The 72,089-nt window shown below is 38.4% G+C and overlaps 2 protein-coding genes across 2 annotated transcripts; both read left to right on the top strand.

Annotated features, from left to right (window-relative positions):
- Window positions 1–18,993: 18,993 nt before the first annotated feature.
- Window positions 18,994–21,453, top strand: LOC128745807 (uncharacterized protein K02A2.6-like). Its single transcript, XM_053842880.1, has one exon. It carries the CDS (start codon window positions 18,994–18,996, stop codon window positions 21,451–21,453), a length of 2,460 nt encoding a protein of 819 aa, XP_053698855.1.
- Window positions 21,454–30,122: 8,669 nt separating this feature from the next.
- On the top strand, window positions 30,123–53,263 carry LOC128732528 (uncharacterized). Its single transcript, XM_053825793.1, has 5 exons — window positions 30,123–30,288; window positions 30,363–30,407; window positions 31,167–32,597; window positions 33,737–34,066; window positions 34,435–53,263. The coding sequence occupies exons 1-5, from the start codon at window positions 30,255–30,257 to the stop codon at window positions 35,580–35,582; spliced, it is 2,988 nt and encodes a 995-aa protein (XP_053681768.1). The 5' UTR covers window positions 30,123–30,254; the 3' UTR covers window positions 35,583–53,263.
- The last annotated feature ends 18,826 nt before the right edge of the window (window positions 53,264–72,089 follow it).

The following is a 72,089-nucleotide window of genomic DNA, read 5'->3' as shown; positions in this document are numbered from 1 at the left end:
TGACATTAGATGCCGCAAAGGTCCTTGGATTTGCCTCCAATAGCCGCCAAAAATGCTATCGTTACCTCCCGATTGCTATCGTTGTTGGCTCCGATCGCTGGTATTTGCCGCCAAATGTCGTTGCTTTCGCCACCAATAGCCGTCGATGGTAAATACTGACCGTCCGTCAGTGCGATTGTGCGATGAATGAACAGACGGCGAACCAAGAGTACCATTTTATAGTCACTGGCACTGCCGCTGCTGCTTGTAAGCTAGTGAGGTGGTGGGGGAAACCAGATCAATTGCTGCTGCTGCTCGAATGATTATCCGACGCTTGTCTTTGGGACCGGTGTTGCCGTCAATAGCCATCGATGTTGCCGATTGGATTGGAAAAGGGGTGTGGCTTACAAAGTGGTCTCAAGGTTATCATTTGGATCCAAATCCTTTGGTGTATCTAATTGTCGTCCGTGCCTGTGAAGCTAGGCGATAACAAGGGAAATGTATGGAAAAATTCGACCTTGAATCTTTACACACATTTTCACTATTTAGCGTATAAAAAATTATTATTAGTATGTTACTATAAAATTGCTGGACATTTTATCTATCCAACGACATATTAACTGTTATGTTTCGTTCAGTAGTATAGTAGCTATTAGCGTTTGAAATATTTCATTCAAACGTTACACTTCTATTTCTCGTTTTTACAAAGTGCTACCCAGTCCCAGTATAGTAAACAAAGACGTAGTCCTACGTCAAAAATTAATGTATGATAAAATATAAATTTTTATTTAATACAATTTATTTCTTGACGAATAATAATGAAAACCTTATATCATCGTACCCAGTAGCTTTTTGAATTAAAACAATTTACTATTTCGGCAAATTAGTTTTGGCCTCAATTTAGAGGTCTACAGAGATAGCAATCTTTCTTTGCGATTTCTTCAGAAGAGCAACCTTGATTGACTTCCATTATATTTTAATACATCTGGTCATCTGTGTGCCAGGCATCCGGGGAAAAAAATCCATTATAGGTCACGAGCGCTAGAGCCTGTGCCTTAACTAGTATTTAACAACAATATTTTCCAACGGACACTAATGTCAGCGTTGATTGTTACATCCCGGGCATCTGGGGCTAAAATTTTATTATTCACTTCTTAGTCATGCTTCGATACCGTAGTATGAGCCAATATTTTTCTCATCATATATGCTCCCAGGTATAAATTGTTTATTTTTCGTTTTCTTACAATCTATGCCTTTGTCATGGATTTTTAGCCTTTTCGCATGACAAGGCAGGCTTGGCTTATTTGCGTAGCTCTTTAAAATAAAAAGTTGTGGAGTAATAAAATAATAAAAAAAGGTTTAAAAAGTGGTTAGGGGAATGCTGAGGATTTTTAGCCTGTTCGCTCAGCTATTAGTAAGTGTCTTGGCACTGGTAATGGTACTGTGACGATTTCCTTTTTATGTGCATCAAGTACGGGGAATGGAATTGTTTGTTGGGTAGGATAAATAAATCGACCTTCGCACTGGAAATGGTAATTTTACGATTTCCTTATAGCGTGCAGTAAGGTGGATTGGTTAAATAATTAGGACTGTCTCCGCACTGGAATCAGAAATTTTTGCAATTTCCTTATTAATGTGCAAGGAGAGTTTTAGGGAAATCCACGTTAGTGGTTGTACATTAATATTTCGGGAAATCCTTCTGGCTAACTTGATTGCAAATTGCATTCTGGCTTACTGAGAATTTCCTTCCTGTCAATGGTTCTATTGTTATCCATTATAAAAATTGTAAATGGTTCTAGTGTTAACCATTTATAAATTAAATTGTATGTTATGCTTTCAATTAAAATAATGTAAGCTGAAAAAAATTTATAGTAAAATTTATGCATTCGCTGAGCTATTCTGGGTCACTCATGATCTAGGCCTCTTCATTTAATATTTTTCATATATTCATAATGTAATTTTATTTTTTTTTTTTTTTTTTTTTTTTTTCTCTCTTTATTATCGAGATTTTCAGCCGTGGGCTGGTTCATCTCGTTAATTTTATTTTATTTAATCAATCATATTGCAAAAATATGAGTCTCGTTTTTTTCAAGGCACTTGTGTGCTACAAATTTAATTATTTATTATTTTAACTTTTTAATTCATTTGATAAAAATTCAAAATTCAAACTTTAATAAAAAAATTTCTTTATAAAAATTAAATATCTATACTCTTAAAAAATTACTTTAATTTTAATTCACTTTAATCCATTTCATTAAAAAAGTTTAGATATAAATAAAATGTATACAATAATAAGAAGAATTTCACTCACGCATAATTCATATTCGCTCGTGTGCTTTGTCGTGTGCCGGTTCTGTGTTGGTCCATGATTGCTGCTTTGGATTCTCTTTTCCAAGCTCCTTTAGTATGTCTTCGAGGAGTTTTCCTAGCTCCGCGTAGACTTCTTCTTCTTCCGGGTTCATGCTGTTGTCTTATAGTTAATTCGTGGTTGTAACCATAATGATGAATCTGCTTATATGTGTATCAGCTGATGGTTTGGCTGAATCGACTAACGTGTTTGTTGTTGTTGTACAGGGTCCAGTTACTCCATGTCACGAAAGTTGTTCATACAGAAACAACTGTCCAGTGTCGTGTTATATTTCATTGCAGCCAAGGAGGGTTATTTCTCCTGTTGTAATTATCGCGCCTGCAGTGGTTTCGGTCGTGTGGTGTCGTTTTTCTGTTGTCGTATCGTGGGTGAGGTCTTGGCTGGTTCCGTTGCATGAATCAGCAACATCACGCACTTGTATCCGAAAATTGCAAGTTAAGCGTCACGTGTCGCCATATAACAGCACTGTTGGCGCGGACGGTTTATTGAAGTATACTTTAGCCTTTGGACTTTAAGCAATAGCCCGTGGTAGATCAACTGATCTCGGGGTTGCTTGCGGGACTAAGTTCTTTTGTTAGCGATAGCCCGATTGGGGTCGCATTAAACGCACAAAGTCTGAAGTCGAAATGGCTTGGTTTATTATCCGAAAGGTTTGCTTTTACAGCTAAATTTTGGTGGAAAATATCGATAATGCATATCGATATTTTCCTTATTCTAAATGCATTCTTAAAGTTAAAAAGAGATAGACTACTGGGACAGAAAGATTCTTTGTTCGATACATTCGGTTCTGGAATTGTAATTCGAGTCCTTACACCGAGTCACATAGGCCACCGACAGGTCGGAGAGCTAGCTCAGCAAAATGCGTGCACTTGTGAAGTGTATGCATGGCGCTGGTGCTAGCGTTCGGTGCCCGCCGTGTGTCTCAATACGATCGGAGTTGTCTGTTTTGTTTTGCTTGTTGCATAATATTTATTTACATGATGTTGTGCATGGTTAGGGTACCCAGGTAACCAATAAGCATTTCCAATGCAATTTAAAAGCAAGCCAATAAGCATTTAAGTTGCCTTAAATGCTACTTAAATGCTATTTTGGCAAAATATGCGGCTACTTCACTGCTAGCCCTCTTATAGTGCTGACAATGCTTATTTGCAGCTAGTTACCAACAAGAAGAATTTGAATAGAATTGTGGATGCCAATTTACAACCGTTATACAGTCAAAAAGCTGATAAACAACAACCTGCAGTATAAAACGCCAGGGGTGCTGATAAACGGCTGATTTACTGCTTATTTTAATGCTTATTGGTTACCTGGGTAGAGTACGGATGGTACACAATGGAACGAATACGTGTAGGTTGTCTAAATCGATGATGATACAAGGCTCTTCCGAACCGTAGCTTACCACTGGTAAACCTTCTAAATGCTTATAACGATTCACTACTTCTTCAAAGGGCATGGCTTGGCGCGGCAGCTTCAGCACTTCCACCGTACGAACTCCTTTCAGAGGCAGCATCTCTCGAGATCCCCGGGCTGAAACCTTGAGCTCCACTCTCTTCGAGTGATTTTCGTAGCGCTTTACGTTACCTGTCCACGTAACAACCAGTGATTCGTTAACTCCTTCGGCATTCAAATCGTTGACAACGAACTCTTCCACCAGTGTAGTAGACGACCCTTCATCTAAGAACGCTAAGATATTCACCGCGTAATCCCGGTAGTACAGAGTAATTGGGACTATACGGAATATAACAGTTCGATTTAACCCATTAAGCCCCACACTTTTCCCAGCAGGTATAGAAAGTTGAAACTTTCAGGAAAATTCTCTTTTAGGTCAACTAAGAAAAAGCCGCTGACATGTATTTTTAATTTTGACCCTGTGTCCTGCAACGCTACGTTGCGAAAACGCAACGCTGGGCATTAAGGGTATACCGTTTTTGCATACCTTCATTATTATGCATATAAATGCTTCATACTTTTTTACCGTTAAATCAAATTTGGGATTTTTTTTTGAGATTTTGAGTATTAATAAAAATTAAATGAACTACTTAGAGTATTACATGTTATGTTTTATGATAGATATCGAAACATTTGGGTTGGAGACCATCTTTGCACTAGACGCATAGTATGCAGTTTGAATGCTAAATGCATGTCGTCGCAGATGATTAAATGCCTACCAACACGTTCCGGAAAGGTTGTAACAATAAATTTGGGTCCATGAAACTGTCGTTGCCATCACTCAATTCTTCCAGATATTCCGGAGGCAAAGGTACTTTAACAATTTTATTACGCTCTTATCACAACGGCTTCAACATCTGCCATCAGTGTTTGAAGTTGCGAATTCTATGTTATGTAAACTTTTATAATGTTTCCGGGATATTTTAAATAAGCGAAAGATAAGATTTACATTCATTTGTTTACTAAAAAGCAACGATATCAAATGAAACACCGCAGCGAACGAACGAAAACAAACGTTCCCATTGCGAATTTTGAATATCGTTACTTCCTAGCGTTGCGTTTTCGCAACGCAAAGCTTCGAACCTATCTTAAAATTACAAAAATAATCAAAATTATGAAACAAAGTTTTTTTTGGCAAGCAACCGATTCTTACTAACACTGATTGATAGGTCAGGCGTTAATAGAGGTAAAATCGAGTTTTATGACCATTTTTCCTCAACTGCCTGAAAAATACCAAAACCTGTTGTTTTGTCACAGCTGTAATTATGTTACATGTAACATCTGGCCTTTAAGCAAAAACAGGTCGATTAGATTTTTTTCCAATCTTTCTTTGTTTCTCAGGGTCCAAGTTGATATCTTCAACCGGGCCTTCTCTAGAAACTAATGAAAGTGCGTTGCGTTTTCGCAACGCTGGGAGGAAATGGGTTAACTATCTGTGGGCATGGCATTCCACATTCAGTAATTGGACAACTCCTTCAGCCCGATGTAGCAGAGGATGGTGCTCACCGTGGCACCCAACGACCTTGCAACGTACTTTAAAATTACACCGGCTTTTGCCGTGATTATTCAAACACAGCGCGCAGAGTTTATTTTGTTCCACTATCTTCAGTCGGTCCGTAATGCAAAGCTTCTTAAAATCATCACAAAAGCGCAACTTGTGATCTGTCCTCTTACAGGCCCAGCATGGCTTAAGAACTATCGAATTTTCTTCGTTATTTGGTTCGGAACTATGAACATGAATGAATTCTTTGTTCTTCGGCTTACCTTTTCCAGAAGACTGTGCATCGCACAGGGTGAGTGTTGAGAACTCAGATACCTCCGACACGTCCGACACGATATCGTTCATGAAGTCAGTAAACACACGCAGCGGCGATCCTCTCTTTTCCCGTTTGAAGCGGACCCAATCCAATTTGTAGTTGGGCGGGAGTTTCTCAACCAACTCGTTCACTAACATTGGATTGTTGAGATGATCTGACAGATGGGCAGCTTCCAGATGATCACAAAGTTGCTTCACCGTGATTCCAAATTGAATAAAGGATTCAAGGCGATCGGCTCTCGGGGCTGGAGCACTGCGTACCTTCAGCAACAGCATCTTCAGGAGCTTTTCGGGTCTTCCGAAGAGACGACGGAGGTCATCTATGACATCAGGAACAGAATTTGGAAGAACTAGCCGGCTTCTAACCGCTTCGAGTGCGCTACCTTGTAGACTGTCTTGGAGCCGCTTCAAGTTGTCCAAATTTGAGAAACCACACGCCTGCGTTGAATACTCATAGCTGCTAATGAAGATGGGCCACAGCTCCGGTTCACCCTTGAAAATGGGTAGATTCTTGGAGAGGGCTTGTCTAGCCACTATTTGTTCCTTGGACAACGTATTTCGCTTCCTTTCTGACGGTTGATTTTGTGTTAGCCGCTGCTTTTCCGATGACTGCTTCTGTTGTTTGCCAGCCAACAGACGAGACAGCACTTCCCGTTCTTTACGAGACAGCTTAAACTTCCCGTGGGCTTCTTCTTCACTCTCCGAATGACACTCGACCTCGTCGGATTCGTATTCGCTTGCTTCTTCGGACGAACTGCCGTCTTCATCCTTCTCTTCACCTATCTGCAAACTCGGGATATTTTTCACCGAACATTGCCTAGATGGGCCTGCTACCTGCGTTTCATTAACGGGTACGGATGCCTTCCCACTGGTCTGCTTCTTCAGCCAAAATTTGACTTTCTGTTCGAAGGAAGGTTCAGCTTCTTCCGCTTCTTTTCTGCCATCCACAACCACGCGATCAACAACAGCTTCCGCAACAGCCTTTTTCGCCTCTGCGAACTCATCGAGCATCTTTCTGCGTCTATCTTGATATGCTTTTTCTTCAGCCAATTCTCGTTCCAGCATTTCGCGCTCCTCCTGCAACAAACGATCTTTCATGTGCTGTTCTTGCCGCAACTTTTTTTTCTCGAAATGCCTTCTCCTGAAGTCGTCGCTTTTCATTCAGAGCTCTCTCCATTTCCAGCCGCTTTTCCCGGAGTATCATTTCCTCCTCTATGGCCTTTTCTCTGGCACGCTGCACCTTTTCCAGCTCTTTCAGGGCATCCTCTAACGTTCCGCCATTCCCAGATGTAGATCCACCATCGCTTTTCGACTTCCGTTCGACCGTTTTTCGGTTACCACTCTTCACGGTTTTTTGCCCTCTCGGAACTTGAAGCCTGTTGGCACATTTACCGTAACTCCAATCCTGATCCTTCACCGCCTCAGTAACGCCAGCACATGAATAGTGAGTCCACAGCTCACACGAATCGCACTGCACCATATCGCAGACTAAGTTGGAAGCATCACACAGTTGGCAATCGTATCCTTCGGTATCCATCTTTTGAGGTTAAATCACGATAAATTTTTTGATTTTGTTCGGATTCTTTCAACCGTTTAATGAAAATCAGCGTATTCCTTCACGACTGATCAAACTGTAAATACAGGTTTTATTTTCATTTAGTTTTGCATTTTAAATTATTTTTTAACTTACAAATTTAGTTTCAGATCCGTTTTACTTCCTCTTGCAGATCAAATCCGGTCAGACTGATACGGCTACCACGAATCAACTAGATAGTAAGATATTTTAAGCAATTTGCGTTCGTTACTAGCTCCTACTTATAATTTGTTCGATGGCTTGAGATTTTTAAATTAGCGGTAAGATAGGTTTAGTTAGTTTAAATACATCAATTCACTATCAGATTTTTCTTTTAATTTTAGTTTTCAATATCAAATAGATTTTTCTAATTCACGGTTTTACTTTATTTCTCTCCTAAGCATGACTTGCAATACGATTTGTTTACATTCGAGTTTACCCAGGTAACCAATAAGCATTAAAATAAGCAGTAAATCAATCGTTTATTAGCATCCCTGGCGTTTTATACTGCAGGTTGTTGTTTATCAGCTTTTTGACTGCATAACTGTTGTAAATTGGCATCCACAATTCTATTTAAATTCTTGTTGGTAACTAGCTGCAAATAAGCATTGTCAGCACTATAAGAGGGCTAGCAGTAAAGTAGCCGCATATTTTGCCAAAATAGCATTTAAGTAGCATTTAAGGCAACTTAAATGCTTATTGGCTTGCTTTTAAATTGCATTGGAAATGCTTATTGGTTACCTGGGTAGCCTTTATTATACGTGTTGCAAAGTGCAGCAAAACGCTCATCAACAGAAGTTGTGTTGCAAGGAACCGCGAACTGCGCGGTTGTCACTTCCGACAGGGTTGCCTGCTCGGCGATTTCCATCGCAACACCTTTGTCACCAAGGTACAGAATGAATTTTGTCTTCCGCTGGCTTAAATATCAGCAAATTTTTGAAATATGTGCTTGAATTTGAAACAGGATGGAAAATTTGACCGAAATATGTGCTCTGCAGTGTGGCAAACGGAGAAACACAACTACTGTGTTACCTGACTCACTGCGCCTAGCGTTGTATTCGCGGTATCGTGTTGGTTCGAAAGGTTTCGAAAAATATCGCCCTTGTATCGAAAATATCGTTGATTTTGATCACTAAAAATAACGTACTTAAACGTTATATTGCAAGTGCTAGTAGTACGCAATAATTGTATTGTGAAACTGAATTGTTATTTATGCAACTTTTTACAAGTTAAATGCAATAACAAAAGCACAACTTATAAAAAATCGGTTGTTATCGATATTAGCTGCATATGCGTTATAAACGAATAAAACGCATGGTGACGTTTTATTTCAATAACACGCATATTCGCAGTGAGTCAGGTAAAACAGTAGTAATCGCTATTTTTCGGTTTGTTCCTCCAGCATCAGCTGTTCCCCAAAATGAGGTAAACATCATGTATATACACGCGTATTCGTGTTCGCCAGTGTGGGTGCTTGAGCTGTCAGAAAGCTCTATAGTATGTCTTGAAATGTCACGGAAAACTTTTTGTTTACCTTCTCGTTTATGTGATAGTGTGTCAAAAAGTCAAAAGTTGCAAAGTCAGGAAATGGCTTGGCAATCGCGACCTAAAACATTTTCTGAGTATACAGCTCATTTTCCGGTTCGTGTTTGGTTAGAAACGCACAGAAATTTTTGGTCTGCCGTTCGCCATACTGCTGATTCACATCGGAGTAGCAGAACATACCAATCTGATTGATAATACGGTGCCAGTTTCGGTTGGCGTTTTTTTTTTCATACTGTTCTGCGGGGTCGATTGTACCGAGATTATACTGTTGGCCATCAGTTTGACATCGTTTAGTCATTCTTAGCGCAAACTAGATTTGGACAAAGTCTAGCACCGTGAATCGATGGATTGGAATACATTGCCCGAATCAGAACTTTTATCCGATAACTAGTACAAATTTGATGTTCCACTTCCTCACGACCAGCAAAACGCAGACAAGCACAAGAGACAACTGCGAAGCTGTAACGTAACTGTCAAAACGATCAGCTGCTCTAATGTTAAACCAGAGTTGCCAGTGAGAAAAAGTTATCATTGTTGCCAGAAACGTGTTATTTTCGTTATGTCAAGGAAGATCTCTAATGTCAAGGGAGAATAAATTACAATATTTTTGGTTTTTAATTTTTTAGTGCTCTGCATCTTTTTAAAAAAGAAAAAACTATACTCTGGTAGTCATAATGGGAAGCTTTATCGTTCCTTCTAAAAAAATCATCTTTTTATCACAAATTTTAGGACCCAATTTCAAAATTAGTAAAAATATTTGGCATTTCTGGTGCTATAAAATTAATTAAATTAAAAACCCCCTCGCTGCGTCGCTAGTTACTCGCAACTATGATGCCACACAGCTAGTGTGCTAGCCAACAAGCGCACACGCCATCGAGTAGCGAGTAAAGTTGAGCAGCATTCAACTTTACTCGCTACTAGCAAACAATCTGCTAGTCAGCTAGTTTGTATGATGACACAGGGCGAGTTCACGACCTACTCGCCAACTCGCTTACTAGCAACCTAAAAACTCGCCCAGTGTCATCGACGCTTAAGACATTGTAATTGTATTGGCCTTGCCAGCGTTGAAAGAGATTTCGTAGGCTGCTCGCACTTAGAGCATCCGTAACGGTGCGCTGCTAAACCCAATTTAGCAGCTCTCTGTCATCACTCTGTACCGTACCGGTCGCTGCTAAACGCGCTGCTAAAATAGTAACCGGGCTTTCGGGAAGCAGCGCGTGCACAAATTTAGCAACCCGATAACAGCGCTGGAGAAGGCTGCTATCCCACCCAAAGAATTATCAAATGCGTATTATTATTGAAAATTGTGGTTCAAATGATTATTAAAAACTGCGGTTCGGGGTATATTGTTGTTGTTGTTAATGCAAGTATTGCTTTCGGATAGCAATCTGTATGAACCTTACAGACTCAGAAACTACTGAACGGATCGACGTGAAAATTTGCATGCATTTGTGATCGGGAAAAGTTCTTATGATGGCTTGAGAACCCACCCAGTGGAAGCGGGGGAGGGGGGGCTTCTCATGCAAATGAAACAGACATTTCTGCATAACTTGGGAACTGATCAAGCAAATGGAACTAGATTTAGCATGTGGAAATTTTTGGAGCCAGATTTTTTTCTATTATGGTTCGTGACCCCTCTCTCTTCTGGAAGGGGGGAGGGCTCTCGTACAAATGAAACATAAATTTCTGCATAACTTGAGAACTAATCAAGCAAATAAAACCAAATTTGGCATGTGGAGGTGTTTGAAGGCAAGAAATGTTTCTATGGTGGCTCGAGTCCCCTCCCCCATCTGGAAGAGAGGGCTATCATAGAAATGAAACACATCACGGCCACAAGAACGCCCTCATCACCACCAGGCACCAGTGACGAAATCCTTGGTAAAGTGCGCAGCGTTCGAAGGTAGTGGATTCCGGACGAAACGTAGAGGAAGAGCGAGCGTGAACCTGATCAGCTAAGATAGCTATCCATCAACGATACACCGAACTAGAAAGAGATGTTAACCGAGATTGTAGGTGAGCAGAGCCTGGACTAACTCTCTAGCCGAACAACGAGAAACCGCTACCGCCAATGGTGATATCCGTTTGTTGTACAAATCGCTCTACATTTGAAAACCCGAATTTTTAACCCAAACAATAAATTCGTACTACTGGCTGTATGCCTGCGAAACGTGATGCGTCTCAGCGGAGACAACACAAAACCTGTAGTTGTTTATTAGTCGTTACCTACAATAAATCATTTAACGGCCGATAGCCACAAAAATTCGGGGAAGTATGGGGAAACGGATCGGACACACCATGAAGAAAGGAGTGAACGAAATCTGCAGAGAAGCACCTTACTGGACTGCGCAAGGACAGTGTAGAGGGTCGGTCGAGAGTGGAGATCTTTGATTTCATCCTTTTATTCTACCGGACCGGCGGACACAAACACATAAGTAAGGTGACAATTTTTTCATTCCCAGTAGCCGCAATTCAACGATCCCGACATCTCTGGGAGCTCGGGCATTCATCCTTTTTTCAGTAACCTTCTGTTTGAGTTCAGCCGCTAAACGAAATAAGCGTTGGCAGCTTCTCTACGTCCTTCACAATGCGCATGAATAATACATGAGTCCGAAAGAGGTCGCGGAATTACTCGGCACTGTATGTAGGATTGTTCGAGAAGTAATCGTCCTTCCGACCGATCGATTCGGTCGTCTTTCAGTTTGTTCCCTCGCGTACGTACCATTTCCGCCGCTTCCATACCTGTTACTTGTGTCCGCCTCATTATGTCTAAATAGTCAATTATTTAAATTTATGATTGATTTTCATTGGTTTACAAATTGGTTCCAAAACAGCTGTATGGTTTTTACCGGTACGGAATATGACAACTAAAATAACAGCCGCGATAGCAACGACCGGTACGAAAACGAGTGACTAAAAATATAGCAGCGCTGTTCAAAGTCACCAGAGCAACTAAAATACTAGCGCACCGTTACGGATGCTCTTACAGGAAATCTCGTGCCGAATTGTCAACGCGTGAGTGTTGACAAAAGCAAAAATACTTCCCTTTCTTTTTTTCTTACGCAAAACCCTGAACAATATCAGCAACGCTGGCAATGCCAATTCGCTATGTGCGCGAAACGGTGCTGACACCTTCCCAAGTTTGTTCTATTTGTGAAGTCTGTGCACAGGTTTGTTAAAGAGTGAAAAGGATAGATAAAACTTTGCACCAAATCTTCACAAACTTTCCATATGGCAGTTCCATGAGAGTACAAGAGATCGATTTGTGCTTACATAGCGAATTGTTTGTAAGTCTGTACCACAGAGAACAGACATCCAAGCTAGAACAAATTTTTCGTAATTTTCTGTGTAATAATTCAAACGAAAAACCGTTAAAATTACAACAGTTATCAAACGCCGCCTACTGTTTTACCTGACTCACTGCGAATATGCGTATTATTGAAATAAAACGTAACCATACGCTTTATTCGTTTATAACGCATATGCAGTTAATATCGATAACAAACGATTTTTTGTAAGTTGTGCTTTTGTTATTGCATTTAATTTGTAAAAAGATGCATAAATAACAATTCAGTTTCACAATACAATTATTGCGTACTACTGGCACATGAAATATAACGTTTAAGTACGTTATTTTTGGTGATCAAAATTAACGATATTTTCGATACAAGGGCGATATTTTTCGAAACCTTTCGAACCAACACGATCCCGCGAATACAACGCATTTCGCAGTGAGTCAGGTAACACAGTAGCCTACGAATCGCCAAACTAAATTGACTGTCAATCACCGTCAAGTATTTCCGTCAATTAACGATGAGAGATAACACTTGAAATAACTATCGATATTACGGGGCTATTTATCGATGATTTGACGGATACTATTTCGAACGAAACTACTGTGTTACCCAAGGGGTCGGACACTCAGCACATAGTGCCCCGGCACTGCAGAGATATCAAACGGCACACCTCTAAAGCCTTATAAAAATAACATTTATAGGGCTTTACACACCTCCGGTTCAATTTTACATATGAAATGGGAGCACTGCCAGTTGTCAAAATCATCTCACACGGTTGCCAGATCTATCAGATTTTAACGAATTTAACAAATCTTGCAGTTCGGCACTTTCGGTACAGCATCGGCACAGCTCGGTTCGTTTCAAGTCGCCTAACATAAAAACGGCTGTGCCGAGTGACCGACCCCTTGGTGTTACCTGACTCACTGCGAATATGCGTTCCCAAGCAACCAAAAGTTCGAATTTCACTTAAAGAACGAACTTGGAAGTTCACATTTGGTTCAAATTTAGTTCCGCTGAACTTTCTTGCTGAACAACAAGTCACCACATTTGGAAACTGAACTTCATTCTCAATAAAGTACCGTTAATATTTATAGCAACCTGAAAGTTCAACATGCATCTTGAAAGTTCAACTTGCAACTTGAAAGTAACTAATAGTTTGGATAATGGTGTCTAAGGAACGTTAACAAACCTTATGCCTATCCAGCTTTTTACGCGCTATCCAGCTTTTTACGAGCCATAATGGCGGACGCGTTCGTAATATTTGAATGGCATTTTTGACATTTCCCTAATACATCGCACGTTTTCTTTCCGTACATTCCTTTAGTTTTCCCGTGAACGCGCGGAAACAAGACGTGCGATGTATTAGTGACATGTCAAAGATGCCGTTCAAATATTACGAACACGTCCGCCATTATGGCTCGTAAAAACCTGAATAATGGCGGACGCTATAAATTGTGTTCGTAATATGCGAACAATCTTTTTGATAACTCTGCATACATCAAAACTGGGCACTCTTCTCCTGTACGGCAGTGTTGCTCTTTCTTTCGTTTACGCAAAAGAAGGAAGGCAATAGTTTTGTTTCGCACAGTTTTGCTTTCCTTCTTTGACGTAAACGAAAGAAAGAGCACGGTAGTTTTGCAAGAGAAGAGTGCCAGATATGATGCTATAGGTCGACTAACATTTGAAAGGGGCGGATAAGCCAACTGTCAAACAGAACGAGTGAGAGTTCATTTTCCTATGCTGCTCCAGCAAAAAATAACTCTTACTCGTTCTGTTTGACAGTTGGCTTATCCGCCCCTTTCAAATGTTGGTCGACATTCGCTATGTGCGCGAAACGGTGCTGCCACCTTCCCAAGTTTGTTCTATTTGTGAAGTCTGTGCACAGGTTTGTTAAAGAGTGAAAAGGATAGACAAAACTTTGCACCAAATCTTCACAAACTTTCCATATGGCAGTTCCATGAGGGTACAGGAGATCGATTTGTGCTTACATAGCGAATAGGACCACAGGTCTGCTAGGCAGCCATGTTTTTGCAGTCAACATCTAACCATTTGCGTAAATGAAACAGCATGACACCGCTATACGTTCTGTTCGCTTCACTCTGCAAAGCTGGTATGCTGGCAGATGGGTAGTATTTTCAAATCTTAGCCAGATTTTTGCAAATAATACCCACGCCGGCAGTAGATGTTGGCTACTGTCAAACACATTGGGTAGGGATAGGGTTGCCAGTCCCTTGTATAGGACATATGATGTATGCAGAGATGTCAAAAAGATTGTTCGCATATTACGAACACAATTTATCCAGCTTTTTACGCGCTATAATGATGGCCGCTATAAATTGTGTTCGTAATATTCGAACAATCTTTTTGACAACTCTGTATCCATCAAAACTGGGCACTCTTCTCATGTACGGCAGTGTTGCTCTTTCTTTCGTTTACGCAAAAGTAGAAGAGCAATAGTTTTGTTTACATTTCGCACATTTTTGCTCTCCTTCTTTGACGTAAAGGAAAGAAAGAGCACGGTAGTGTTGCAAGAGAAAAGTGCCAGATTTGATGTATGCAGAGTTGTCAAAAAGATTGTTCGCATATTACGAACACAATTTATAGCGGCCATCATTATAGCGCGTAAAAAGCTGGATAATGATGGCCGCTATAAATTGTGTTCGTAATATGCGAACAATCTTTTTGACAACTCTGCATACATCAAATCTGACACTCTTCTCTTGCAACACTACCGTGCTCTTTCTTTCGTTTACGTCAAAGAAGGAAAGCAAAACTGTGCGAAATGTAAACAAAACTATTGCCTTCCTTCTTTTGCGTAAACGAAAGAAAGAGCAACACTGCCGTACAGGAGAAGAGTGCCCAGTTTTGATGTATGCAGAGTTGTCAAAAAGATTGTTCACATATTACGAACACAATTTATAGCGTCCGCCATTATAGCGCGTAAAAAGCTGGATAGCGCGTAAAAAGCTGGATAGCGGCCACCATTATAGCGCGTAAAAAGCTGGATAGCTTTCTACCCAGGTAACCAATAAGCATTTCCAATGCAATTTAAAAGCAAGCCAATAAGCATTTAAGTTGCCTTAAATGCTACTTAAATGCTATTTTGGCAAAATATGCGGCTACTTTACTGCTAGCCCTCTTATAGTGCTGACAATGCTTATTTGCAGCTAGTTACCAACAAGAAGAATTTAAAAAGAATTGTGGATGCCAATTTACAACAGTTATGCAGTCAAAAAGCTGATAAATAACAACCTGCAGTATAAAACGCCAGGGATGCTAATAAACCACTGATTTACTGCTTATTTTAATGCTTATTGGTTACCTGGGTAGGCAGCTTCACTTGTAAGTAATTAACCAAACTAAGCAGCGTCTAGAGAAACTTTGTCAAAAATTAAAAAAATGTTAAAACAACACGTTCATTTTGGTGGCTGTGATTGAATTGCTGCGAAAGTAAAATTTATTTCTTTACGCTGATTTTTACCTGCAATTTTCTGTGGCCATCGTTGAATATATGGTACTTTATCAACTTGCCACAGCCACACATTACTGTTAACCAAGCGCTCAATAGTTATTAATTTTTAGGATTGAAGTTGCTCGTGTCTACCTGCGGAAAATCTGTCTCGATCCAAGGCCGTTGGAAAACGAAATAACCACATAGTGAAACATATAAACGAAAACAGCGTTTAAACGCAATTGCAAGTTTACCAAAAGCTCAGTGTTAACATGAAACAGTGGTTTGACGAACTCTTTTACCGGAAACCCATATTGTTTCTGGATGAAGCAAACATTTTATTAACAATGTACGAAAGGCAGGACAAGTTTGACAGGAAGAAACAAGATTAGTCCGTGAAATGTAGGCCGTTCCCCAAGCTCTTAAAAATCCTTTTCTCTCTGCCAAACATAACTTGTTCCACGAAAACTTATGTGGCATACTTGGAAAAAGTAATGTTGAGAGTATTTGTGCATCTATGTCAAAAACATGTAATAAAATACATAATCAACTTAGATATAAATAAAACGAGATGATGTTATAACAATTTAATATAATTTATTGAAAAGAATACAAAATTTTAAATTAAATTTGAAAGTTTGGTGTCACGATCCGTAATAATTTCTTATTTCACTCATGTAGAATCGAGTGTAGAATACGTTATTTCAAAACTATGGAATAGATTAAGTTTCAGTTTTAAGTTTTTGGTGGTCTACCTTCTGGTCTATCTTCCCGTTCGCGCAGATTATCATGCAGCTGATCCGCCAAAAGATCACATATTTGATTAAATGTGTACAAACTATCACAGTTTTGAGGATAAAAAACATTTATTACAACCTAATATGTATTTACTATTAGAGCAAACCGTTTTTTATATCTATACTTCCCAAATTCTAGCAATGAGGAAATCTATTGAGTAATGCATTTTTTTATCCTGCAACGTAATAAATAGTTTACTAAGAATTTTACGTTTTCTGAATCACCATTTGCCGTTCAATTTGTGCCATCTCAATATCCCACAGTAAATCGATTTTAGTGATAGTATCTTCGTAATTTTGGTCCATTCCTTTGGATTGGCTCTTGAGAAATTGTTGATAGAAAGTTGTAAATGCATAAACGTAGTCTTTTTTTCGTGTGATGGAGCAGGTTGTTCCTCGTCGTGGTTAATTTTCCATTCAGGGATGAGTCCTTCAGGTCCTCTTGTAAATACTAAAAGCACTTATCAGAGAACGTTTTCTGTAACTGGATAATTTAGTTATGCACATATGATACTTTGAGTGTAATCTTTACATCACTTACTTTTCTACTTCATAGTTAAATAAAAAAACCAATCTCAAAAATTATACCGGGCAAATCTTGGAATTAAAATTTCTGTTTCTCATCTTTTCACTTGATACTTGACAGTTCCGCAGCAGTGTTGCGAAAAAAACTGACGTCGTAAAAACGCGGAGTTGCCAGTTAAACAGCGGACTTAATGAGAATTTTTATTCAAATGCACAATACAAAAAACTTAAAAACCATCACATACCGCTGCTGGATTTGAACTCGAGCGTCTTGCGTTGCAAGCCTATCCCGATGCATTGCGCCATCTCTGATGTTACATGTGACGTGAATTTTGCCAATGAGTTGTTTTCGAGTGAAAGTTCGTTTCGAGTTAGTTGTAAATGAGGAATTAGCACATCGAGTAAAATCGATGCAGATCGCATGTTTCAGCAACGGAGCAGAGGTATGCATCTAGGTTACCGAAAAAGAGTATTCGAGTTCAAATCCTCCGAGAGGGCTCTGTTGTGGTTTGTTTGTGTGCGGTAAGTTGCAAAACTTAAAACTATATTAATAAAACTGTTGGGAGAGAAGCTACGAAGTTCGCCAGAATTTACGAATCTATGAACTATATTTCATCAATATGAGTTACAAATTCCTGTTGGGAATAGTAAAATTAGTTTGCGAATATAACAATATAATTGTAACCATACTTTTAGCAATTCACTTCTCTTCTAACCCTACTTTTGATGACACGTTCCGTACACTTTACGTTCTCGCGTACCTGCACAGAACGAGCAAAATTAAATATACTAATAGTAATTGATTTGCATTTAGTTTTACCGTTTTGATAGATAATTTTAAATAATTAGATTAATTGTGTTGCTTCGTAGTTCCTTGCATGTAATTTTACGAGAGCATGTGACTTATAGAGCTGGTAAGAATAAACTATGAAATTCACTTGAAATCATCAATTTGTGTCATTTAACTTACATACCCTATAGCACTAGATTAAGTAAAGGTTTTAAGCGATAATTTTAAGCACTTTTAGCTGTGGGTAATATTAAATTTTAGGAAATAAGCTCAACGAATAATTTTTAGCTGCACGTAACGTGGTTTCGCTTATCATTCACGATGACAGTTTAAGACTTCCCAATCAGAGATGCCAGGTGATTTTTTGAAAAGTCTTCACGAATCAAGGAAAAATGTCTTCATTTGTCTGCTTTCGGCTTTCCGCCCATTTAAATTGCATGGTGAAGACATGTCTTCACTAGAGTGACTATATACAGAGTGGCGACAAGTCATCCCAAATGTATGCAATGCGGTTTTTCCAAGGTTTTTCTTTCTCTTTCCTGCATACGCGTTGGATAGGTCGTCTGCTCGATTGGAATGACACTGACAGATAATTATCATTCCAATTTTGACATTGTCGCCACTCTGTATATAGTCACTCTAGTCTTCACATGTCTTCAAGTGAAGACATTTCACTTTTTTGTAACAAAAATGTCTTCAAAATGAAGACATGTCTTCACTTCTGGCATCTCTGTTCCCAATAGAAAATTTTGACAGATGCTGTTTTACGCATCTATCGACGAAATAGGATGCCGAAGAAATCAACCTATTAATCAACCGACTTCGTCGGATCGCGTTGGATGGTTGTCTCCGTCACCCGACGCATTGGTGTATTTAATCTGTTACCGTCGGGTAACGATTAAATCAGATGATGATCGGTTTACTCTGTACAGAATGATGTTTTGACAGCTAAGTCTGATTGATTTTTGAACAAGGCCAGTTTACTTCTAATTTACTTGTTCTTTATTTGAATAGCTAGGTAAGTATCCTTTACATAAAAAGACAGCTGCATTGAATTTGTAACTTATTATCGCTATTTTAGTTGGAATTTCGCACTGAAAATTATCGTGCTGAGATATTTAGGATGGAAGGTTTTCCAAAAGCTATAAAGACCGACAATGGTCCTCCCTTCAACAGTGAGGAGTATAAGAAGTATTGTAGCGAACGGGGAATCCAATCCATATTCTCTACGCCGTTTTTCCCACAGCAGAATGGCTTGGTGGAAAATTTCATGAAGATCATCAACAAAGCAATGTCAGCAGCAGTGTCGAATAAAACTGACTATAATGAGGAACTGCAGTCTGCTGTGCAGGCGCACAATGCGGCAGCTCATTCAGTCACTAAGATGACTTCCGTTTGGTCGTCAATATGCGGGCACCAAATCGGGCTATCAATCGCGAATACTTTCGTCTACCGACTCTTGAGGAAATGAAAATCAAGCTGTACGGCGCCAAGTATTTTACGAAGCTGGATCTGAAAAATGCCTACTATCACCTAGAGCTGAACCGCGAATCGCGTGATCTGACGACTTTTCTGGCAGAAAGTGGCATGTTCCGTTTCACACGGCTGATGTTCGGTGTGAATTGTGCGCCGGAGATATTCCAAAGGGAAATGACACGTGTCCTAGAAAGCATTGAAAACAAAATTGTCTATATCGACGACATTTTGATTTTTGCTGATGAGTTAGGAAAGCTTCATAAAACAGTCGCAGATGTGTTAAGAATTCTTGAAAATCATAATTTAACTCTAAACACATCAAAATGTGAATTCGATAAAAAAAGGATAGTATTTTTGGGGCACGAGTTAGATCAAGATGGGTTCCACATTGAAAAATCTAAGGTAGAAGCTATTCAAAAATTTCGGCGCCCAACGTCAGTCTCAGAATTGAGGAGCTTTCTAGGTCTAGCATCGTTCGTTAGCCCGTACATACGAAATTTCGCTAAAATTACGAGCTCCTTGTGGACAGTTGCGGGTTCCAAAGCATGGATTTGGGGAGAGCAACAAGAGAAAGCATTTCACAAAGTGAAGGAGCAAATAATTCTTTGTACGCTATCTCTAGGCTATTTTTCAGAGCGCGAAAGTACCATTCTCTACACTGACGCTTCTCCTAATGCATTAGGAGCCGTGTTAGTTCAGGAGGGTGCAAATAAAACGCGCCGCATTATTAGTTTTGCGTCTAAAGCCTTGACACCCACCGAACGCAGATATGCCCAAAATCAGAGAGAAGCTCTAAGTGCAGTATGGGCTGTTGAGCATTTTTCTTACTTCCTATTAGGGAGACACTTTACTTTGCGCACCGATGCTAGAGGTATAACTTTCATTTTTGATCGTGCACGCGAAAATACGAAAAGAGCGCTGACTAGAGCAGACGGTTGGGCTTTGCGTCTCAGCCCATATAGTTATACTGTGGAATATGTGAAAGGCCGAGACAACATAGCTGACCCGTCGTCAAGACTGTATGAAGGAAATGATGTTCCATTCGACGAAGACGCAAGCCCATGGGAGATCGCTAATCTAGAAGCCAACGTCGTTAGCTTTCTAACCGAGGATGAAATCAGAGAAGTTACCGCTGAAGACGAAATACTTAAACAGGTGATTCAGGCGCTTGGCTCGGGGTGCTGGACTAAACCGTTAAACCGATATCGGGCGGTATCAAGCGATCTTTCTGTAAAAAATGGTTTGATTACGAAACTGGGATGTATCGTGATACCAGAAAAACTTCGTCAGAAGACACTTGAAGTTGCTCACGCTGGACATCCCCTGGCAGCAAAACTCAAGAGCATTCTTCGAGAGCGCGTATGGTGGCCGGAGATGAGTAAGAATGCCGAAGAATGGGTTAATTCTTGTAAAACATGCGCAGTGAATGGTAGGCCTGAAAAACCAACTCCGATGCAACGCATATTTGCTCCGAAAACCGTCTGGGAAACGATAGCTCTGGACTTTAACGGTCCATATGCAAGATACGGCGGAATTTTAATTCTAGTTGCGATTGACTATAGATCCAGGTACGCTTTCGCTAGAGCTGTGAAATCTACGAGTTTCGAAAACACAAAAAAGGTTCTCGATGAGATATTTAGGATGGAAGGTTTTCCAAAAGCTATAAAGACCGACAATGGTCCTCCCTTCAACAGTGAGGAGTATAAGAAGTATTGTAGCGAACGGGGAATCCAATCCATATTCTCTACGCCGTTTTTCCCACAGCAGAATGGCTTGGTGGAAAATTTCATGAAGATCATCAACAAAGCAATGTCAGCAGCAGTGTCGAATAAAACTGACTATAATGAGGAACTGCAGTCTGCTGTGCAGGCGCACAATGCGGCAGCTCATTCAGTCACTAAGATGGCCCCAGAAGAGGTTTTGTGCGGGCGGAAAATTCAAAGGGGACTTCCTTTGTTTATCCGAGGCAGATCTAATGTAGACGATCAGCTGTTGGATTCGAGAGATTCGAGGGCAAAAATTCAATCGAAGGCTCATCAAGATCGTAAACGTAGCGCAAAACCTTGCAGAGTTGGCCCTGGTGACACTGTTATAGTGGAACGGTATTCTAAAACAAAGGGAGAAGCAAGGTTCGACGCGAAACGCTACACTGTAGTTCAGGAGAACAACGGCAATTTAGTCCTAAACGACGATGGTGGTAACCTACTGAAGCGACATGTTTCTCAGGTCAAGAAAGTGCACTTTTGGCGGCCTACGCCTTTGATTTCGAGTTCCGCTAAATCGGCAACTTCAACGTTTGCGGCAGTTGATAACTCTAACCCAGCTGCTATTTCAACTCGCCTTCCAAGGGATAGAAAGGCTCCGTCATATTTGGTTGATTATAAGGTTTGACTGTTCCTGGAATAAATAACCCTTTTAGAATATGTAATTTGAGTGTTTAATTACCTTTTAAATGTCAATCCAACAGCGACCTTGAACTTGACCTGATCTGCACTTTGTTGCATTCATGCTTGTTTACATATTCTGCAGATTTTGTTGCGAGATGCCAGAAACTTTTGGCCATTGTACTGTTGTACTCATCTTCTCGAAAGCTGGAGCTTCGAGCAAATTACTTGGTAGCGCTCTTGTTGCGCGGTTTTGGAAAATACTCCAAGCAGCTTTAAAAATTCTCAGAAATTTCTTTTAGTTAGGAAAATTTAATATGGTTATAGAATAAAGTTATAAATTTCGACAATTACGGAATATCTTCACTGCATTGTGATTCGCACACGGACTTCAACTACCTATATAATTCAGCGAATCTGGAGTCCCTGCTACTGGTACGGTTACTATAAAACGTGGGAACTGAAGCGTAGCGAAATGTCAGTGGAACTTTCGTTCAGGTTTTTCGTTATATGCATGCAAACTCGTTGGGCAGTATACACTGAAGGAAGATTCATTGTTTTTTTCAATTGACAGCAGTTATGTATTAAATTTTGCGTTTATTGTTTTGATTTGGCAAAAGAGGGAATAGATATTTTATTAGAGAAGGAGGGGAATGTGAGGTATGCGACAATATACATACACCCCATTGGTCGTTTATGCTCGAGGTTCGACCCCTCTCGACAGCAGTGCTGTAAAGGCTTATCAACGTAGCGTTACCTGTTTGCTGACGTCAAGTAACGGTGGCTGCCAGCACTGTTCCGCCATGACAGGTAACGCGTCCACGAGCAGCTGTCAATGCTGTCATTGCAAAGTGAACTACGATTGAAGTAAGTTGTGCTCTCCTGCATCATTGACTAGATCACCCTCTCTATGCCGGGTGATTCCTCTTCGGTAATTGAATTTTACACGTGCGACTATTTTTTCCTATCGGATTGTGGAGCCACACAACGGAGATAGAGGTTAGGTCCAGTAACAAGCTGCTCTTGACTCGGTTTATATCTTCCTTAAAGGAACTCCGTCCGGATCTGCGTCGCCGTCAATGAGGCATGGAATCGAAAAGGTCCTGCGACAAGTTCATCTCCTTTGTCACGATGGGAACGGATTGGTTCTGCGGAGGAAATTGATCGATTGGCTTCATGAAGGATGAGCAGGTTAGTGAAATTAAACTATAGGAGTCAATATAAGTGTTCGTGTATGTTCCGCAGAAGAGAGAAATTTCTTCAATGAACAGCTTTTTTCGATTCCAATTAATTACCTTCTGATCGTTACAGGTTGTCATCGCGCCGACGTCGCTCGTGCTATTTCAAGCAGTCTTCTTCGTTCAACTCGGTCTTGGGCCGCTGGTCGCCAATTCTCAGAAGTCGAAAGTCGCTTTTAAACTGGTCGAGCGATACCGCACAGTGGGCATCTCTGTTCCTGAGGCAGGAGGAGTTGTTGAAGAGGGCCACTTTCAGGGCATTATTAGGAGCATTTTTATTAGAATTAGGTTTGGTTCTATAGACTTCAATATAATGCTCAAATTGATCCACCTATTTTGTCTGTATTGATAAATTTTATGTCCCGAATAATCGACCTATTTCGTATGGTTCCGTAGGTTACAAAATTTTCTCCATCGATTAATCCACCTATTTCGTATGATTTACGTATTTCGTCATCTGATTCCTCCACCGATTTGATCGGCTTTGGTAGGCAAGTTAACTACATACACCAATTAATCCACCTATTTCGTCGGTATATTGACAAATTTTATCTCCCGATTAATCAACCTATTTCGTTTGGTTCCATCAGACACCTTTATTTCGTCACCCGACTAAACAGCCAATTTAGTCGGTTTTTGTCGTTTTTGTCGATCGATTAAACATACACTGAAACAAGAATCATGGTAATTGTTACCATATTAGAGGGTAAAATTAAAAGGACACACCAGTGAATTTTTGCAGAAAAGATTTCTGTTTAGCTTAAGCAGTGTTCTGGTCAAAATTACTATGTGTTGTTTTCGGCGTTACCCCGATACATAAGAAAAATAACAGAATCGTAGTCAAAATTACTAGACATGACCATGAAAGGTAGTAAAATTATCTGAGAACATATTACTTGTACAAGAATCATGGTAAATTTGAATAGCTTTTTCATGGTACTTACAAAAAGCATGCGTTTTCTGCAAAATTGTGCGAGATACCATGGTTTTTGTTTCAGAGTACCGACGAATCGGTAGATCGCCCTGTTAAACTCCCATAAGCGTCGTTGCAACAATCGGCCGATTCGTCGGGTCCAAAATCGGGCGATTCAGCCGACGCGAATCTACTAAATCGGGGGAAAAGTAGGGGGGATTTATTTTATCGGGTTATGCTACAGATGACAATGATGATGCGATCTAAATCAGCGATGACAGTGGGCGTTGTTCACTTGCTACGTCGTAGCGGTGAAACGAGGGGTTGACTGATCGACGGGCGAGCTCAAAGTAAATTGATATATACCAGGTATGTGACCATCGAGGGTTGCATTAGTGTGTGTAGAAAGAAGAAGAAATAGTTCTGAAATATGGTGGAACTTGCATGAAAATTAAAACTAAATTAATTGTAATTAATGAATGCAGCTATATTATTCCAGAGAAATATTGGAAAATTTACAATGAAATGTAAGGAATATATTTTTAAGTCATTTGCACTTGTAGCCTTCTTTATTATGCGTAAAAAATTTGAGAACATGGGTGACTAACTATTTCGATGTGCAATTGAAAAATGAATTAATGTTTCTAATACTTCACGATCAATACGGTATACGGTTGCTTAAATTAAAACACGTTCCATCCAACATTTTGCTTGCATGATGCTCTTGAATATCTGCCTTTGATGTCTTCTTTTAAAAAATAGTTTTATTCGAATAGATGCTTGTGCTACTGCTTGAAAATCCTTAAGTTGAAGTCACTGTTCCAAGATGATACCTTTTTATCATAAATTTACCCGTCTCAACACTACGTAGAAAACCATTAAAAAGTAATCTTAGATTGCTACAAAACGGTCTTAGAAGATAATTAACACTTTAAAAGCTTACCAGAAATCAGACGAAAAATATCGCGGGCGGATAACAATGTTGCTCATGCTGCTTATTGAACAATCATGTCCGAGCGTTTAAAAAAAAATCTTTTTTGTTTTACTATTTGTAGGAAACCGATATAACGACATTTCTTTGAGACATCTTGATACCGTTTTGACGAAAAAATTTCCGCTTGCAATTTGGAATGTTGAATTTCATTGTATTCATGAAAATACATACTAGAAATAATGTTCTAAGCATAAACATAAAAACTGAGAAAAAAAATAGACAAATCTTGCGTATCCAACGATTTTTTTAAAAAAATTAACTAATTTTCCATACAAAATGCTCGAAATCTCAGAACTAGTGTAGATGTGTTAGTGCAAAGTGTATATGACAGATCGCATTGTCATATACCTGGTATATATCAATTTACTTTGGGGCGAGCTTACAAAAACAAAACAACATACTTTCATTTAAATAAATAAAAATAATAATGGTGTCATCATTAATAATCGAATAAATATAGTTAAGGGAAATATCATGTATAAGAATAAATACACAACACAGTAAAAAGTAGAAACACAGAGAACAGATTAATAGGCTCGAAGGAAGTAATCGATTTTTTGTGTGTAAAATCTGTTGGTAGCGCCCTCCAGAAATAGTTTGCCAAATGCATCAAAAAATATGCATGTACCTTTATCAATATTTCTTTGTGCTGGAGTTACATAGCAACAATGGCAGCGACATCAAGATTTAGTTTGCCACTTACTGCTCGAGGGGTGCCCTATTGAAGGATTACTCGTAGATTACATAAAAACCTTTTACACACTTTTTGTCAATTACCTGGTAGTCTGTTCTCTGTGCTTTTACCAAGGGGTCGGACACTCAGCACATAGTGCCCCGGCACTGCAGAGATATCAAACGGCACACCTCTAAAGCCTTATAAAAATAACATTTATAGGGCTTTACACACCTCCGGTTCAATTTTACATATGAAATGGGAGCACTGCCAGTTGTCAAAATCAAAACAAAACCGTTAGGCGAAATTTCTGCCCGAAACGGTTGTTGCATTTCTGCTACTGTTTTACCTGACTCACTGCGAATATGCGTATTATTGAAATAAAACGTAACCATACGCTTTATTCGTTTATAACGCATATGCAGTTAATATCGATAACAAACGATTTTTTGTAAGTTGTGCTTTTGTTATTGCATTTAATTTGTAAAAAGATGCATGAATAACAATTCAGTTTCACAATACAATTATTGCGTACTACTGGCACATGAAATATAACGTTTAAGTACGTTATCCCGCATTTTGCACCTTACTGGACACCGCAGTCTAAAAGTGCGACTGGCACAAAAAGTGCGACAATGCGAATGCTGTGAGTGAGAAAGAGAAAGAGTGACAACTGTGTTGCTGTTTTGTTTTGTCATATACATTGGCATTAGAGAAAATAATCTGGATTAATCCAGGTACAGCTGCAAAGCACAATATTTTTAGTGATCAAAATTAACGATATTTTCGATACAAGGGCAAGGGGTCGGACACTCAGCACATAGTGCCCCGGCACTGCAGAGATATCAAACGGCACACCTCTAAAGCCTTATAAAAATAACATTTATAGGGCTTTACACACCTCCGGTTCAATTTTACATATGAAATGGGAGCACTGCCAGTTGTCAAAATCATCTCGCACGGTTGCCAGATCTATCAGATTTTAACGAATTTAACAAATCTTGCAGTTCGGCACTTTCGGTACAGCATCGGCACAGCTCGGTTCGTTTCAAGTCGCCTAACATAAAAACGGCTGTGCCGAGTGACCGACCCCTTGTACAAGGGCGATATTTTTCGAAACCTTTCGAACCAACACGATCCCGCGAATACAACGCATTTCGCAGTGAGTCAGGTAACACAGTAGTTTGACGGCAGAACGGGTGGCGGCGGCCAGAAATCCGGCAGAATGCCTGGCAGAAAAAGTTTTTCGCTGCCAGATTTTTGTTCGATTTCTGCCGGGCGCGCCTAAGCGGGGGGTTGCCAGTCCCTTGGGTATTACCAGCTAACTGGCACCTTTATCTCATTTGCTTTGCGTTGACGAGAGCTAACATCAGGCGGGCTCAGGAGTCGTGGGCCCCACTGACAGCTGAAAAGCTAACTTGCGTGAAGAGTGGCGAATATATGATTTCTCGTTTACGCTAACGCTAAGGCCCCGTACAGAGTAAACGCGACACGACTTCGCCCTCATGTTGCTAAATGCACAGTCCTGCTTCGGGCGAAAAAGGGCTGCGCGTATAACTACAGCAAGAAATGTCGCGTCGCGTCGCATGTCGCTTGCACTCTGGCGGTACCCTAACATGTTGGCATCGAAAACATGGCTGCCTACAAGGGGTCGGTCACTCGGCACAGCCGTTTTTATGTTAGGCGACTTGAAACGAACCGAGCTGTGCCGATGCTGTACCGAAAGTGCCGAACTGCAAGATTTGTTAAATTCGTTAAAATCTGATAGATCTGGCAACCGTGCGAGATGATTTTGACAACTGGCAGTGCTCCCATTTCATATGTAAAATTGAACCGGAGGTGTGTAAAGCCCTATAAATGTTATTTTTATAAGGCTTTAGAGGTGTGCCGTTTGATATCTCTGCAGTGCCGGGGCACTATGTGCTGAGTGTCCGACCCCTTGGCTGCCTACCAGCTACTTGGGTATTCGCTATGTAAGCACAAATCGATGTCTTGTACTCTCATGAAACTGCCGTATGGAAAGTTTGTGAAGATTTGGCACAGAGAACAGATTAACAGGCTAGAAGGAAGTAATCGATTTTTTGTGTGTAAAATCTGTCGGTAGCGCCCTCCAGAAATAGTTTACCAAACGTATCAAAAAATATTCATGTACCTTTATCAATATTACTTTGTGCTGGAGTAACATATATAGCAGCGATGGTAGCGACATCAAGATTTAGTTTGCCACTTAGTACTCGAGGGGTGCTCTATTGAAGGATTACTCATATAGATTACATAAAAACCTTTTACACACTTTTTGACAATTACCTGGTAGTCTGTTCTCTGTGGATTTGGTGCAAAGTTTTGTCTATCCTTTTCACTCTTTAACAAACCTGTGCACAGACTTCACAAATAGAACAAACTTGGGCAGCACCGTTTCGCGCACATCAAGGGCATGGTGTGTTGCTATCTCTTTCTCATGTAGGAGTGAAGAGAGCAACTTTCAAATGGTCCTCGGTATAGGGGAATTCCCAAGGGGTCGGACACTCAGCACATAGTGCCCCGGCACTGCAGAGATATCAAACGGCACACCTCTAAAGCCTTATAAAAATAACATTTATAGGGCTTTACACACCTCCGGTTCAATTTTACATATGAAATGGGAGCACTGCCAGTTGTCAAAATCATCTCGCACGGTTGCCAGATCTATCAGATTTTAACGAATTTAACAAATCTTGCAGTTCGGCACTTTCGGTACAGCATCGGCACAGCTCGGTTCGTTTCAAGTCGCCTAACATAAAAACGGCTGTGCCGAGTGACCGACCCCTTGGGAATTCCCAGCAAATTTTTTGGTTCCTGTCAAAATTAACATTTTGGAACCTATGCGTGGGACATCGAAAATGTATGAATTTGACAGCCACTTCACCCCGTAGGCCACCCCATCGACATCTCTATATCGAGCTGCAGTGAACGTCAGCGTCAGCATGTCCTGGGCTCAAAATTTGACAGCGGGCCCAAATCAGACTGCTGGCAGTTGAGTGAAACGCAGTGCTGACATGCTATCTTATTTTCGTACACACGAGATGTTGGCGGCGAAAACATGGTTGCCTGCCGATGGGGTGCCGTAGGCGCACATAGCGAATTACGCGTTGTGATCAAAAGCCTTTTTATTAAAGACGGGATAAAAGCGAGGGGATGCGCTGTGCTATCCCTCGCTATGTATTTGACAGAGGATAACATCGCGCTTCCAAAACTGTCAACGCTTCCAAAAGTGTCATAAATTTCAATGCAGTAAAATACACGGTAAAAAAAGATCACGTTGAAGAAAAGTGATTTACCTTTGAATTCGCACTACTTGCCAAAGAGTTCAATCCGAAATGCAGATCTCTTGAATTGAATTAATACAAAACATGATGAAATCAACAGAAAAGCACTTCAATTGGAATGTTTTTATACATTTTTGTTCATCTGCTGTGGTTTGAAACTGAACAGTCAATAATGTCAATGATAGTGGTACTATTTATTATAATTTTTTTATTTACAATGCTTGCAAATTACAATTTTAACAATTTAAATGCCTTACATAAATACCATGTAATGTATAATGAAGAAGCGTCAGTTGCACTACACCCTCCGCAAAAACGTTTCCGAACGGTGAATACCGGTTGCATGTGACAATCTTCATTGTGTTTGGCCTGCCCGGTACTTGGAATCAGCTCCGTGACCTTAAAACCAAATGGTTATTAATAAATTTAAATCATAGTTATAATTCCTTTTATACTCACTCTGAAGAGCACATAAATGATTCTATTGGATAATATTCTTCTCACTTAAAATGCAGAATTTCACTGCTGCCGCGAGTTTGTGACTGTTTCTTACTGACATGCACATTTTTGACATTTGAGAAATGCAAACAATTTCGAATTCAATGGATAAAGACAGTGGTGATAATTACAAATTGAGAATCACCTGAAAATCAAAGGTAAATCACTTCAATTTGTAGTGCCAAGTGTCAGACTGAATCAAGTGCAAACGCACTTGAAATAGACGTGACGATTTTTTACCGTGTAGCGAGAAAAAAAAAAGAAAAAAGCAAAGCATCAAGTTTCATTGTTCGATGTTGTACTCGCTGCTCTTGTTAATGGAGCATTCCCTTGGATAAAAGCCTTTTTATTAAATATGGAGCACACGAGCACCCCTCGAGCAATAAGTGATGGCAAATTCTTGGCAAATTCGAACCACAGAGAACAGATTAACAGGCTCGAAGGAAGTAATCGATTTTTTGTGTGTAAAATCTGTCGATAGCGCCCTCCAGAAATAGTTTGCCAAACGCATCAAAAAATATCCATGTACCTTTATCAATATTGCTTTGTGCTAGAGTTACATAGCAGCGATGGCAGCGACATCAAGATTTAGTTTGCCACTTACTGCTCGAGGGGTGCTCTATTGAAGGATTACTCGTAGATTACATAGAAGCCTTTTACACACTTTTTGTCAATTACCTGGTAGTCTGTTCTCTATGGTTTCACTGTTGATTTTCTCAGTTCCATGCAAATGTTAGATAACGCCATTTGAAAAATTTCCCGAGAAATGAAGACATTTGAAGATAGAATTAGCAAAAGGGCGAATGTCGCAAGCGTAAACAAACCGAGTGAGGGTTGATTTTCCTATGCTGGTCCAGCAAAAAGTAACTCTCACTCGTTTTGTTTACATTTGCGACATTCGCCCTTTTGTTAATTCTATCTAGATTTTTTCTTGATTCGTGAAGACTTTTCAAAAATTCACCTGGTAACCCTGCATGCAATGAAGACCTTTGAACTTTGACTTGGCATCCCTGTTCTGTAAAGCGAATGTGTAATTCCGTTTTCATTGTTCGCCATACTTCGCGTTGAGAACATCGTTGGTCTTGTCGCTCTTTGTTCGGAAAACTTGAAAATTTAAAAGTTTTTCCATTTGCATTTCTTTTGTTCATTTGTGACATTTGACCGATTTGAGTGCAATTCCTTTGAAAATGACTGATGTTGAAATGAAACCTGCAGGCGCAGGTGAGTTAATATTCGTGAAAATAGTGAATGAAGAAGTTTTAATTAATTTTTTTTATACGTTTCTGCTGTTTTAGAAAAAAATACCGAAAATGAGTCTGAAGGCCCAAAGCCCGATAACGGTAAGTATAATTTTGCGAGCTTTATTTTTTTTTGCTTGCCAAGCCTTGTGAAAAATGGCGGCTTGGCCCCAATGCGTAGTGCCACATTGTTTTTTTGGCGATGAACAAAATGGCGTTCCATTTTCGAAGCGACATAAAGTTGCCTCTGACATTAGGCTTGGATTAACATTTTTTTAAATTTCGATTTGAAATGTTTAACTGCAATTTGTTGATATTCATCGCCATGTAAAATGAAAAGTTATGACCTACTGTGTTACCTGACTCATAACGAATATGCGTTATATACGGGGAAGGGTCTCTTAACTCACTTTATAGTTTTTCGTTTAATTCTGGCTTTAGTTTTCAGAAGGTCGCATAATGCATGCAAAAGGGTTGATTATGCGACCTTTGAAAACTAAAGCCAGAATTGATCATAAATTCGAACAGAGCATACAGCATGTTTACTCCAAAAATAAAAGCATGAGAGATTTTAGAATTTCGGAAATAAGGGTTCGTTATGAGTCTGTGTTGCCTCAGTAGTAGCAAATTCGCTTCTGAGTTACCAAAGTGCTGTATGATTAAATAATATTTTAATTATAAATTCAGTAGTTATGACGCTGTTTTACAACAAAAGCACAGTTAACTGTCATATATATATATATAAAGGAAAGCCCCATCAAATAGTAAATAAATATATGAAGGACGTGGCTCGATCCCCCATTAACTCAAACTCTGATACTGGCATAATGGCATAATAACAATGTCTTTTATTTTCTCCAGAACACCAACGCAAGATGAACGTTGGCAATTTACCCTGGGATGTCACTGAGCAACAACTACGTGATCATTTCAGTGGTTATGAAATCGAGAATGTGGAAATCTTCCACTATCGTAAGTACACGCTGGCTATGCTCCTATTTAAGGACAAGGAAACAGCTGCCAAGGCTCTTGCTGAAAACGAAGGGTCGACTTTGGGTGACCGTCGCCTTCGTATGCACCTAGAATATATTACAATCCGTCATATTCGGCGTGACACATTCGTTATCGTTGTGGAAGATGAAAATGCTACGGAGGAACAGTTGTGGGATAAGGTTCAAGCAGCGGGAGTTGAACCTACTTCGATATTGCTTTTTTATCCCCTTTGCTATATTTGTCCGGCTAAAGACTCTGACAAGGCAGCCATTTTGGAAAAGTTGAAGGCAGCTGGCTTTAATGCGCATGACGTTAACCAACGCGACCAAAACCAACATCTTGATATTTGGCGTGCCGCAAAGCTGTTTTTCCGTAACCGTAATCGCGTTCAATTGCTGAATATACCCAACAAGTGGATCGAAGACAAAGAGGAAATGAAGAAACAATGTGCCGATGGTGGTACCATTATAGAAGCTGTTTCAAATAATATGAGCCAAAATGCGTCAAATTATGCTCGCATATTTTACGAGACAGAAGAACAAGCAGTCAAAGCTGCTAGTGCTTTGAATGGTCGTGTTTTTGAAGATAAACGAATTCATGCTTTACATCTAGGATCGGCATTAATTCCCAACTATAAAACGTCTGTTTATGTTACCTCTTTGGACAAAACAACTACTGAAGAGCAAGTTTATGATCATTTCAAACAATTTGGTGAAGTTGATTTTGTCAACCGCCGTAATTGCATTGACGCCGCTATAGTTTGTTTCAAATCGGCAGACTCCGTAGAAAAAGCTCTTGCTTGCACCACTTTTCCGGCACCAACGGAGGAAAACAAGGAGGCTACTAAAGAAGTGACGGTCAAAAAATATGATGGACCATTGGTGCTACGCCCACAAGCACAAAAGCGCAAGTTAAAAACTAACGAAGACGGTAAACCTGAAGAGCCAGAAGAAAAAACAAAGGAACAGTTAGCCGTATTGAAGAAACTGGAAGCATTTTATCCTGTGTTTGTTGGCAATGTACCGTTTAATTGCCCACCATTGGACTTAAAACGCTATTTTGCACAGCATGGACCAATCAAATTTATGTTTTCACCTCAAATTCTTCTCTATCGTACGAGCGCACCACATCCGGTAAAAACCTTTATTATTTATTACAATTATGCCGAAAGCGCTGATAATGCGTGTCAGTTCTTGGACCATAAATTTTTTGGCGGACACCGTTTGCATGTACTACCGCTACGAGGTGAAGAGTTTTTCAACGAGGAGAAAACACTGAAATTAACAAAAATCCCTTACCGTAAGTATGGACTTTTTTCTACTCTAATTTTCTATGACGAATCCGCTGTTTGCTGGTTTTTTGGTCGCAATTCACAAAAAAAGCAAATTGGTAATTGCGTCAAATCAGCTCAATTTGATCAAACATTCTGAATGTAGGGAACGGGAGGGTATTTTCAGCAGGTTTCTAAACTCAGCCTATTTCCCTTTTCTTTCGCCAATATATATACTTTGCCGACATACAATTGTAATATGTTATAACTATTTTCTCAAGACTAAGTAATTACTACTTTTTATTCAAAGAACGTCGAAACCACCTGTTTTTCCACTAGAACAAGGTCATAGGCCGAAAAAATAGATGCCATCGCTTAATGGGCTGAAAATACCCTCCCGTACAAGTACATTATATGGAAAAATGTGTAGCTTTTATGAGTGCTAGTAGCGTAAGTCCGCCGTATCATTTATGTGCTGTTTGCGCGAGCGTTAGTAGCTAAACTTCCTATTTTTGCTTGCCCTAAGTCACTGATTTACGATTTTATGTCAGTTCAAATTTTGAAGAGTTAAATAAGGAGATCAAGATTATATTATTTAACGTTATCAACTTTTTTTACCACACTGTTCTCTAGGATATATCAGATAGGGCCTACCGGAGTTAAGCTTTAGTTTTAAATTCGTTTAAATCGCATTTTGTATCGAATGACGATGACAATCTTTAACACATGACTAACAAGCGGTCACTGACTTGATCGAATTGGATTCAAAGTACGATTTGACGAGTATAAAGTAGAAATAATTTTACAGGACAGACCGGAGACCGTTATGCCGTAGGATAAAACGATAGAGGATAGACATTTCTTAGTTGATTTTACCATAAATGTCAGAATGTTTGAGTAACGCTTTGTTCAAAATAGACTACTCTATCTCTTTTCTTGTACTTTAAATTGTTACCAATGTCGTTTTTAGACGTGCACAGCGCAACCACACATTTTAAGCAATTTAAAATATCGCGAGTACTAAATGTGTAGAAATTGTTTTTACTTTCTATTTGTCAGTTTGAAGTGCTCGGCGGTTCGTACTTCTATTCTCCTTTAGATAATAGTATTGTATTTTGGATGGGTTATATTCTATCAATCTGTTTCTTTTTTTTTTTTTGGTCTCCAGTGTCCGAGGATGCATTATTCAAAAAAATTAAGCCTTTCGTTGGCAAGATTAATCGCATTGTGAAAAAATCTCGATTGGTGGCCTATATTGAGCTCAATGATCCGGCCGATGCTGAAAAAATGTTGAAAGTTGACACACCAAACCATCCTTTCCCTAAAGGTAGGGTTGAGAGAATCAACGAAACAGTTAATATGCGTCTTTACGATGAAGATGATTCACGAGTATTAAATGGCATCGCAAAGATTATTTCTCAAAATCCAGATATGCTCAAGAAAACTCCAATGAACCAGGGAGGTCCAATGAACAAACGCCCTCGCCTAAATGGACCCGGTAAGATATCGGATACTTTTCTTGTTATTTGTTCTTTTTTGTTTCAGATCCTTCTGGATAATCCCTCTAAAACAGCATTAGGCATTTATGCCAACAGTTGAATTCTATTACTGCAGTTCCACTGTTCCTTCTATGTTTCAATTTACGAAATTTCTATTCTAATCTGACAGTTCGTTATGAGCTATGCTTTTAGTTTGCTTCAAAGTTTATAATTTCATTACGTATCGAGCAATTCGAGTATTTTAAGTATCAATATTGTCTCGTGTTTATTATAAACTATGAAGTTTATACTGAAATGTGTTGAATTGATACAATTTTTTGCCTTTATTCAAAAAGCAATGTAATTCAAAAACCATCTCGTTTTACAGGTTTTAATCAAGGCCCTGGTGGCTTCAATCCCAATAACAATCTGAACAATCCCCAAGCTATTCAAGATTTGTTACGTCTCGCCTTTATGTCTGGCAAGAACGTTGGCGAGAGTCTGGCTTCTAACCAGAACTCGTTCAACGACCCCGATCCACCAATCGCAAATTCGAACAATTTCGGCGACGGTGGTTTCGGAAATCGTAATCGTAATAACCAAGGCGGTCCAGGCAACTTCCGTGGCCAAGGAAGAATGAACCAGAATCAAAATCAAAATCGTGGCAATGCCAACAATAGCTTTGGTAACAATAATGCTGGTGGTAACTTCCAAAATGCCCCCGGGATAAATCAAAACCGTGGTGGTCAGAATATGGCTAACCGTGGTAATCAGCCAATCAACCAGAATCGTGGTGCTAATGTTGACGGCGGTAGCGTGAACCGTACAAACCAGAACCAAAATCAGGGCAACCGTGTGCAGCAAAATAAGCCAGGAGTTGGTAGCAACATGAATCAGAATAGGAACCAAGGTGGCGGAAATTTCAACCGCAACCCGAATCAAAATCGTAATCAAAATAATCGCAACAATAACTTCGACACTGACTCCTTTGGAGGTGGCAACAACTTTGGCAATAATCGTAACAATTTTGCCAGTGATAACTTTAGCGACAACTTTGGTAACACTCGAAACAATGATAATTTCTCAAGTGACAACTTTAGCGGCAACAACCGTAACTTCGGCGGTAACCGCAACCAAAACGATAATTTTAGCTCGTTTGGTAGCGGAAATAATAGCGGCAGTAGTGGCAATAACCGATTTGGCGGTAGCAATCAGTTCAGTGGTAACTTCAGTAATCGTAATCAAAACAGCAATTTCGATGATGATGTTAGTAACGGCAATTTTGGTGGCAACAAGGGAAATAATTTCAACCAGAACCGTCAAAATAAACCGTTTAATAGCGGCAACCAGGGAGGTGGTATGTCCTTTGGTGAGTTTAACACGAATACCAACCGAAACTTTGGCGGTGGTAATTCTAATAACAGTGGCGGTTTTAACTCCGGCAATGCTGGCGGTAATAAATGGAATAATTCAAATTCCCAAAATTCAAACACGGGCAGCCGCCTCGCTGGTAGCATTTTTAGCCGCCGTTTTTAAGAAATGGTGTGCGTACGAAAGTAGAAGAGAAAGTGTGAAGTAATTCTTTTACAAGAGATTAGTATCTTGTATGTAACAGGACACAGCTCCCTTCCTCTTTCCCCGTACAGAGCAGGGAAGATTCATCGTATAGAAACAGATTTTTAGGCATAGAAATAACAATGATATATAATACTTTTTAAGTGTATTTGCAATCTACTCAACAACTTTGGAAATATTATCAGAAGACAAGAATCAATTGAAGCTTTTATTTTAGAAAACGTTGACTATATATAGTACGGTCGAATAACGCAAATTTAAATCTCAAACATTTACCAATATTAATGCTGTATATGCAAGCACTTAAAATAAACAACATAATGAAACAAAAGCAACCGGTAATTTACGATCCGGCCAAACAGAAGTATTTATTTAATTTTATTAAATGCTTAGGATTGTAAGCGAAAAAACATGTTTTTGTTCGTAATTGAGTAATACCATAATACCGATTTGTAATGATAAAGATAAGTTGGAAATTATGTCAGTTTTAAAACTTTATTAAAAAAAACTTCGTTTATCAAGTAGTTCCAGAAAATAGTAGAGTAATCTTTTTTCTAATTCCGTTGTTTGTTAAAAGATAAAATATCTAACAACAACGATTAGACAGTACTAATTCATGCAACATAATGCTGACAAATTAATGAAGAATTATATGCTACACATTCATAACACGTATGAATATTATGAGCATCGCATTTGTATGTGATGGATACATGTAGTAAGCACTTCCAATGAAATAATTTTAGTGTGAATCTGAAATAAAATGTGAAACACTGATAAAATAATTATTTTGTTTTTATTGAAACTACTAAAAAATAGTAGTCGTGTCTTTGCGTTTGCCTATTTGTTGCAGGATAAATAGTACATAATGATAACACGACAATATATGAAAATATGCAACATGATTTTCATCAGCCTAAACTGCTGCTACAAATCTAATGCAGATGGTCTGCATATAAAATTGAAAGAAAAAAGGTCAGCTGTTGCAGTCGTGCAACTTTACTAATTTAGATTAAAATTATTATCCGAAATTGCACATTTATCACGTCTAGAGCAAATATGTTATTGGTCGTATGTCACCGGCCTTTCTGATGTGTAAGTTAAGTTTGCCAATGTGTCGGTCGATAAATTTAGTAACGAACGTTTTTTTATGCCAGGTAGTTAGTTGGCGATTTCATACTACATCTTGTCTTGTGAGTAACCGTAGACCTAGCGGCGAATATAACATCAATTCACTATTGAAAAACAAACACCTAGGAATCGGAAATCAGCTCTTTTTTAAATAACTGAAAACACGGATGACTGACTGTCAGCGTTTTAATAAATTGGATATGTTTTCCATATTGAAATATTTTTCGTGGATTGCACCTTTGATGTCAATAAACACACACAATATAATATATTTGGTTTGGTCGATAGTCGATTCGACATGCAATGGACCATTGAGGAAACTGTTACAAGCCACAGATTTTTTTTGTTCAGTATGATGTTCTGCAAAAGAAATAACGTAAAACCCAATTCAAATTACGGTATTCTTGGTTGGTTGGTTTGTACGGAATTGACCCCAATTATTGTTTGTACGCTTATTTTTTATTTGAGAGTTCAATAAATTATTTTACGCTTTCAATCGCTGTAACTTGTTGAAAGAAATGTGTTAATCATTTTTGTTAAGAAGTTTAGCAACGTTAAACTTTTCCGATCAGTGTTGCTTTTCTGAATAGCCTAATAAAATAACTTCTTTTACTAATAATGCTAAATCTCAATAAGTTGTAGAATGTTTCGAAAGGTAATATACCGTAGAGTTTTAAAAATGGTTGCAATCGTAGAAAAATCATTGATTATATTTAACCTATTTTTGACCCATTTTTATTAATTTTTTCATATCAAAAAAGGGTCTCGATTTTGGCAACATAGGCGACACGCATTTCTTGCCAAATTCGAAATTCTACTGTATCAAAACCCACTAGTTTTCACACTTTTTTTCAAAAATAAAAGCGCTCTTGATTTTCCGACCTGTTTTGAATATGACAAATAATAGAATCTGCTGATCATTCGGAGTAGACCTACTTGAAAATTTGAGCTGTGATTTCTCTTTCTCGTGGAAGTTGGATAGCTCATGCGCACGATTCAACGAATGAAATATTTTATCTGTCAGTCTGTCTACAAGATGTGCATGTATAGCTAGTGTAGAAATCATTTCGCGTCAAAAAGTACACTAGAATCTCGTATTACGTCCATTAATGTTACGTGATTTCGTTTTATGTCAGAAATTTGACATCCTCTCGTTTTACGTCCGAAATTTGAATTAACGTCCACTTTTTTTACGACCGATTTTTTTTTACGTCCCCCCCAATAGTGTACGTAAAGCGAGATTTGAGTGTAGTTGCAGACAATAATTCCTATGAAAACTCAAAAACAAACGGTCGGTGTTAAGTCAGACCGAACCAAGTGACAAAACTTTGATTTCGAGAAAAACGCGTTCAAAGTTTGCTGCTGCTGCTGCGTAGTTTATAGCTATCAATCATTCGAAATCATTTCATATCTCTGGCTGTTTGCAACATTTATGTAGGTAATCTGATTAGAGGAATATGTAGCTTAGAAAATTCTTAATCGTTTGCTGTCATTAACTTATTTTTTTAAAATTTTGCGACTTGGTCTGGTTTGATTTAACACCGACCAAATAGGGATTGTGTTTGGCTCTGACGAAAGGGTCAGTCACCCTATCGTTCGGTAAAAATTTCGATTTTTTAGTATTCGAAAATGAGATACAGCCCGGACTCGATTATCCGGGTGCTCATTTTTATTTTCAGCCCGGATAATCGAATCACCCGAATAATCGAATCATCATTAATGGTACAAATTTTTTTTGGTATGTCGAGTTTTTTGACTTTTAGGCATCAGAAATGTTTGATTTATTATTGATCTATCTTCCCAAAAGTCAGAAAAATCCTTTCTTACGATTTTTTTTGGTACAATATTATTTTTTGTATGTTATGTTTTTCAATATTTAGGTATTATAGATGTTTTTTTATGGTGATGATTTTTAAGTAAAAAAATTAATTTCATTATCGCAGGATTTATTTTGGTTTTTTTCGTGATATAAGTAAGGAATTTTGTAGCTTTAGGGAGGTTATTCAATGCTTGTCTAGTTGGAATCATCATGTAGCATGAAAATTATAACATTTGGGTTTAAAATAAATCAGCGAAAAAAAAATGTTTTTCACCCGGATAATCGAGTCTAAAAACCCGGATAATCGAATCCCCGGTTAATCGAATCTCCGGATAATCGAGTCCGGCCTGTATAATAGAAAATTATTTTATTTCGGCAAACGCTACAAAACAGATCTAGCCTAAAAAGAAATGCAGCATCGCCAATTCGCTTTTGGCACCGGTGAATTTAGCAAATGTGCCAAAATTGAACAGTTTTTAAAAAATGGATTTTAATTGTTTTGAAGACGATAAGTAACATCCCGGAATGGTTTGTTCTATAGATAGATCGGTTATTAATTCTAAATACAGTAGCATTTCGAATTTGGCATGCCTCGATTTTGGCAACAAAAGTATCCGTTTTTGGCATGCTTAAATATTAGTCAGTTTTCGCATACATGCTTTAAACGACGCAAAAATGATACCCTCAGTGTATTCATGAAAAAAAGTTTGCTGTTATAAAATGTTTCGAACAATAATATTTTTATTGCCGTAGGACCACGTCTTACCGCAGGTTGCCAAAAACTTACACCGGACGGATAGCTCTTGGCGGACTTTTCAAGCATAAAATGATTGCAATCGTTGATTAATAACCTATTTATTCAATTTCTAACGTATTTACATTCAATTTTGTCATATCAAAAAAAGGTCTCGATTTTGGCAACATAGGCGACACGCATTCCAACTGTACATCTTATCAAGAAGAGGTAATCATTCCTTTAATAAACCAAGATTAGTTGCAAAAGGGTGTTCTCAGCGTTCTAAAATAGATTATGATGAAACATTTGCTCCTGTTGCTAAAATGACAGTAATTCGAACATTTCTTTCTATTTCTCAAAGATTGTTCTGGTGACATGCACTGACAAGTTATACGACAACAGTTCTTGAAGAATGGTTATTATGCGTCTACCCTTATATTCGGTAGGTTTTCGCCTGCTATTATCGTCGGCAATTATTTTTTCATAAATATGTTTAGTTTTTTCTATGCTCTTATAAATGTTCATGGGTAAGGGCATAAAAAATCCTGTCTTATATTTTTTTTTGAAAAGTTAAGAGTTTTTTACATCTATACCTATAAAAATGGATTTCTGTCTGTCTGTCCGTATGTTCCTTATACAACCGAAAACTACTGAACCGATCGGAGTAAAAATTTGTATGTAGGGGTTTTTGGTGCCAGGGAAGGTTCTCATGATAGTTAGAGATCCCTCACCCCACTAAGAGCGGGGGCTCCCATGCAAATCTATACCTATAAAAATGGTTTTCTGTCTGTCGTCTGCCCGTATGTTCCTTATAGAATCAAAAAGTATTGAACCGATCGGCGTGAAAATTTGCATATAGGGGTTTTTGGGGTCAGGGAAGGTTCTTATGATGGTTAGAGACCCCTCAAGCAAAGGGAACAAAATTTGACATGTGGGTGTTTCTGGAGACAAGATTTTTTTCTATGGTGATTTAAGACCCCTCCCCTATTTAGAAGGGGAATTATGACCTCTCCTCTTTAAGAGGGAGGGAGGGGGGCTTCCATACAAATGAAATACAGATTTCCTCATAACTCGAGAACTAATCAAGCAAATGGAACCAAATTTGGCAGGTGAAGGTTTTTGGAGGCAAGAATTTTTTCTATGGTGAATTAGGACCCCTCCCCACTTTAGGTAGGGGGGGCTTTCATACAAATGAAATACAAGTTTCCTCATAACTCCAGAACTAATGAAGCAAATGGAACCAAATTTAGCATGTAGGTGTTTTTATAGGCAATTTTTTTCTATGGTGAATTGAGACCCCTCCCATCTAGGTGGGGAATTATATCCCCTCCCCCTTCAATAGTTGGGGGGGGGGGGGCTTCTATACAAATGAAACACAAATATCCTCATAACTAGAGAACTAATCAAGCAAATGGAACCAATTTTGGCATGTGGGGGGCTTTGGAGGCAGGAATTTTTTTATGATGGTTTGAGACCCCTCACCCCTGTGGTAGGGGAATAACGACTCTCATAAGCATAAGCATAGGATACCATCCGTGTGCTGCTACTCCTTTATTGACCAGGACCAATGAAAATTGCAAAATGATCGCTGGAAAAAGCATACTTGGGACAGCACGCTATTCCTCATTGTGCAACCTTATCAGGTCCCTGCATGCTGATCAATACCGACGCCGGCCACGTCCGAATGCGGGTCCTGGTGGAATGGGAAGGAATGTTAGTCCAGTACTTGTTGCTACTAAAGACCAGGGAATCCTCTGCATCTTCACAAGTATTTCGGGAAAGGAATTGTTGTTAGTAGATGGGGGAAGTTAGATGGATAAGGTATGTAAGCACCAGTTATATGAGACTAACCTGGATTTTCGAAAATGTTCTTGTAAAGCCAGTAATTACGAAAATTAAGATATAAACTGTAACTTTTATATTTATCCCTGTTTATTGGACTTTCGGGTAACGGATAGAGAAGATGTAAAACAGGTCTAACTCAGTCAACGTCCTAAATGTAAGAGAACGTTTTATTTTATTTCACTGCTCAGCAAACCACCTTCGCAGCTTATGCACATTGTTTACTTATGTACCCAACTAGCGGGATTGGTCATAAGGCCTACTGAATATTATTTATATGTACATGCCAAAGTATATTATAAAATATGACGGTATGCTACAATACCTCTCCTCTTAAGATTGAACATAATTCATAAACATTTTACATTTAACTAACTATACAATTTGTAATTCTATAATTCAATTTTGAAATTTCAGAAATCAAGGCTTTACACTTGAAACAAATATAATTGTTATCGAACTTCTTAGTATTTTTGAAAGATGTCAAACTATCGCTAAAACTCCTTCGATCACAACTTTGGGTATTTTGAGATGCACAGTACTTCTGGCTGGCCGCGACATCTCCCAGACTGGAGAAAATCCACGGAAAATCCGCACACCGTCTTTTCGTCCCTTGACCATGCTTCTTTGGTGGTTTATCTGAAGCGCCACATTACGCTTACATTCAGATTCTGGCACGAGTCCAATCTGCCCCTATGGGCCGAGACCAAGACTGATTCTGTCGATATCTGAAATGCATATCAAAAAGTTTCATTAAATTTGATGTCTAACTTTTTGCGTATTATTGTTTTTAATGGGACTATTTTGCTTTAATTGGTACTTCGTATTTCTATTTTTTTAATATCAGGGCGATTTCACGAAGTACCAAACCGATTTGATTTCATATAAAAACATATTAAAGAAACAGAAACCTTCTCTCCATCCTTTACAAAACACATCAAGGCAATACCTTCCCATCAAAAATGAAACGATATTAACTGTTTAGCACAATGAGCTCCACTTGAGCCTGCTTGTCATTGACTTGAACTCTTACCCATATACTTTTTAATATTTTAGGTATATATATTTTAGGCATACCATAACAACTCATTAAAATATATTATCATTTATCTTCTGCAATATTGTTGCAGGAAAACGCTCAAAACACTCCCCATAATTGGTAAAAGACGTGCTAATGACGTTAGAGCCCATGCTTCCCATTAGCGTCATGTCTACACCTGATCAAACCCGCTAAAAAAAATAGTCAAGCAAAAAAACAATACAGTAAACTTACATACCTTATGCCACTAACCTAATGCCAATTGACAAGCAGCCGCTAAAAGCGCAAGGCTGATTAATCGCGGATAATCCAAAATCCTAAACATCCAAAATATTTTCTCATTTCTCCTGCCACGAAAATTTTTCAAAAAAAACTGTATTCCGGGTGGCGTTCCGTATGGCTCAAATACCTTCTACTGCTGTTCCTTCAATGGCATGCTAATATTTAGCCGATGTTTTTAAGCGTCGCTTGCGACCGGCGATAAAATCGTAGAACTACTCTGCACCAGCTTAAACGATGAAAACTGCCCGGAAAAAACTTCCCAAAAGCTTCCACTGCCATTGCGAATTAAATGACACTATTATCCGTACACTTCTGTACAGCAAAACTTTGCACAAAACCGAATAATACACATCGCCACTTTATCCTTCTTGAATGCCGATAGATAAACAGTGTAAACAGCCGCCAAAAGCGTAACGCTGAATTTACCGGTATATACGTCCAACCAAGGCTAGCGGTCATAATCGATACAATCAATTTCATATCTGCTGCCAACAATCTGCTTTTCCAAAAAAAAATCCAGCAAAAAATCCGATAGTGACGTTTCGTTTGGTCCAGATTTCTCCTACTGCTTCTCCTTTAGCATGCTATTATTTAGCCGATGCTATTAAATAAGCGTCGCTAGCGACCGGCTGGTTGACAAAAGAAAACAAAAGCAACAATTAGTACAATGCTTAAATTGTATGACTAAGTACTTTCAATTAGGCTTTCTCTTTGAACAATAACATTCCACTTTCTAATAAAACTTTCTTTGTTCTATTCACTTACCAGTTGAAATTGAAAAACTAATCTGCAGTAAACGTTGAACAAAATTGTCCGAAAAAACCTTTCCCGAAAGCTGCTGATGCTACGGCTGAAATTCCATAGAAAAAACTGTTGCCTATAATTCCACAGGAAAAAATTTGCCGGTACACCTCTGTGTAGCAATAAACTCCTCACTGCAATCACTTTTATTCACACGCGAAACCGAATTATCCTCGTCGCCACTGTAACTTTTATATTTATCCCTGTTTATTGGACTTTCGGGTAACGGATAGAGAAGATGTAAAACAGGTCTAACTCAGTCAACGTCCTAAATGTAAGAGAACGTTTTATTTTATTTCACTGCTCAGCAAACCACCTTCGCAGCTCATGCACATTGTTTACTTATGTACCCAACTAGCGGGATTGGTCATAAGGCCTACTGAATATTATTTATATGTACATGCCAAAGTATATTATAAAATATGACGGTATGCTACATAAACAATACGTTTTTAACAAATTTAATGTAATGCCAATGGTGCTCATATACAACCATATTTTAATTTATATCGAAAAATATTATGCACATGCGAGATTTACGGCTCGAGAACTACGTGACAACTTGAACTTATTACCTATACCTGAAAATAAAAATCAGGGATAACGAAACGAGCCAATATAGTCCCTAAGTTGATACGCATTTCCTCCTATCAATTAGGGGAATAACGACTCTCATACAAATAAAACAGAAATTTTTGCGATACTCAAAAACTAATCGAACTCGAGAAATTTTAGACTCTTTCATAGAACATTAGTCAATAACCAGACCACCAAAAACTATCAATAGTAGCATAACAGATAATTCAGCGCGAGACGCCCACAGGCCGCGAGTGCTGCCGGCGACCTACCGTCGGAAGCGCCGGCCACTGCGGGGGACAGCCCCCCGTAGAGATCACCTCTATCTAGGTTTATTTATTTTCCTAGATCTACTGACCTCTATTACTTTCCTTCAGTTGGTTCAAATGGTATTCGGCGAAATGATTTGTAATGATGGCGAATATTTAAATGCTATCCGCTTTATTTTATCAGGCTAAGCAATGGGGGGAGTTTTCCACTTTACTGTGAGGAAAATTTATAAAATTAAATTAAAATTTGTATATTAAAACACCCATGAACTCGCCAGAAACTTGCAAAACTCGAGATTGTGACAAAGGTCATCCGAGATTCACGATTTATGTACAACACAGTTTAATTTGTGGCAATACGAAGTTTGTCGGGTCAGCTAGTAACATATAAAAAAAAAATTTAAAGAAAAAAGTTGCAAAAATTCAATGGAGACGCATGACGTTTTGTTTTTACTTGCACTGAAACCGATATTTCTGGCAAAAAAAACTTCGTGTTTCTTTTCTTTATAAAGTTAAGTTTTATATCTTAGTTTGAGTGGCTTGACGGATTCGTAAGTACCACCATGTGTAACGAAATTTGATCAGTCAATTTATTGCCCCTTTTATGACTATTTAGACTACTGTGATAATCGTTTAATGCAACATACAGAATTTGCACTGTTAATCTGACACTAGAGTGGCTTTTAGTTTAATCAACTTATGTATGAGTTTGACTTTCTTTTCCTTGTACTTCTGTTTCACTTCATTTTCCTTGAGCGAAATCGTGTGCGAGATTCGACTGTGATAATCGTGTAATTCGGGGTAATCTAAATAGGGGCAAATGTCGCAATACCTTCAGTTATAAATAGTTTGATTTTGTTTCGATACGGAACTGTCATCGTAGGTTTCCCATCTTTTCGAACGCTGTGAATTATAACAGTCGTCAAATTTGCGAGCGCAAATTTCTTTTATTTTGTCAAGTAAACCAACTGCTTATGTCCTAGTCAAACAAAACGTATACTCACACGAAGCCAAGCAATTTTTGCCTGCGATGATTTTAAACTGTCGAAAAAGTGAGCAGCGCGTTTTGTTACCAGTGGAACAGATGATACTTCAAAAATAACTTTAAACAACGCAAAGAGTTTAGGCGTTTACTGTTTTGTTGTCAATAACAAGCAATGGTTAGTTACAATGTCAAAAATGTATAAACTCATCAAGATGAAGGCGAAGTTTAAGCGTTGGCGAAATCGAGAAGGCCAGCATGATATTTTTACGCTTGTCAGCAGGGATGATAAGGGCATAATGACAGGCAAAGATGACCCTCCACTCGTTTGGGCATATTATACAATTTCACTCGTTTTCTTATGAACTTGTTGAGAATTATTTTGATAACTTCCTCTACGAAATCATTAATCATACAAGAATTGTAATCAAAAAAATATGCTCTATTTTTTTTATAATGGTAGTTTTTTACAATCAACGGAGGGACTGTAGAAGAAAGTAATGGAACAAAGATGTTGATAGTTCAGTAAACAATTTGGTTTGTATATCTCGACTGCAACTGGGAAATACGAAATCAAATCTGAACGAAAAAGTTATATTTCACACCACATAATAACATATAAGTATTAAGTACCAAAGTGGAAGCGATATACGTACACAAATTTTGACAACCATTTGTAATTCTATCTTGCGTGGTTTTTAGAACACGCAACCTAATACAGGCAGACTTCGTTATAACGTTATAAAGTTTCATTCACAATCATTTAAATACCCTGTCAAGCTTACAGATTCACAATGGCCATCTAGTGCCTCGATAAAGGTTCCTGAGTTCCAATGAGGGCACTTCACAGCACAGTTGCTGAGTTGCAAAAACGTGACCATTGATTATTGTCAATTGCAAGGAAAATTGTCCAATCAATAAGTGCGCAATCGCTCATAAAAGTGCTATTTTAGCTTAAATCGTTTCGATCTCTGGCGCACTTATTGCTTGGAAGATAACGAAAAAGTGCGCCGTAGATACGGAAACGATTTAATGCAAAATTGCACTTTTATGAACGATATCGCACTTTGGATGGTACAATTTTCCTTGCAATTGACAATATTACGTCAAAATCCGTTATTTTTCAAGGGTAATGTCCCTAGATAAGTTTATTATTAAAATACAGCGCATCTTATTACACCATTAGTGTGACCGTGAATCTACCTATGTTTCATCGAAAAAGTTTTAGAACACACCAATATTAGTAACTTTGCTGAATAAAGTAACCATCTATCTTTTACTGTTTGCGAAATATAATGATTTCTTTGAAAAGTACTTACTCTGTACTAAAAGTACTTACTTTGAAAAGTACTTAAGTCTTACATGACTGTGTACAGGAAAAAATACGAAAAAGATTGCTACACCCTTCTTGTTGGATTATATTATCTTTGTTTATTAAATGTAGTCAATCAGTAACAAAACAAAATAATATGACCTATATTTTTGAGTTCTTTTTGTATGCTTCGATATAACATACAATTCGATATAACGTACAACTTGAAAATCAAAATGTACGTTATATCGAATTTACCCTGTATTCCTGAATTAAGATATAACTTTATATTGCACTGCTTTATAATTCACAGTCATGAGTTGTATGTGAGGACACGCACGACTGCAAAACAACTTATTGTTCACTTTGTTTTGACAAATTCTAATTAGGCCATTACAAATATTATTTTATAAAGTTTTTGTCCTTCCGGTGTTGGGCTACTGAAGGGGAAAAAAACAGATTTTTTTAATCGAGCAAAAAAAAAATTGATTTTAGGCATTTTTATTTAAAGTTTAAACGTGCAAACCAAATCTATTCTTGCTTTTAAAATATACGTTATCATTTTTCATGCAAAAATCTACGAAAAAAGACATAAACGAAAGAAAAATTTTTCGACCGATTTTCGGAAATTTCGTTGTTCGAATTTCCATTTTTGTTTCGTGCTAGAAGCATCAACTCAACTCGTACACTCATTTTTCGAGTTTGTCAGGCTGTAGAACCCACAGACAATTGATTTTATGAAAAAAATTAACTCATAGCCTACAAATTATTTTTTTGTCCTCCGATTTTTCAAGCCAATTTTCAAGGGTGACAAAAACTTTTGAAATTATTTGCAATGGCCTTATACAACTCCAATGTAAAATTGACATGCATACGATTTAATGTGAACTTCATAATACGATCTTGTGTTATCTGGCAGGATCCAACAGAATAGAACCTGGTGTGAAGGAGAAAGAACGGAACATATGTAAGGGACGGTTATTAAGGCAACGCTTAAGAAGTTGTGTATCGTTCCTTTTTAGTCAAATGTACATAATTGGATTCGAACCCACATCTCCTACTATAGGCTCTGTGTATCGCGGGTAAGGGAGGTGAACCCCTTATTAAGCGTGCAGCGTATTTCAACCTCCACCAACACTGACGGGTTGAGTTATTTTTCTCCATCTATTATACTCAGACCGCCAACTGAGAAGCGTAATCTAACTCGTTTTACTGAAGTTTTACTGCTATATATACCGTTTATTGCATTCTATGATCCTTATAATTACTATTACTAGGAGTAGGTTGTATATTGTGGTCCCGGTTAATACTAGCTATTCCAAGTCTAAGTAATTAAAAAAGATAAATATATAAACGAAAAAAAGATTGGCGGATGATACACATTTTATGTACGTGAAAGTTTCAATGGAAAGAAGGGAAAGAAATTGCAAATTTTTAAGAAATAATACTAGTTCCTTTCAGAAAATTTAAACTGGTTTCATATTAGTTTACTATTATTTTATCTAACTAAATCCCTTATTTGGCCGCATTTTGTAAGGAACTACCCCCATTTTGTCAATCCCGCTATGCTGGTTCCCTTGTGTTATTGAGCATAGTTTCATGAAGAACCATCGTTCTGGAGATTTGGCGATGCTTACAAAACTATAGTTACTATATATATAGTTCGGCGGATAGAAAACCAGGCGAATTGGCAACTCTGATTTTTTAAATTAAATTTGAAATTATGGAGAAATGTGCAGTTTTTTACGGAAAATAATCGCTAGTGGGTGTTGAAAATGACTAGTTCTATGAAAATAAAGTGTGTTTATTAACATTAGTCCCACAAGTCGAATTTTGAAAAACGTTTGGCTCCGCTTTTGACGTTTATTTGGCTCCCGATTTTTGTATGTATCCACCGAACTATATATATAGTAACTATATACAAAACACCTTGTTTTTTTTGCATTAGTTATGGTTTCTATTTGCTAGATCTTACGAGATGTTTTGCCCCGCCATACGACCCTAATCACAAAACCTAGATTAGGTACATGAGTTTTTTCGAATAATGTCCCCCTTGAAAGGGGGACTGGTCATGTAAGTAACAATGCTACCTATAACAGTTCTCCAAAAACTGATTGAATAAACGTGTTGTGTCACAATAATTGTAAGTGAATTGGTAAAAGTCTTACTTGTAACAGATTTCCAATCAATAAATAATTCCAGAAGAGTAGAGAGATACTTTCGCATCAATTCTAAAGTCTGACCTATAATGATGCAATCATTTTCAAGAAGAGCGCTTTAATTTTTTTTAAATAACTCACTTAAAGTGAGCCATTTTACAAGTCCCGTGCATGACTAAACTAGGAACTTGAATTCAATTGCTACATCCACTGGTACCACTAACTGAATTTAAGCTGAACGTGCTTGGCCTGCGATTGTGTTCCTTACTAATTAGTTCTTCCGATGATGTGGCATCTTGCTTTCCGATGACGCGGCATCATGGCAACTATAGCACAATGGGCAAAACGAAGTAAAGAACAGATGCAATTCAGAAACGACCGACCAGCTGTTGAAATATAATCTTGCTTCGATTAGCCCAATAAGTTTAAGTATTTAAAAGAAAGTAGGCGAATATGAGTAAAATGGGACACTTTCCGACTACAAACAGGAAAGAGGTGGGCACCATGGAATTTTCTGGAAATTTGAGATCACTTATGTGCATTGCATCCGTTTTTTCCCACTGTGAAAGTGTTAACCTTTAAATGCGCACGCTGAAAAAATGCATTTAAATTAAAAAAAAATCTTATCTAAAGGCGGTAAAAATAATTTACTTTGGGGATGTTTTTCACTGTTGTTTTAAAGCAACATTGCGCATTTAAGGGTTAAATTTTAGTTTTAGTTAATTTTTTATATTGTATAGATGAATGATGTTATTGCAGATTGCAAGATAAATCCTCACATTGCTGTTATCTTGACAGCTGAATCAAAACACCATAAGATAATCGCATGATTTTTGTTATAGTAATTTAGTATTTGAAAATTTACCAAATCAATTATTTTCCACCACATACACATTACAAAACTGATATTTTATCGAACCACAAACCAGAAAACCTAAATTTTAATTTTGCGGTTGTCTCGCGCTTATCTCCTGAGCGCGTTATCACCGCCGCAGCAGGAGGATTTATTATAAGTACCGCAATATAACTGAATTACCTATGAATAACCGGAACCCAAATGAACGAAATCCGGAGTGATTCGCGATTACGGCGCAACTAGCAGAATGTAAACAAATCGTTTTCTTGCACCATCCGCCTTGGAAAGACTGATAATATCCACGGCAAGAATCCTTTCTTCTGTTTTAATCGATAGAATTATTTAAAACAAGTTTTTAGTGATGGGCGATAGAAGTGTTTAATCAAAACAAAAGACAATTTGCAGTTTAGCCCCTCTCATTGTTATGAAATAAAAGGCTTATTTGCAAATCGTTTTGTAAACAGGCGATAGTAAAGAGCGAAATTGCGTTGTTTTCAAAACACAGGCGAAACCAAATAAAAAAATCAAAGCAAGGCGAAACAGGGCTGGGCGAATGTCATTGTCAAATTGCTATGAGGCTTATTTCAAGGAGTTCAACTAGAAGACTTAGATTTCGAGCTTGAATGCACAGATTTAATGCAGCATTGCTGTGAAATTATAAGATTGCTTTATTCTACACCAATTTATGTCTTTAGACTCGAATATAGCCGAATGTTATAGAAAATATTCGCGGCTTTCGACCTGCTCAAATGTATAGGGTATATATATAAAGCATTCTGACAGCGCAAGCACCCATACTAGCGAACACGAAATATGCGTGTATACATGTTGTTTGCCTCATTTTCGAGAATAGGTGATGGTCGAATGGATGGAGCGAAAAAATTGTTTTTAAGGGTGTCCATAAAAGTTTGGCTCTATAACTTCTTTCATGAGATCGAAATCTTCAGCATTCAACAAAGTTTCACGGAAATAGTTTTGCTACAACTTTTCTGAAGGTAGCAGTCATTTCTGACTTAAAATAGAGAAAATATGTTTTGTATCTTATAAGGGACACCCTAATGTTCGAATATTGTTTCGCCACCAGAAAGTGCTTTTTGAATGAAGAAACTTTTCTGAAGCAACTATTATGCAATGTCTTAAGGCAGTGGTGCCCAGGCATAGGTATGGTGCGGGTCAAATCAGATCGCCACATGAATACCACGGGTCAAAATGACCTCAGGCCATTCCAGGGCATAACAAAAGTGCGGTAGCAAAAACCATTTTCTAGAAATCACCACAAGATTGAAACAGGAAGGTATTCATATCCACAGCATACACGAGGCATTACGATTAAACTGAATGGCTTCTGTGCCATCAAAAAGCTTACCCATAATTCCACCATCCCTCAAATCAGTCCGCGGGCCGCACGAATCATATCGAAGGGCCACGTGCGGCCCGTGGGCCGCAGTTTGGCCATCACTGTCTTAAGGTATCGATGCTATTACTTATGTGTCACTATTTTTGAAACCGTCCCACTGTGGATCCGAGTCCGATCGGTGTGTAGAATAGAGGCGATTAGGGGGAAGTCGTGTATGGCCGGACAGGCTTCTATGCCCGGACACTGGCGATTTCTCAAAAACAAAAAAATGATAAAAATATTTAGAAAGAATGAAATTATAGTATTTTAAAGGTACTATTGTTCTATTTCCTCCAAATAATTCTAGCATTTCTTGTTTTTGAGAAATCACTAGTGTCCGAGCATAGAGGCCTGTCCGGCCATACACGACTTCCCCTATTCTAGAAAATAGTAGCTAGGGGTTCGGTCTTTCATGTTTTGACCAAATACAATTTCGGCCTTCTATAACACTAATAATGTGATGTATATACTGGACACTATCACTTGTTGTTCTTACAAAATAAAATAAGCATTTACCTTATTCGCCAACCGGTTTCGGGTAAATGTTACCCATCATCGGGGCTAGGTCCAACTGATGTTGATAAGAGAGCAGTTACAACTTCAGCTTTGTTAGATGAAAGAGCGGCGATACTATCGGAGCATCGTCTTCATTCATCAAACATTGCTCCGCTGTGGTGATATGCAGCGACTCCCAAGCGTTCAAATGCGATGACTTCCTCACTGGTTTTATTAGTTTAGCACTGTTCCAGTTTATTTTATGCTGATGATTGGCAGCATGCATCGCGACACTAGATTCGTTCACTCGTTCGTTCTCAGTTGCATTCTTATGCTCTTTCACACGTTGTTTAAATTTGCGGCGAGTTTGTCCGATGTAAATTGCCGGGCAATCATTACAATCGATTTGATAGATTCCCGACTTATCTTCGGCTGGAATCCTGTCTTTTACATTGCAGAGCATATCACGCAGCGTGTTGTTGCTTTTAAAGACAACGTGGTATCCGTGTTTCCTAAGGCATTTCTTTATCGGGTTTGTGGCTTTAGGATAGAATGGCATACTGATCCTTTCAATGTCGTCTTTCTGGGGTTGTAGAGTGGTAACATTCTCTCTATGTTTTTACGCTTATGGTTACTAACTATTTTGTCAACGAACTTTTTGTCATATCCATTGATTCGGGCAGATTCATAGATTTTTTCCCTCTCCTCTAAGAATTCTTTTTCCATAGGTATAGAGATAAGACGATGTACCATTGAATGGAACGCTGCTGCGACGAATTACCACTTACTGGGTTTCGAGGCACGATGCTGGCTTAACAAGCCAGTCGTCGTATGTTCAAATCTCGGCTTAGCGGTGCTGCTAGATAGTGTCAATTGGATTGTTGCAGGATTGTGTTTTAGAAAGACGTCTATGCCCAAGACTGCTTTTTACTACGGAATTGCTCATGAACTGATTTTGTTACGGCATTTTTGAATGAACCATAAGTAGAAATATTATGTTGCTGTACATATAGGTACAGTTTTTTGTATTTTAGGCCTTAAATCAAATTTGAATATAGGTCCCACTTACGCCGGTTAATAAGGCAAGTGAGACCTGTCGTCATTATTTTGAAAATTCTCCTTTTGTTAATTAAACTTTCGAAGTAATAGCACTGGACAGTTTCTGTGTTGCAAGAATTGGAAATTAATCATAGGTTGTAGATTACACAGCCGAATAAACCCTAAATATGCAATTTTTCGGTCCTACTTGCCCCGGGGTACCTTAAGTATGTGACCATTATAATTATTAAACTTTAGATTTATAAACGAATAAATAACGAATGACTCTGGCCTTTATTATTTATATTCTTTTTTGAGTCGATTTTTCGATTGAAAGAGGAGGGTATTCTTCATTACGCCAGCAAAACTAAATGAACGAAATTAAAATTCACGCGCAATAAAGAATAAGGTTGTCTATAATCTACTGCTCTTCTGATATTAACTATTTTACGTTGCTATTACTTATATTCAAGTTTTGATCTGCTTTTAGCCCTAAAAGAAGCGATATCTGATGGTGGTATTTGCAGCGTAAACATGGTAAGATTTTATAAGATGGTAAGATTGTATGTATATTATGATGGGTAGAAACATTGTAAGCGTTGATTTAGTTCGACGCCATTTCAAAAAACACATGTTAGTATAATTGTAAGAATGTTATAATTACCGACTACCGAAATATAGCTATAAGTATAGTTAAAAATATAACCGACTACCATTACGAGTACAAAATTCTCCAACTGTTGTGTCCCAATCTTGGTTGATACTACTCTCATATGAGTGATTAATGAATGCTTATAGAATGCGCCGCGCGGTCCATACGGCGAACGAACAATGTCGTGTACATTTACTGATAGGTGATTCATCTTTTTTATTGCGAATTGGCAAACTTATTCTAAATTGGCACAGATACTTTTGATGATGAACGCTATTATCAATCGATTACGCCAACTCCGGCCCTTCCAGTGCCTGTTACAATTCAGGCAGTGGCTCCGGCATCGGCCGCTACGACCGTCATCACAAGCGACAATACCTTTCAATCCGAGTACATCCCAGTTCCAAGAGATGAACGATATGAATTTCCGGGTTTGATGCCACGTGAAACCCGCATGTATGAAACAAGTTTGGTAGCAGCGACAGATAATATCTCCAATCCTGTTCCGTTGTATCGAGATGAGCGGCACTATTATCCGGTTAGCACTATCACTAGCTCCTACATCTTAGATAATCGACAATACGAGCAATCAATCAACTCACCTTCTATGATGCACGATCGACTGTATCAGCCAACGACGCACACTATTACTAGTGGAATGCTGTACAATGAACGGCATTATGAAGCAGCTACCAATTCAATCGGCAGTCTATCGAGTCTTGCAGCCGCTAATGATTGTCATGGAGTGGAAATGATGATGCGACAAGATGCAGCCGCTGCAGCAGCAGCAATTGAGCATGGTGCTTCTGAAGTTTCCTGGGGACGTGCGGAAATGGAACGTCAGGATGAAATCGATCGCCAGTACTTGGTGCTTTTACCCCGAGAGGATAAAATTGAGCCACAAGACGAACTATGAACATTCAGACAAAGTGAATGTTACTACCACTACTATTACTCCCTATTGTCGTTATTAATACCAATAATAAAACACCTACCATTACAAGTAATACTATTGGTTGATAATTGCCTTATACGGAAACAAACACACACACTCGTTACAGTGATGGCTTCAAAGCAACAATGAAACGAAATTTCAGAGCTAGTTTTGTAAAGTAACTCGTTTATAGAGCTAGGATGTTTTTATATTTGGAGAAAGACAACATATAACTGATAGTAAACGAGCAATACATACGCGCATTAACATTATTCTAAAAAAGTAAATAGAAATAAGAGTGGAAGATATTACAAAAAGGATTTGTACGTTGATTCTTTTTTAGAATTTTTTTTTATTTGTAAGAAATTGGATTAGGGACAATAACTATAAATAAATTACTATAAAACAAAACATACATTACCAACTTAGGGCGTTCTTAGTAGAGAGTTTAAATTAATAAAATACTCAGTTCACTTCTAACACGGCAAAACAATTACCGAGCATACAAAACAAACGAAAAGTTACTCCTGTTACAGTAGCGATACTAAGTCGAATATTTCTAAAATAGAATTATACATAAGAATTTATATTGGAAACAATAACTGGCCTTAAACATATTTATTATATTTACACCAAATAACATTTAACTATTTAATAAATTGTAAAGATGCAATGCAAGTTCTTTTTGTATAAATGCTCCTAAACACGAAGCCATTTATGTGGCAAATTGGTTTTCGGACATTTCTGGACTTGACGATATCAATTTTATTGATATAACAGTTAATGAAATTTGAATGGTAATTTATTTCACATGTAACATGAGTTAATGATAGTGACACAAATTATATAACGTAACTAAGATCTATATACCTAGTTGGTTGCGAAAAAACTAACCGAAAACAATCCCTTGTTTCCATAATAGATTAAAGCTCCTTGCTCTGCTTTACCTAATCCTGTTTAAAAGCTATAAAGATACAGATCACAATTCTTTTTAAAATGAAATATTTTAGTATACATCGTTGCAAACACATTGTTGTGCCAAATACTTAACATAAGTTTATTACTTTTGCGTTTTTTTATGTTTCTCTATGAATTACCTGAGTTTGGTGAACCCAATGCAACCGTAGTCGTAAGATACCCGTCGCCAAAATTATGTAGTATGTTATCGGAAACGTAGTGATATTTAGAGATTATTGATATACATTTTGATATATACCAATGATAGGCTATCACCAATGATAGAAACTAATACGCCTTCCAATATTCTATAAGCAGCTAAAAGTTTTTTGATAGAACATAGATGGTTAGTCAAAATTCTTAAAGCAGTAGTTTTGAATAGTGTTGAGCAAGAGCATTATTCCTATAACATTTTATGAGTACTATGCAAACTATTGAAATATACAACGATAGCGTACGCTCTTATTCTAGCACATTTTATTTAGCTGAAAATAGCTGAGAAAATATGGGTTCTGGGGCAAAAGTTGGATTGAAGAATAGATTAGATTAAATTCTTTATTTCAGAGGTTTTCAGCCTTTGGCTGGTTTGCCTCTCATTAAGGGGGCATAGTACCTTTCACACCATATTTTTGCCTTATTTCAAATATTTTTTTCTCGATAACGCGAAAGGCCAATCGAATCGGGTTTTTTGCATTCAAAACATTATATTTTATACTAATATTGACAATTTTGTTTTCATATGGGAACCTCTTCCCCTTTCCCCTATGGCTCTTTCAAGTAAGTCATTAAAAAAAATATGAACTGCGGTACCATGGATTGGCGCTGGGGGGCTTATCCGAATTGAAAAATTCCAAAACGACATGAAAGTATATTCAGTTATCTCGTGTTTGACCCATCCTTTTTTTAAATTCGAACGCATGACAAAATGGCGAACATTCAAACATAAAAGTAAGGTTTTTAGTCGAAAAAATGGACTAAACATTTCTAAAAGATGCAAAAATTGCAATATCTAAAAAAGGATAGGTCAACCACTAGATAATTTTGTTGGCTTTAAAACAACAAAAGAATCAGAATTGCTTGAGCCGTTCTTGAGATATTTATGGTACCGACTTTCAAAACCTGGTTTCGAGAAAAACAGCATTGAAGTTTTTATTCACTGTGTAATCGCTCCTGACATGCGTGGTACAAATAGCTGTAACTTAGTCAATTTTTGGAATTCATCCAAATGACTTCGAACACATATGGTCAAAATGTTAATCTTTCGAAATAATCAATAAACAAATTCGGTTTTTAAAAATTGAAAAGGTACTATGCCCCCTTAAAGAATAACGGCGTGTGATTTAAGTTTACATAGCTTCTGTGAACTAAAAACTGCGGAGATGTGGAGCAAACTAATTGATATGTTCAATCATGCCTAGAGAAAGCTAAACGGTCTTTCGTCAGCGTTCGTCTCGACTATACCACTAAATAACATTAAATGTGACTACTTTGAAAAGCGCTCTATAATTTCGATTGTAATTTCCAATAAGACTGGTAAATTTTGAATAAATCTATCTGGCCATCATTGAAGGTAATATGCTGTTATTATATAACCCGAAAGCACAGACAACTGAAGAAGAAGAAGAAGAAGGTCCTATAAAAAACATTGCAGCATATTATAATTTGAGTTTCTTGATTTTTTCGGTGAAATATAGACCAATATTGTGTTTTCCGCGGACGTTTCGACCTACTATTCTTCGGTCATTGACTACGCCTAAAACATATAACATTTATTGGATAATTTATTGTCAATTGCAAGGAAAATTGTACCATCCAAAGTGCGATATCGCTCATAAAAGTGTTATTTTGCATTAAATCGTTTCGGTATCTTCGGCGCACTTATTGCTTGGAAGATAACGAAAAAGTGCGCCGAAGATACCGAAACGATTTAATGCAAAATAGCACTTTTATGAGCGATGTCGCACTTTGGATGGTACAATTTTCTTTGCAATTGACAATATACAGTAGACATTGAACAATTTTCTTCGACTGTTACCCACTTACATTAACACGTATATTCTCTACCTCGTCATCTATCTAACTAAGCTAAGCTATCGTTTTTTCTTCTTGTCGTCCAATTGTCCTAATTTGAGCATTAGTCCGTTGTATGTGTCATTACACTTTCCGCTTTCTCGTTGTAAATTGACTGTTCTCTCGTTTCCTCTAACTTTTATGTGAAACATTTCGGCTGCTAATCTCGTGTCTTTGTTGTTTATTTTTTCTAAAATCAAATATATGACCTTCTTGTATTGTATGTAAAGCTAAACCTGTTCGTGCTTCAGATTTTTTAGTCATTTTTATGTTCTGCTATTCGAGTTTCCAATTTTCTTCCTGTTTGCCCTATATAATTTTTGTTATCTCCTGCTTGGACGACAAGAAGAAAAAACGATAGCTTAGCTTAGTTAGATAGATGACGAGGTAGAGAATATACGTGTTAATGTAAGTGGGTAACAGCCGAAGAAAATTGTTCAATGTCTACTATATAAATTATCCAATAAATGTTATATGTTTTAGGCGTAGTCAATGACCGAAGAATAGTAGGTCGAAACGTCCGCGGAAAACACAATATTGGTCTATGTTTCACCGAAAAAATCAAGAAACTCAAATTATAAAGTGAACGGTGACTAACTCAAACAATAAATCGCAGCATATTTTTCGTGTTCACTTTCCCAAACTTACAAGCGCATCCCTTTTATGAGGAGCCGTATTACGAACAGATCCAGAGACTGCAGACTTAGAGCCGACAAGGCACTCAAAAACTGCTAAATTTTGAATCAAAACGGAGAGTTACCTTTATTTGTGATGGTACTGTCCGTTTTGGTTCAAAAGTTAGCGATATTTGAGTGCCTTATATTTTTCGTTGGTGGCAATATAGTTGCCACTGCTTTATAAAGGGTTAATCTAGTTGTTCCCGTATCCAAGACACGAATCAGCAACATGTTTGCCACCAAAATATCCATGAGACACCAGCGACACTGGCATGCTATATACACTCTTAAATGATTCTACCTGTAAATTGGTCGGATTTAGTTAAAGTTAGGTGGAAACTACTCAAAATGCCCTTAAAGTGTACAAACTCAGATTTTGAGTAGTTTTTCAACCAAAAAATTGGTAGTAGCACAGAGAACAGACTACCAGGTAATTGACAAAAAGTGTGTAAAAGGTTTTTATGTAATCTACGAGTAATCCTTCAATAGGGCACCCCTCGAGCAGTAAGTGGCAAACTAAATCTTGATGTCGCTGCCATCGTTGCTATGTAACTCCAGCACAAAGAAATATTGATAAAGGTACATGCATATTTTTTGATGCGTTTGGCAAACTATTTCTGGAGGGCGCTACCAACAGATTTTACACATAAAAAATCGATTACTTTCTTCGAGCCTGTTAATTTGTTCTCTGTGTTATTGTGCATTTACTTGATCGATGGATTCCGAAGGGAGTTCAAGTACTGTTTCAAACGTTCCAAAGGTAAAAAAATGACTAAATTGGCAACACAGTTCGTAATGTTTTATCGCCATAACTGGCAACACAGGCTCATTGCGTTTCTGTCGCAATCTTAATCGTGCACTGAGAAAAAAACCATGGTAATGCGAAACATGTATGCATGGTCATCTTAACTATATTGCAATATTGTAGCGCTTACCATGATTATTGTCAACTTGAGAAGTTTCGTGGTTAAAACTACTATGACAACAAGCAAATCGCTGACTATTTCCGTGGTTAAATTGACTTTTCTCTCATACTTCTAATGACAATATTTTTGCAGCTTGATATAACAATATTGAATTGTCAACAGGACCATAAAATTGGTAACTTACTAACTGTAAGAATATCATGGTAGTTTTAACATTTTTATGGGTTATCGTAACAGTATAAGTTTAGTGCTTTTCAACCGACTATGGAAACGCGTTTCTTGATGACAATTTTATGTTTATTTTGCCCTTTTTCTTTCTGTCATTTGAAACCGCACCGCCATTACGAAAAATTTGAGTCACGAGTGATGTGCTTAGTTGTGAGTTTTTTTGTTTTTATTAAATTTTTTTTTGATATTATGAACAGTTTGTTAGTGCAAAACAAATAATAAAAAAAATCTAATCTTTAAGTGACAAATTGCATTAAATTATTTTCTGTGTACGTGAAAACAGGTTGAATTATTTTACTGTGTAGTGTACTAACAAAAACAAACTGCTAAACTGTTATGGTGTAATCGGTGTTATTTATAGCTTGTCTGTTTTATTTTTTTAATTGCGGATGGCGCTGGACTTCCGCTCTAAACAGTTCAATCGGTGGTTTAGACGTGTCCGTGAAGTGTTTTTGGATAAAACGCGAAATGATGTCCAAATATTTCCATTTAACTTGACTGCGGCGAGGGAGCTGCGGGATAGACTGTTGGAAACGTATATTTGGAACTGTAATAAAGGCAATTTATATATCCTATCTGCATGCAGACCATCATCTATAGGTAGTATTCGATATTTTTTGATTGTATGAATTATTGGTATTATCTTTTCTTTAATATTCGTCAGGTATATTTGGATTACTACACATGAGACGCAAACTACTAGGAGCAAATTGTGATAAATAACTTTTTTAGGAAATGTACTGGCTAAGCTATGGCTTTACGATTGCCAATTGCAATCCTTGAGCGTAAAATATACCCTTGTGAATTAGTCAATGACCTGGTGAGTAACGGTTGAAAATTTAATAGTCATAATTTAATTGAAATGTTTTATACAGATCGAGTAATCCTTAAGCGACAAACATGTTCTTGAGTTAGGCCTTAGAGAGATCGCAATATGTGGAGGCGCGAGTGGAAAAGCACTATCACAAGCGATTGAGCAGAGAATCATTACTGAACATAGATTGCAAATTGCATCAAAAGTTGCGAAACACAAGAATCTTGCAGACAGGTATGCATTTAATGTTTTTATTGTATTAGCTATTAATATGCTTTGATTTCAAATTCTCTTTTATAAAAATTACTCAATCTGAGCAATTACTTTAGATACATTAATTTCTCTTCCATGAGTAGGTGGTTTGTTGAGTCCTTCAGCAACCGCCAGTTTTAGTTTCATGTATAGCATGTAACCTAACCTAATAACCCAATAACCAACACTCTCTACTTTTAAAAGCCGCAATTACCGTCACCGAGAAAAATTGGAATAATGCGAACGATTGCCATGTCCCCATTATACTATATCTGCTCGATTTTTCGTACTTCTGAGCGATAACACTGATCTTGAATAACTGTCAAGAATTGCGTTATGAAACTCCCTCTTCTGTTGAGTACTCTTACCACTGCGTCCATTATTTTGAACTATTGTGCTATGCCCGTTTATTTCTTTTACTGTACGCTTCAAGCTTACCTATCACTTGTAAAGTAAGTAATAGGCTCGTAGCTGGAGCGAGACAGGTACCAATCAGGGATGACTTGGTTTTTGAACGTTGTTACCTTGATCGGCGACGCAAAGCAGATCTCCCTTGGCTCTGATAGACCATTTTTGGGATACTGCACTCTACGTCCTATTAGTGCTCCACAATTGCAGAGCAAGTGTTCCGAGGTATCACGCTCGGCATTACACAAGCGACAAATGTTATCTTGTACGAAACCGAGATTCCGAAGATGGTATTTACTCGCACAATGTCCTGTCACAAGACCGGTAAGCGTGCTAAGATTTCTTGATGTCAACTTTTGAGTAACTCTAATACACGGCGTTATAATTTTTTTGATTGTTTGAGGGATTGTACGGCCATCCAATTGGCCATGCCTGTTCGGCTCTCCCGTTGTGTCAGCTCACTTTTCAGCACACAGTCAGGGATGCAGCGAAATGGATTTGGAACCGTGAATGGAGGGTTAGATCCACATCTGGCTGGTTCGTCTGCAAGTTCATTCCACTCTATAGCGCAATGACCAGGAACCTAGTACAATTTTACCGAGTTCACTTGGCTTAGTTGCCGTAAGAAGCAATTGCAATCCCAGACAATTTTTGAGGAGCACTTAAAAACTTTAAAGGGTTTTAGTGCCGCTCCCATACCAATGAAACACAAATTTCCTCGTAACTCGTGAACTAATCAAGCAAGTGGAACAAAATATGACATATGGGTGTTTTTGGAGACAAGAATGTTTTCTATGATGAATTGAAATCTTTCCCCGCTTCAGGCGAGGGGGCTCCTATACAAATGAAATACAAATTTCCTTATGACTCGAGAACTAGTTAATCAAATGGAACCATATTTGGCATGTGGGTGTTTTTGGAGGCATGAATTTTTTCTATGATGAAATTGGACCCCTCTCGGTTTTTAGGAGTGGGGGGGGGGGCTCCCATGCAAATGAAATACAAATTTCCTTATAACTCGAGAAGTAATCAAGCAAATGGAACCAAATTTGGCATGTGGGGGGGTTTTGGAGCCAGCATTCTTTTAATGATGGTTTGAGACCCCTCACCTCTGTGGTAGGGGGATAAGGACTCTCATACAAATAAAACAGAAATTTTTGCGTAACTCAAAAACTAATCGAATTCGAGCAATTTTAGATTCTTTCATAAAACATTAATCTTGTTATTGATTAACCACCAAAAACTATCAATAGTAACATTAGATAATTCAGCGTGCGACGGCCACACGCCGCGAGTGTTGCCGGCGACCTGCAGTCGGAAGCGCCGGCCACTGTGAGGGGCAGCCCCCCGTAGAGATTACCTATATCTAGGTTTATTTTGTTCTACCAGCTCAATAGCGGCAAGATGGGTTAGACTGAAAAAGACTTGTGTGGCACTCTATGTTTGTCCATATATCTATATTTTTGAATTTATTTATTGTTGTTATTAAATAAGTTTTTAGCTGGCCCGGCATATATTTTATCCACAAAACAGTTAATGCGGCAAAAGGGTAGTTTTCCGACATTTCACTTTTTGTCTGATATAACTTTTATTTTGTTTCGTTTTATTTATTTTGGTTATTTTTGGATTTATATTATTAGTGATTTATCTAAATAAATGATAAGCTGCTTAAAATTGAATTCGTAGAAAAACGCATCGGATACTTTCCTTAGGTGACCCGTCTTGCTCCACCTGACCCTATATTCTATTATAGCTGTTATCGCTGCCTGGACGACTGTGGGCCAGTCTCCCATAGCTACAGATATTCTTGTTCTGGGACCGTACACTCCAGCACCCATTTTGACTTCCATTTTTGACCTGTCGGTATAGAACTTGATTGAACCACTGTGGAGGCTAGGTCCCTCCCCAACTCATACCGAACGTGAGGGTTCGTTTAATGTGTATGGGATGTCATAGTTGGTTCTAGCTTCCATCCAATCACTATTCATTTCCGCAGCTGGACCGACAAACAGGTAGAAGATTCAGGATACTCAAGTGACCGGTTTTATCTCCGTCGAGTATTGTCTTCAATCGTTTAAGTGTTAGGACACTTTTCTTAGCCTCTAACTGAACATGTTGGTTCAGGGGTAGTAAGTGGAGGATAGCTTCTAGAACCTTTGAAAGTGTGCTTTTCATTGCTCCAGTTACGGCCATGCATGATAATCGTTGAAGTTTGTTCAAATTTTCAATAGCTGTGGCTTTTATTAGTTTTTGGCCACCATACCTACGAGGCATAAGCTATCTTAGGTCTCACAACGGCGGTATAGACCCACATCACCATTTTTGGTTTGAGGACCCATTTTTTTCCTACCAGTCTAGAACATACCCATAAGGCAGTCTGCCTTGCTAATTATTAAATCTAAGTGTGCGTGCCAAGATAGTTTAGCGTATAGGATTACTCCTGAGACGAGACTCTACATTTAATTTCTTCCTTAAGGTGTAGAGATTGTAATTTCAGTTTCTTCTTCCTAGTGAAACAACACAAACAATTGTTGTTATAGAGGGATTGATGCCCAGGCCTTCTTTACTACACCAAGGCCCTCTGCATTCTATCCGATAACACGTCGTCGAATTTTCAAAGAACCATGATGACCAAATCATCAGCAAAACCCACAAATTCGAAACCTTTTGCCTCTTAGCTTCTCACAAGATCAGGTCCAAGACTTCCTGCCTCATAGCATTCATGAATGTAGGTTCATTGTTTTTATTAGCAATGTCGATATTGTTTAACGAGAGAAATTCTAAAAGGCACTCATCTCGATTGTTGATGTCGGTGCCAGCGAGGTGGTGTGGCTGTCAAATCACATACATTGTCCATGTCCCACTCATTGGTTTTAATACCTTTGGTGCTGGGACCTACTTAAAGGTTGATTCGTTTTAAAACAACTGAAATTAATTAGAAAGCAGTTAAACGTAGCCTTTTAGTTATAATTTAACTATTATTAGCTGTTATTTTCGATACGCTGGCTGGTTCCAAATTGTCGCCATTCATGGATGTTTAGTCCGCAAAATTTTGACAATTTCACACCCCTGGTCGGTGCTTCCGCACAAAATGCGATAGCGTTGGCATCGCAGCCGATAATACAGTCTTTGTTGACTTCTATGCAGAATTTGACGAACGCCGCAACCTCTTGAGTTGCAACCTTAGGAACATCTCCAGGAAAATGGGGCGATGCTACGATAATATCGGATTTCCCTTGGCGATTGATACCTCAACTCTGATCGCCACTATGTCTCGTTTGATGAACTCTGTAATGGGCAAACAATTAATGTTTGCGTTGGCCAAGACAGCAGCTCTCGGAGGATCATATTTGTCATCATAGAAGAACTTACATGTTCTTGTTTGAATACCTTGTATTCTTCCTTTGTAGACCCAGGGCTCTTGAATCAGGGGTGGTACTGCGATTTTCGTTTCGAGTGATTTTAGTTCGTTTCGCCCATTCATTTAACGTGGTCGAAACGAACCAAAATCACTCGAAACGAGAATCGCAATGTCACCCCAGGGCCAGGTCCACACCGTGTTCGATAAACCTCCTGAAAATCACGCCCGAAACAGCTTTCGCAAGTGGAAGGTTTATCTGCACTGTATTTTTGTGATTTTTCCGCTCACTGGCATTTAGGAGAGACGGAATTATTGGAGGTTTGGCCTCATGGAGGCCGTAGTTTTCTTACTACCAGTAGCCGAACACACTTTGGATCGAGGGGGAGCTGGCTTCGTGTGGTCTCGCCTTTCCCACGTATATTACCGGAGTTTCCTAGAGACCACTTTTTTGGTTCCGCTCGAGGTTTCCACTCCTAGCGCCGAGGTTGCGACCCCGTTGACGGCCGAGCGTATCATACTCCACCCGTTTTCGAGGGTCGAAGCATCTAGCTTTAAGCGCACGTGTACTGCTATTAGGTAATTGTCCGAGTCGGTATCCGTACCCCGTAGGGAGTGTACGTTGGTGATATTCGAGAAAAACCGGCCCTCGATGTGAATATGGTCGATTTGGTTCGAAGTTCATTGGTCAGGTGATCTCCAGGTGGCTTTTTGGATATCTTTGTGGGAAAAGAAAGTGCTTCTGATCACCATCGCTAGTGATCATGCATCGCTGGCCGTTGTCGTTCGTATCGGTGTGCAGGCTATGGGACCCGATCACCGGTCTATACATTGCTTCCCTGCCGACCTGGGCGTTCATATCGCCGATGACGATCTTGATGTCCTGTCGTGTGCAGCTGTCGTACGTTGCCTGCAGCTGCAGATAGAACGCTTCCTTCTCGTCGTCGGGTCTACCTTCGTATGGACAATGCTCGTTTATGATGGTGTAGTTGAAGAAACGGCCTTTTATCCTCAACACACACATCCTCTCGTTGATCGCTTTCCAGTCCATTACGTGATCCTGCATTTTTCCCAATACTACGAAGGCCGTTCCCAGCTCGTCGATCGCTCCACCGCTCTGGAAAAATTTGGCTTTACCGCCACGGATCCTCCACACCTTCTCGCCTTTGCGACAGATCTCTTGCAGTGCCGCGATAAAAATGTGAGCCAAAATATTTCGGGGGATGGGCCAAGGCCGCCAGGCCCCCCTGGCTACGTGGCTGCTCCCACCATTATTATTACGGCAGATAAAATAAAGCTAATAGTATTTAAATATTCACCGTGATTATATAACATTTCGCCGAATTTTCGCGGAAAACCAATTCTCAGTTGACCATAATGCGGAATATAGTGTTAGCGGAATACCATTTCGCGAAAACCCTTTTAGCGAAAAGTACTATTTCGCGGGTGCGATCCTCACTTACCCGCCGTCGCTCGTTCGGACCCAACTGAAGGAAAGTAATAGAGGGCAGTAGACCTAGGAAAACAAATAAACCTAGACAGAGGTGTTTTCTCTGGGGACTGCCCCCCCTCGTAGTGGTCAGCGCTTCCGCCGGCAGTACTCGCGACCTGCGGCCGTCTCGCCCTGAATCATCTAGTGTATATAAGCAGTTTTTAGTGATCTTGATATTGACTAATGTTTATGGAAGAATTTTTCTCGAGTTCAATTAGTTTTTGAGTTTTGCAAAAATATCCGCTTTATTTGTGTGAGTACAACCCCTTCCAGAGAAGGGAAAACCCCACCTCATCCAAAATTTGGTTCAATTTGCTTGATTGGTTCTCGAGATATGTAAAATTTGGGTTTTATTTGTATGGGAGCCACCCTGTGTAGTATAGTAAAATATTTATAAACTCTATTATCCGTTGATCTAGTAAACACAGATTCTTGGATATGCTATTTAATATACATACTGGGAAGTACAAACTTTACAACTGGGCGGCACAGACGTATTTTCATTAGCAGCACTAGCTAGTACAATAAGAACCTTCCCTGGCCCTAAAAACCGCATACAAATTTTCACTCCGATCGGTTTAGTAGTTTCCTAGTCTATAAGGCACATGCAGAACAGACAAAATTCATTTTTCTGTATACCCAACAAACATTTTTGTTTAATAGTATACCTTATTAAAACCATTATATAGCTAATACCGAGTAGCAAACGCCTGATAAGTTGTTATATAACAAAAATATTTGTTGGGTACAATATTTTCTTTTTCTTTATATTTTCCGCAACATATTTTTAAGAAAATTTGCATCTGTTACTTGCTTCCGAAATATCGAACATAACCGGATTGCAGCTCTTTACAAAAACTAGGAATGAGCCAACACCATCCAGCAATCACAACATTTAGCCTCTATTGTGCGAACGGTATTGTTGCCGGGTCCAAGATCCACGTCATAGATCTTCTTGATTCGTCGTAAATACAATACAATGATCACGGTTTGCTCACCAACAGATGTTTTATATCGGAATCCACAGGCCAGTGAAACTTTTTATTTTATTAGGCCAGTGAAAAAAAAGAATCAATCCAAAGTTTTAATCGCCGTCATCATAACTCCATACCGTACGGACTACAGGAAGCACCATTTGTGCTTTAGGTAAAGAAATAGAAAAATCATCTTTTATTATCTTCAAATACACCATAATAACTCTTTTTAGGACCAGCAATGAACTCGATTAGGACTGTTTCAAACGGTTGAGGCTAATATGTTGTTTTCCAGGTACAGTGTTTTACTGGATATTTCAGCAAAAAAAACAGAAGTAAATACGTTTCGACAGAGGAAAGCGGCAATATAGTAGACCGACAGGAATCAAAAGTTAGTACATATTTTTCCTGACCGGTAGAGTGGCAGGTGCGGAACAAGTGTAGCATCCAGATGATCAGACAAACCAGTTCGAACATCCTGCCACACGTACAAACAAAAAGCAGGTTCTGGAACTGCCAACGATGGCTGATTCGTGTCGGGAATTGAGGATTACACTTTCGGTACCTTCAGTCGAATAATTCAAAATGACATCCTATGTAACACCAGCTAGACCAGTGATGGCCAAACTGCGGCTCTTGAATTTGGCCTTTGCGGCCCGCGAACTGGTTTGATAGATGGCGGACGGACACTATAGGTTGAATTTATTAATGTCAGAAGTCATTTAGGGCCGCGGATCTATTGGGGAGATCTGATTTAGCCCGCAATATGCTTGTACCGTGGCCACCACTGAGCTAGACCATCGTCAAACTATTTCCGTCAGCAGACACTGGAGCACAATAGACTTCTAAAACCGATCAGAGTCACAATTAGCAACTCCGAGACTTTGAAATATTTCAATCGTAAAATCTACTTCTACCAGCAGTTATGACGTCCTACTTGATCGGAAGATTTCGGCCGGCCTTTAAACTACCCCGAAACTACGGCATATCCAACGAACGAACGAAGTGAGTATTTAATTTTTGTCGTATTTCAATGTTTATTCAATTTTGTTCATTTCAGTCGTCTGTTATTCAAGTTGCTGACACACTACGAACGGACATAACGAAAACATCGCTCACAGTCGATGGTATTTATTATGTGGTTAATCCAGGATTTGTTGAGCAAAAAGTCTTTACCTCAAAAACTAGAATGGAACGTAAAAACGCTTCCGATGCTGGTTCCAAAAATTTAGCGTACCGATTTGACCACAATGATATTTCAGCTGGGAATTAACGATTTCCTGCAGTTTGATTTTATGGATGCTCCGCTAGTTGAATTACTGTTGCCTGCTTCAGACCTATTGCACTCTTTATCTGCATTAGACAACGAAAGACAGCCGGCATTTTTAGATTGCCGTATGACAGACTTTCCCTTAGAACCGAACATATATAAAATGCTAATTATGTCGGTTGTACCAACCTGTTCTGATGAAATTGATCAGAAACCAATTGTTAAATCACTTGACGGAGATCACCTTTGCTTGCCATTTATAACAGTTGAAATAACAATATTTTCAATGCATGGTGCACGGTGGAGAATCTTATCCTGTAGTTAATTGGCATCATGGATAGGCTTAAGTTAGACGTGTTGTCTGCAGTCAAGAATACGGCATATGTCCAGAAAACTATTTCCAGGATTATCGATTTTCCCATCCGTACAGGATTCTGCTGTATAATGCCCCCGGGAGATGTTTCCAATTTATTCGAAGTCCCAATAACCGATGATCGTCATTGGATGTGCCATCATGATAAGGATTTTTAGAGTAGTAGCTACACGGGCTCGACAACTTTGAGGTAAATATTGGTATGTGTTAGTTTAGCACACGTCTAAAACCGCTTCTCATCCCAAATAGGATAACGTGAAGTCTATGCCACATTCGATTAATGTTCAGGCAGTTCAAACTAATAGGTAGCCAGTGGTTTCACTTCAGTATATTCCAGCTAAATATGCCAGATCTGACCGGCTCTGCTGCAGGCTGAACATCGCAAATTGTGGTTTTAGCCGCGCATGAATCTATACTCGGAATGCAGGTAACCACAGTCAGCAAACCTACACTGCAGAGCCACACCAAAAACGTACGTAAAATTTCTGTTAAAATTATAGTAATCTACGATATATATGTATAGACATAACCGATTGTTTGTTATTTGGATTGTGAAATAATGAGAAATCCGTCTAATTTATTTATATATTATCGTTCACATTATGCTTACTTCGAAAGAATCATATGAATCTTTTGCAATAATTGAATGTGGTGCATCTGCAAGTATACTTGAAAGTTTCTCTGCAAGTATACCTGCAGGTGCACCACATTCATTTATTGCAAAAGATTCGTTTGATTCATTCGGAGTAAGTATAACGTGAATGATCATAAAAACTATAAAATTTATAGTTGAGATGACTACGTTCATGGTTATTTCAACAATAGTTAATAACGTCATTTTTACCACGAAATTGTCACGACAACCAACTCGTTCCGTTCATTGCGTGTTTAAGATGACTATTTTCTTGTCAGCAATATCATACAAAACCTGGTCATGATAACAAAACCATTGTCATGATGACAATTGTATAGTTTTAAATTATAGTTGTCCCAACCATACATGGTCATTTTTACCATAAAATTGTCACTGCAACCAGCTAGTTCCGTTTATTTTTTTGTCCAAGATGACTATTTTCTTGTCACTAAAACTATACAAAAAGTGGTTAAGATAACTAAAGCATTGTAATGATGACAATTTTATGGTATACAGATTATAGTTATGCCTACTATGCGTGGTCAACCGTACCATGCGTCCATTGTTCAAGCTTATAGTCGAAATAACCATGAAAATGTTGTCTAGACCAGTTTTCCCAGTCGGTTGAAAACCACCATACTTTTCTGGTCAAGCTTACCCCTAAAATGGTAGAATTTACCATGAAATTTTTCTGTGTGTGACTTCGTGTTAATCATACAAAAGCATTAAACAAATTGTTTTCGAATACGAACGTTATTGCTTTGTTATTGCTTGTTTGGATAATGAAGGATAAACTACGCTTTATTCACTATGAAATTTCGGCAAACCGGCGTTGAAAATACAAATTCAGTTCATGCTGAATTTCATTCCGTTTCTTCTGATAGTACGGTAATTCCTAGGTTTATTTACTTTGCTCGATTGGTTCCAGTAATGAAACAGCGATGATGACACAATTTGACATTTTATCTGTCAAAAGCTAAAAACGACCCTTTTTACGACCGTTCAGAAACACGACTGTTTCAACCGTCGTGTCCACTAAGGGAATGCGCGCACAATATTCCTACACTGAAAAAACTATACACGTGCGTTCAATGTGCAGATCACATAGATGTTCTCCTGGTGCAAATCATTACAGTTTCATAGGAATAACACATGAATCATATTCAATGTTTAAACCATGGGTAAAACACTTTCAGATGACCTGATATTCACATCAACTCATCGTGAAAGCCACGTGAATTTCAAATAGAATGACATTTCATCAGAGTTACCCTTTAATTCGACGTTTAAAACCAGTGAAATATTTATAAAAACTTACACCTTAATTTCATGTGGATTGCAACAGGATACGATCTAATGGTAAAACACGTGGATTTGCAGTGCGAAAGCAGTGACTACCATGTTGATTGAAGGTTTGTTGGAAAAACATGATTGTTTAACGTGTTTCCCATATGAAATATTTCATTTCACGTTAAATCGAAAGGAAACGCTTTTGATACCTGAATGATTGACAAATGCAACAAGATTATCAATATTTGGACGTTGAAATTCATGTGTAAGATCTCTTGGTAACGCCGTGTCTATTTTTATGTAACTCCAGCACAAAGAAATATTGATAAAGGTACATGCATATTTTTTGATGCGTTTGGCAAACTATTTCTGGAGGGCGCTACCAACAGATTTTACACATAAAAAATCGATTACTTCCTTCGAGCCTGTTAATCTGTTCTCTGTGCTATAATGTCAAGGGAGAATAAATTACAATATTTTTGTTTTTTAATTTTTTAGTGCTCTGCATCTTTTTAAAAAAGAGAAAACTATACTCTGGTAGTCATAATGGGAAACTTTATCGTTCCTTCTAAAAAAATCATATTTTTATCACAAATTTTAGGACCCAATTAGTTTCAGTAGTCTTAAAATGAATAAACCTTTAAGTAGGCACTAGAACCAAAAGTACCAAAACCAATGAGTGGGACATGTACAATGTATGTAGTTTGACAGCCACACCACCCCGCTGAAAAAAACCCGCTGTGAACCATTTCGCGAAATTTTTAACTTTTTAGTTAAAATTTGACAGTCCGATGGCTATTTCTCCTCGAGTGATTGAAATCTAGGACAGGACATGACACGTTGTATCGCAAAAGAGCCAATTTGCTGTCAAAAAAGAGCCAGCTTCCTGATTGGCTGATTTCATGCGTGCAACTGTGGAAACAAAAATTCACAAGGGAAGTGCAAGTGTTGCTGGAAACCACAACAAACCCTGAAACAATCAAGTTTTTCACCTTACTAGGTTTTTAAGAGTTTGTTTATCGTGGCGTGTTAACATAAAACAAACTAAATCGAAATGTAAGTATTATTCGATCAGATTGGATCTATTTTTGTGTAATTAGTGATCAATTAGGACAAGTGGCTTCTATCATAAACTGCAGCTGCATTCTTGAAAACACTTTTCGCTTGCCGTACTAAATTTTGAAATGGAATCGCCAAAACAAAAACAAGAAGAAGAAGAAGTCACACGTCATGTGATTTCCTGTCCTACTTTGTTACCTGACTCACTGCGCATAGCGTTGTATTCGCGGTATCGTGTTGGTTCGAAAGGTTTCGAAAAATATCGCCCTTGTATCGAAAATATCGTTTATTTTGATCACTAAAAATAACGTACTTAAACCACAGAGAACAGATTAACAGGCTCGAAGGAAGTAATCGATTTTTTGTGTGTAAAATCTGTTGGTAGCGCCCTCCAGAAATAGTTTGCCAAACGCATCAAAAATATGCATGTACCTTTATCAATATTTCTTTGTGCTGGAGTTACATAGCAGCGACATCTTTGCCACTTACTGCTCGAGGGGTGCTCTATTGAAGGATTACTCGCAGATTGCATGAAAACCTTTTACACACTTTTTGTCAATTACCTGGTAGATGTCGTGTTGTTCACTTCTCGCGTCTATGTATTCGTAAACTACCGATTCTCCTGGAGGCTGTCCAAAGTATCCGAGATGCACAAGGTACATTGCTATCAATGCAATGTATTCTATCGTACGGTGCAAGGTATATTATATTTCCTACAAGTGACTCCAGTACAGTTACGAAATGCATCCGTATGCCACTGATCCAAACAAACGACTTGCTTCTCTCGTATACAGTGGACCCCCGTTCGTTTGAACGATTGCTCATGCAAACGAACGGGGTTGCTTTTTAATTTGAACAACTGACCACCCTAAATATGCTGAAACTCGTATGAACTGGCCGCCCTGTTCTTTGTTATTGTTTTGATGGTTTGATTTAGTTGGCAGTTGCAAGCAGCGAATATTTCATTCTCCGATCGGATTTCTATTATACTCGTTGGGAAAACGAAATGTGAAACAGATTAAACACGCTTGGTCAGTGCAAACAAATCGTGCTTATGTGCATTGTGTGCATAAGCAAATGATGTCATATTGAGAATGACATTTGAACCATTTTTAATTTGCACGTCGTGCAAACCAACGGGGTTCAAATTAAAAAGTGTTCAGATTAAAAACGGTCAAACGTACGGGGGTCCACGGTACTGCAATGCACGCTAATATCGAAATATACAGAGCTACAACATAGTAGTCATGTTCCTATATGTAATAATGTACGATACCCTACATCCCTACCTTCGTTTAAATGAATAGTTCTGTGCGGCAAGCGATCTTTCAGTCGTGAAGGCTTCGAACCCTTTTTGAGCTGGTTTC

The sequence above is a fragment of the Sabethes cyaneus genome, chromosome 1 (genome assembly GCF_943734655.1).
Source record: "Sabethes cyaneus chromosome 1, idSabCyanKW18_F2, whole genome shotgun sequence".
In the NCBI taxonomy this organism is placed as follows: domain Eukaryota; kingdom Metazoa; phylum Arthropoda; class Insecta; order Diptera; family Culicidae; genus Sabethes; species Sabethes cyaneus.
The sequence above is the reverse complement of the archived record's forward strand: the minus strand, read 5'-3'. Positions and strand labels throughout refer to the sequence as shown.

Bases quoted from the DNA above. Each gene is read 5' to 3' on its own strand.
- LOC128745807 (XM_053842880.1), top strand. From the start codon at position 18,994: ATGCGGGCACCAAATCGGGCTATCAATCGCGAATACTTTCGTCTACCG.
- LOC128732528 (XM_053825793.1), top strand. From the start codon at position 30,255: ATGACTGATGTTGAAATGAAACCTGCAGGCGCAG. The intron at 30,408-31,166 runs GTAAGTATAATT...TATTTTCTCCAG, and splicing joins AGGCCCAAAGCCCGATAACG to AACACCAACGCAAGATGAAC. The intron at 32,598-33,736 runs GTAAGTATGGAC...TTTGGTCTCCAG, and splicing joins ATTAACAAAAATCCCTTACC to TGTCCGAGGATGCATTATTC.